Here is a 67,615-nt window from a genome sequence, read left to right on the forward strand (position 1 = left end):
CGGGCTTAGCCTGAAAGACCCAATATTTTTTGGGCTTATAAAACTAAGCCCAAGTTCGCTAACTTTTAGGGTTCGTAGCTTCGGTCCTGATTGACATGTCTATACACAGTCAATATTTTCAATCTATTAACATCTATCTATATTATTATTTGTGAAGTAATTTTTAACAACAAAACTCTTGTGTTCAAGGTAGAGTGATTAATATCGAATGTATCCTTAATGAACTAAATATATAAATTAGTAAAAATAAAAAACAAATTTGATTTTTTTAATAATATAAGTGATTAAAACTAATAATAATAAAAATTGTCTAAAATCTTAAAAATAGTGGAAGCACCGTAGCCTATTGGTTAAGGTTTAAAGGCTTCTACACCGAGGTCTGGGGTTCGAATCCCAGACTATGCAATTTATTGCAGATTACAGGAAATCCAGGTTTCAAGTCCCGGAGAGAGCGGTTTATTAAACAATTATGCAGACTACAGAGAAAAGACTTGCAAGGGATCTTCAACATGGTGCAAGTAAATCTGGTCAGGCGTGGATCTTCATAGGACGGTTCAGGTGATGCAGTTAGGCGTAGGTCTTCATAAGGCAGGTAGTAGGGGTGGGCATTTCGGTTTAGTTTCGGGTTCGGTTTGGGTTCGGTTTGGTTTGGGTAATTTGGGTTTTATAAAACTCAAACCAATTAAAACCAAAGTAGCTTTGGTTTGGGTTCGGTTTGGGTTTAATTTGGTTCGGTTCAGTTCGGTTTGGTTTAGATTTAGTTTGGTTTACATTATTATTGTCAAGTTTGGTTCGGTGTAGTTCGGGTTGGTTATAAAATATGAAGGCATCAGTTTTAAACTTTTATTAAAAAATAATCAACTCATAAACGATAGAATGAGAATATAAAAACTTATGCTACATGATTTTATATATAATAGTATTATTTGAATCGTATTTATAATTTTTTTAAAGATATGGAAGTTATGAAAAAATAAAAAACGAAACTTTAACTAAAATTTGCAATATGTTAATACATATATATATATCATATATATTTTTACTATATATATATTGGATTATCGGTTTGGTTCGGTTTGGTTCGGTTTAAACCCAAACCAAACCAAACCGTTCGGGTTGAGTAAAACATGAACCAATTGGATTACATAAAGAGCACGGTTTGGTTTGGTTCGGTTTAACTTCGGTTTGGTTGGTTCGGTTTGGTTCGGTTTGGGTTTTTTGCCCACCCCTAGCAGGTAGTATTGTCGGTTGTCGAATCGTCTATGTAATGTTTCCTATATCATAATTGTAAGATCGTAATAAATCAGCGTTAAAAAAAAAAAATCTTAAAAATATATTTTATTATAAAAAGATAATTCCTATATATATTATAATAAGATAATTCTTATTATATTGTGTTGTTATCTTATATATTGTATTGTTATCTTGAAATAATATGTTTCTATTATAAAAATCAAATATTTAGATATAAATTTATTTATAATTAAATACTAATAAAAAAAAATATTTTTATAAAAAACAATTCGTCATACATAAATAATTTGATGTTTAACTTTTTTTTAAAAATATAAATAAAATTTTATCATGCTAATTTTTGAATTAATAAAACATAAACTAATAAATGTTCATAAAACAAAACGTATATGGTAAATCCACGAAACGTAGAAATTAATCTTAATCTTCTGGGCGATTCAGTAAATATTTCCATTCTCACTTCTTGTTCATCTTCTCCAGATCTCAACGGAGATACAATGAGAGAGGAATCAAAACCCGTTTGAAAAGATAATTTCAGATATGGGTCTCGCTTGTTTCCTTCTCCTCCAGCTGGGCGGAACCACTCCACAACTACAAGGCGTGGCTTTTGGCGGAAACAGCTCAGGAAAATATGAACCCTGGCCCTCACTCTGTCCATTCCTCGTTTGGATTGAGTCTATGCTCACAAACTAATCTTCAGAAGATGAAGGAGAAGAACCTTCATTGTCTGCTACGTCTTCTTGCCATAGTTTAATAAGTGTATGGAATGAGTGGCAATTGGCAAAGTAGCATTCCAAGCCCGTTGAGAATGTGTACAGCAGTACAGATGGGCGTGCGGATACTTTCGTTAACACTTTTCCCTTATCACTCTGTCATCCCCTAGCCTCAATTTAGTAACCATCAAAATATCAGTCATTGCATACTCATACGGATTGGTTCATAGTGATGGAGTCCTCTGAATTGTTTTTCTGCACTATACTCATGAAGACCTGATACTTTACATTTTACGATATAAAACTCGTGGATGTGTGATATGAGCCGACTGCGATCTCGTAACCGGTGCCGGCCGTCTTTAAACGTTAAGAAGAGAAAGAGAAGTAGCTAATCCAATGGAGACAAGTGCGTAGACCGGAATAAGCAACTAGCTTTAAAAACATCTGTTACGAATCCAAAAAATCCAGGTATTTTTAGAAAAATATAGTTATTCATTTATGGTTTGATCCAATAACAATTATCTTTAAATTCATATGTTGATCTACTATTTTCTTAAGAAAGCTAGTGTTTTTTACTGTAGTAAAATACATGAAACACCATCAGAATATCCTATTATGAATAAGGTTCAAAATAAAAGCATCTGGCCAACTTCTGAAGCCAAAATTAGCATGGCAAATTATGGGATCATAACATTTCCGAGACGACAAGACGAAGGTGTGAATATATTAAGAACACACATCTTGTTCATGTTATCTCGAAATGGAGCTTGGTACAATGCTTTAGTCAAAACAGTAATCATGTATTTACCATATCTTAAAGAAAATAAGTTAAACTTATGCTTTCAACAACAACAAAAGAAAGCATTATATAGAATATTACAAATTATAGTTTTAATATCAAGGAATTATAAACTCTTTTTCAAAATGATAATTTATGTGTTCTCGTTCATTTGGGCTACATTACTTCATGAACTGGGCCTCCATAAATTAATTTTCCTAACTGCTGAGAAAACAGTCATGTATTTGGTATAACTTAAACAACAATAATGTTAAAAAACTTAAAAACTTAAAAACTTAAAAACCAAAAACTAAAATTATGCTTTGAAAATACGTCATGACAGAACTACTTTTTAAACGTTTAGATGGTGTATTCAATGTAGTGTTTGAAGTGATCTGTTTTTTAATGAGTTTTTAGATGATTTTATATGAATTTGAGAGTTTAATATAATTTTTGTTAAAACACTTTAGAATCTCACCTAAAACGATTTTAAATTTTAAAATTTTTAACTAAGAAATTCTATCTAAACACACTAAAATCACTCATTTTTTTAAAAAAACTTATAACTTAAAATGTTTTCAATAACAATAGATTTCAAAGTATTTTATTAAATGTCAAATTCAATAACAGTAGATTTTAAATAAGTTTTTAAAATTCATGGTTGAAAAACAATATATTTTTAACATGATATAAAACACATACCATGCACACACACCTATTTATATAATTAATTAATATTAGATGAATTTTAAAATAATATTAATATATTATTGAGCTAACTTGAATTAGGTTTTGGATTCTAGTAGCAATATCATAAACTGTTTTCAGAGTGACAAATACAATAGAACTGGAGGCTATAATCTTAAAGAACCTGGTTTTATACAAATTAGTAATAATATCGTATTGCTCCTTGACAATCATCTTGATTTTGTTGCTAAGAAAATTTTATGAAACATCATGCTCTATAAGATAGGAACTCACGTTTTCTAGAAACAATTATTTGTTTTTGTCATCAATAAAATGCAAACATCAAAGAAAATTAAACAATATTTTTTTTATGTTTTTCTTAATTTTTACTTCTTTACATTTGTGTTTTGCTTAATTTTACTTGTATTTTGCTTATTTTTTTCATATTTTATGTTTCGTTTTGTTTAATAAATTGACCGGGTGAGAAAAAACAATGATTCTACCGTGAACTCCATATTGTACAAATCATACATTTCTTTATCCCATAACATTTAATTTTTCTATAAATTTCCAAGTTTCTCAGATGATCTAAAGTGGGTTTTCGGGTTTAAAAGTCTGCATGTGCTTTTCTTTTGACATATGCGGACGATTCTAATAAACATTATTAACATCAGAATTTAGATAACATTATCATTATCAATGATTAAGTAAGTAAATCATTTATCATTGGCCACAAAAGCTTCTTACAACCTTAATAGGATTCTTTATGTAGTAAAGTCTCAATTTAGTTGACCAAAATCACAAAGGAAAGTCTCAATTTCATTTTCTATATTAATATTACTCCACTTTAATTACATCTTCCATATTTTTTTGTTTTATTTGGGTAATAAAATCTCATCATGGAAAAATTCTTCACTACAAACAATGAACTAGTCGGATATTGGCCGGTGGAAATATTTACGAGCTTAGCTGATCATGCGGAGACCATAGAATGGGGTGGCGAAATCGTCAATTCACAAAGTTTCTACCGACACAGGAAGACCCATATGGGTTCTGGCCACTTCCCTGATGAAGGCTTCGAGAATAGCGGCTACTTCTGCAACTTGGAAGTTGTCTACGACAACAACAGTAACAACAGTATCCAATCAATCCAAAACTTGAAGGGAATAACAACAAATCCAGAATGCTACAAAATTAAAGATCTTCGTACAAGAGAATGGGACACTCATTTCTTCTTCGGAGGCCTGGGGTTTAGGCATGCGGACTCAGTGGCCGTTTCTTCAACTTTGAGATTTAGTTTATTTTATATCTTATTTAGTTTATTTGCTATTATTGTTAGTATCTGTCTTTTTACATTTTAACTATGTTGTAAAAAAAGACTTTATGAGTGGATTTTGCATTCTATGTTTGTGATTCTTAATAATTTGCATTTCAAAAAAATAAATAATTTTTGTTGTTAAATAAGACTAAAAATGAAACAATCCAGTAAAAAATCAACTAAACCAAAACATATGTACTCGTGTAAAATATTAATTTTTACGATCGTCACTGAAATCTAAAATATTAATTTCTTAAGAAATAACATTTTAACAGGACACATATACTCGTGTAATCCCCTAGACTATATTTGCAAAGTGATTTTGCTACATGTCCTCTCTACAATCATTTTTACAAAAACAATGATGACATGGCTAACAAGATTGATGACATGGCTTATATTTAATATGACATGGACAATCACATTTATTACTAAAATATATTTTTGGTAAACTTTATAGAATATGTCAATAACTAATACATTACATTTAGTATGTTCATAAATCATCACTAAAATAAATATATTGAAATATGTATTATAAATTTCGAAATAAATTATTTAATTGTATTTTTATAATTATACAATAATATTTTCAAAATTTTCTACATCTTTTTTAAAATATTAATAAATTGTTAATCGTAATTTCATTAGTTTCTTTTAGATATCTACAAATTTTATAAATAGTATTTAATTATAATTTTTAATAACTATACAATTTTATATGATTTTTTTAATAATTTTATACAAGTTGATTTAATACATTTAACCAAAATAAATAGATAAAAATTTTATCTAAGATTCGAATTTTAAATATATTACATATATATTATTAAATATAATTTAAAATAAACAAAATTATTATTTTTTATTATTTTATGCTTAAATAATCAACTTTATATTAAATATTAGTTAAAAATAATAAAATATATAATCTTAATAAATTTCATTTTAAATATAATTTAACTTTTAAAAAGTTTATTACTGCACATGGTGTAGGAAAACACCTAGTAAATATTAACACATGAGATGTCAACATTAGGGCTGAGAATCATTACTTGTTACTTGTTTTATACTCCGTATTCGCCTTGAAAACCGAGTACTTGTCGTTAGCAAGACAAGTAACAAGTCAAAAAATTTTACTACTTGCAATGACAATTCAAATATCAAGTATTTGGCACTTGATTCATTACTCGTTACTTGTTCTATAAAATACTCGTTACTTACTAAATAACACTTGTAACTTGCAATATATGATTCATCATGTTATCACGTACGTTTGGTTTGCATTTAAGAACTTTATTTTGCAGGAACAAAACATTTTTTTTTTGTTTTGCAGGAGCAAAACATGATCAAGAAGTAGACACAAATCTTTTTTGGAACATTGAAATAAAATGGAAGAACAAATTGGAGGAGCAATGAGTTTCGTATGGTCTTTTAATATTTTAAACGCTTGTTTTCATTTCGTCGATTTCTTTGAAAATAAATGGGACTTTTGAATGTTAGTTAAAATTTAGAATATGTATTTTTTTAATGTAATTAAGAGACATTTATTTGGTTTACTAAGTAACAAGTCAAGACAAATTATTTGTAAATATCAAATTTTTTTTTTAAATTACTTGATAAAACAAGTAATTGTTTCAAGCAAATCAAGTATCGAATCGTAAAAATAATCACTCAGGACAAACCAAGTCAAGCAGGATCGTGCCCATCCCTAGTCAACATAGTCACAACTTATAGAATTCGTCTTAGAGTAAAAAAAGGAAATGATCAAATTGTCATCAAGCTGGTTTATGTTCGTGTCAACGGTTGCACACTTGGCCTAACGCCGAGAAACAAATAAAAAAACAATATTCAAAAAAAATTTATAAGACTCTCTAATTAATTAAGTAATTTACTAATTAGCACTCTTAATTGTTATTAATACACAAACACCCCTTTTGTTTGTCTCTCTGTTTCACCCTTAGCAAATAAAAAAAAATAAAAATTCGGTTTTTTTTTTCATTCTTCTCTGACGCTCTGGTTTGTGTAATTTCCCGGCAACGGAGGAGGAAGAGTGTAAGCAAGAAATTACTCTTCTTCTACGAAACAGAAACATACCTCTCTCTCTCTCCTTCGATTCTCTTCCTCTTTAGTTTGATCAAAAGCTTTCTTCTTCTTTTTCTGTTCATGGTTTCCTCCATCGCAGGTACTAAGTTGACAATCGGTGGTTGGTTTCTGTTATTATTCATATGAAAATTTGTCTTGCTTGATTGCTTTATCGTTCATGTAGTTGATTGTGATTGTGATTGTGATTGTTCTGTTTTTTTTTCCTGGAAATATTACAAAGTTTTTAGCTTTGAGTTTTGAGTTTATTACAAAGATGATGTCTGTCTGTCTCTGATCATGTTTTGTTGCCACAGGCAGCAGAAGTTTTCCAAAGTTAAAACCTTTTAAGTCGTAGTTGACCTACTGTTTCGTCGTTTCCTTCGATTGTCTTCCTGTTTGTATCATTCGATCTTGTCTGTTTGAATGTGTTTATGTCTGTGTAGTTGAGAGCTAATGATCTCAGGAAGTAGCTTTCTGCTTTATGATGAGAACTCAGACATCAATATACAGTTTTATTTCTTGTTTTGTTTGAAGTTGGTGACGCCAAAAAGATGGAGTTAGAATCCAAGGAATCACTATCTGCTGGTTAGAAAATATACTTCCAACCTTTTTTTTTTTTTTTTGCTTTCTCTTACAATCTCTAATCATTTGGCTATGTCAAATCAATCTAGACATGCCATCTTTTCTGAGTAGATCATCTGAAGCTTTTAATGGAGGCAGTGAATATCGTTCTGCAACTGATCTAAGCATGTTCTCTAGCTCATTGCCAACACTTTTTCATGAAAAGCGTATGTTCTAGCTTCTTTTCATGATCCGTTTTAACTCTTGACTTAACTTGAACACAGTTGCTAATATACTTCTCTTGTTTTGACTAACTATGCAGTGAATATGACCGATTCAGATAGCTGGCTCTCACTTGATGATAACTCACCCAATCTGACCAAACTCGTCATGGGAAACTCAGAGAAGGATTCTTTGGAAGATGTTGAACCTCATTCTTTAGAAATCTTGCTTCCTGAGGATGAAAACGAGCTCCTTCCTGGCCTCATTGATGAGCTTAATTTCAGCGGCCTGCCTGATGAACTTGAAGATCTTGATGTCTTTTGCACTGGAGGGGGTATGGAGCTGGATGCTGAATCCCAACGCGATGCTGCAAGTTCATTTGTTACTCGTAAACGCCCCACTGCATCTGGCAGAGTTTCAGTAGAGCATCCAAACGGTGAACATCCGTCAAGGACATTGTTTGTGAGGAATATCAACAGCAGCATCGATGATTCAGAGTTAACCGCTCTCTTTGAGGTAATGCAACACTCTCTGTTACAGTAGTTTTTCTTCCACATTGTCCTCCTCAGCCTTCTCCGATTAATACTTTTCTATTTTTGTCACCACCAGCCGTTTGGGGAGATCAGGAGTTTGTACACAGCATGCAAAAGCAGGGGCTTTGTAATGATATCCTACTATGATATCCGAGCTGCTCATGCTGCAATGCGTGCACTGCAGAACACTCTCTTAAGAAAAAGGACACTGGATATTCACTTCTCCATTCCTAAAGTATGATGAGCTCTGAGAGATATATTTAAGTTTTAGCATTCTTTAGCACTTTTGTAATCATTATTTTCACTTCCACATGATAGGAAAATCCGTCAGAGAAGGATATGAATCAAGGGACTCTTGTGATTTTTAATGTGGACTCAACTGTATCAAATGATGAGCTCCTTAAGCTCTTCGGTGCCTATGGTGAAATAAGAGAGGTTAGATTAACTTGTGCCTTCATATTTGATTTCACTTTGGTTGTATTTGATGTATCAAACTATCTAATTGTTAATTCTTGGCTTCTAAATGCAGATTAGAGAAACTCCAAACAGGAGATTCCACAGGTTCATTGAGTACTATGATGTTAGAGATGCAGAGGCAGCTCTAAAAGCACTGAACAGAAGTGAGATAGGTGGAAAATGTATAAAGCTCGAACTTAGCCGTCCTGGAGGAGCCCGTCGAGTGTGAGTTCCCTGGCACTTTATATATTTTTCAAAGAAGTGAGTTATCATAAACAGTGAACTGAAACTATTTGGATGCAGCTCGGTCCCGTCAGCAAGTCAAGATATGGACAGACACGAAGTTACAAGTTTCTTAGCTTCACAGGTTGCCAATTCTCCACCAGGTAACTGGCCCATTGGCAGCCCCTTGAAGGGCTCTCCCACGCATGCGTTTCCGAGGCCACACGGTCTAGGAATCATCAGGCCGTTTAACCGAGATAACATGCCTGGATTAGCTTCAGTTCTCCCTGGTCAGACCTCCAGCTTTCATGGATTTTCGCCAGTCAGTAACGACCAAGGGCTATTGATTCACCCGAACCAAACTAGTCTTAGTAAGGGATTGATGCACAGCTATCCCTATGGGCAACCTCATTCGTTGCCAGAGCATATAGGAGGGGGTATTTCAAACTCCATGAGTTTTATAGCTCCACACTCCCCAGGGTTCGGGACTTCATCTGATAACCGCTATCGCTGGGGAAGCCCTCCGCAGCATCTGAATTATCCTGGTGCGTCGTCGTCATCATCATCACCAACTGAACGTCATTTTACTGTTAGGCATGGTTTCCCATTTGCTGAGAGGCAAGTTTCATTGCTTGGGAAGTACCAGCATCATGTGGGCTCTGCTCCCTCAAGCACTCATTTTAATAGCTACACGGGTTCACCAGAGACATCCTCTCTGATACCCCTTGGATTTGGTGATATGGGAATCAACAAAAGCTATATCAATCCTCATGGAAAAGCGAACCTTGGTGTTAGTCTTCAGGGAAACCATAACAAACAGGACTTCTCTGGCTTTGGCATGTCATCATTGCCTTTCGGTGGGAGTAGAGGACATGAACCCTTTGCTGAGCAAGGTAGGATCCAACACATAGATGGTGGTCAATATCATATTGACTTGGATAGGATTGCTACTGGAGATGATACTCGGACTACATTAATCATCAAAAACATCCCAAACAAGTAAGTGTTTTATTGATCTCAGTCTCAATGTAAAGATCACTAGGTAATGTTTTAATTCTCAAACACTTTGTTCTGTAAGGTATACTTACAAGATGCTGGTGGCTGAAATAGACGAGAAGCACAAGGGAGACTATGACTTTCTGTGCTTGCCTATAGACTTTAAGGTAACTATACTATAAAAAGAGTGAACGCATGATGCTCTCTTGTATGATCTGAGAACTTACTGACGATCTAATTTCTTCTGGATGCAGAATAAGTGCAACATGGGTTATGCTTTTGTCAACATGGTCTCTCCATTGCACATTGTTCCCTTCCAACAGGTTTTTTTTTTACCTTTTTCTCTTCACTATTGTTTTCGGTAACTGTTTTTTGCCTAATATGTAAGTTTAGACTAGAAATGTGATAGGTTTAGAAACGACTCTCTAAAGTACTGATACCTAAGGTTAAGATATGTATTCATAGCTATCTGAGCTGGGATTAAGTAGCTAAACTGTTAGCAAAACCATAGCCAATGCAAAATCTTCTTCCATCAACCTCGGTTTAACTCCCATATTATTCAACGAGTTTCACTCTTTTCAACCATGCCCCTTCAACACATCAGCTTATCATAGTGTTACTGTGTGGTTTTTAGTGAACATGACCATGTATTGTGGTGGATATGGTAACTATCAAGATGCACTTGCTTTAGATGTTATTACTAATAGATATTTGTCTATGCATCTTTCTGCAGACCTTCAATGGTAAAATATGGGAGAAATTCAACAGTGGGAAAGTAGCTTCATTGGCATATGCAGAGATCCAAGGAAAGTCTGCTCTTGCTTCATACATGCAGAATCCAAGCACTATGGAGGACGAGAAGCAATTGTTTCCAGAAGTCTCCCACCACAATGATGAGGGTCAAGACTCTAAGGATCAGGTAGTCTACTTTAATCTAAAATCTTCGTTGCCTTACAAATGCATACCAGTTAAGTCCACTGATTTCACCTAGCGTATATGGATCATACAGGACAGACTTTTTTCAAGCATTTGGAACACAACTGCGCCTGATTCAGATTGGTCTTACAGAATGGATATTAACGAGAATCCGAGGAAGAACATTGCAGAAGAGTCTTCTTAAACCCCAAGCCAGTAAGCTGGGAACTCTAACCCACTATCAAAGGTAAAAGTGTACATATCGGTTGCTATATGGAAGAAACATATGTACAGTATCAAGGCTTGTATCTTCCTCCGCAACAGAGTAGCAGGTTTTTAGGGATTACTTCACACGCAAAAAAAAAAAAACATCCCTTCTTTTAGTACATTACTTTATTTGGGAAACTTCTCTTTGTCAGTAATGTATATATATGTATTATACTCTTGCGTGTACATCCTTGTGTCCATGTGAAAGACATGATCAGTGTTTAACGAACTCGTTATAAGTCTGTCTCAGTTAGTTACCGTTACAAAACTGCTACACGTCTCTCTCTCTCTATGTCTAATGTCTCCATAGCTTTAGTGAAGTATCAAACTCTTCTTCAACCTTTCCTAGCCAGACCCGCCACCAAAAGCGCAACATCCGATATCTTTTTCTACGGATTTTCTCTTTAATTCTCGTTGAAGCAATCTCCTTAGTAAGAAAATTACGAGGCCTCAAAATGTTATATCCATTACTATATACGATTGTCCAATACGTATAGTATGAACCATTAATTAAAATCATAAAGTAAATATAAGATAAATCTATCATGATATTATTACCACCTATTTAATATTTATTTATTAATTAATTATCTCAGATATCAGGATAAATATTAAAATAGAGTATTAAATAATAATTATTCATTCTAAAATTGTGGAGACTATAACATTAATCAATGATCTTAAATATTAAAATTAATAATAATATAATTAAAATTAATAATTTATTCTATAATTAATCTATATTATTATTTATGAAGTGATTTTGCTGATTTGTCACATTCTCCATGATTTTAGCTAATTTTGCTTATTTGTTATATTCTTATTAGTTTTTAGATTTAATAATCAGTTTCTTAATTTAGATAATATAAATATTTCAAACTTTCTAATTAATTCATTAATTTGAATAATATAAATATTTCAAAATTTCTAATTGGAATATGATTATAATTATTTTAACTTTCACGAGATTCTTATTAGTTTTTAGCATAAAATATTAAATTATTAATTTATTAATTTAAATAATATAAAACTATTTCAAAATTTCAAACTGGAATTACAATTATAATTATTTTACACAAGTTAGGACTAATTCTTATTTTCATATGATGTAAGATGTTTTAAAATTCTATAGTTTCATTTTTCTCATTCATTCTAAATTGTCTAGATTATAGTTTTTGACATATATATTTATGTACTTTTGATATTTTTTTTAGTTGGAATTCTATATTTTTTCTTTCTTTCTTTGAGTTTGAAAGACTAGGAGCAAGTCGGTTTTGTTAAATAGAGTTTGGAATTATGAATTAAGTATTCTGAATTACTTCTGTAGTTATTTCCCGTGTATGTTTAATTATTTTTAATCTATAAGAAAAATATGCTTTAATATTAAGTTTAGAGAGTTGCATATGTAATCATGTTATGAAACGGCTAAAATATATATATTTTTGATTAATAATTAGATTTATCATTACATAATTAACCATAATTTAACTTTAATAATAAAACTATCATTATCTATTTTTCTTTTATTAAAAGTAAACTTATGAAATATTAAGATAAGTCAATGTATATATATTGATCAAGTAAACCAATGAAATATTGTCATTTTCTCAATTCGTTTAAAAAAAAATAATTCTTCTAAATTATCATCAAACTTTAATTTTAATGTACTTTTTATTTATTTTGTTCTTGCTTGTATTTTGTGTGTTTTAGTGTTTTTTTGGTAATTTAATACATGTTTCTGATTCAAAAATACAAAGTAGATTAAAAGAGACCAAATATTCACATTCTTAATTTACTTTATTGTGTATAGAATATTTGATATGTAATTATGCTCTTATAGTCTCATACTTTTATAGTTTTTTTGTGTTAGGAAGACGTAAACTGAAATAAAAATCGAAGAAAACTAAAATGATTCAGAATAAATTATCCTCATGTTTAAATCATAATACATATATTAATAATAACTATTAATAAAATGATTATGCCCGCATGTGCGGGCAAAACACCTAGTTTATTCTATAAAATCTCAAATAATAGTATAGATTTAAGTAAAGAAATTAAAATAAATTCTCTAAAGACAAAAAAAGTGTAAAGGAATCAAATTTGTCAGCCGGACAATAAAAAGCAAAGGGCTTTTGGAATAAATAAAACCTTTAAAGTTTAAACCCTTGTTGTGTGTATCTGATTCCGACATCTAGACACTTCAACGGCGTCAATGTCTGAGAACGCAGCCACCAACAACAACAACAACATGGAGAAGAACCAGGCGATTTGTAAAGAAGCCATCGTGTCTGAACTACAGAAGAAGAAAGTTCATCTCTTTTACTGCTTAGAGTGTGAAGAACTTGCTCGCAACATCGCCTCTGAATCTGATCACATCACTCTCCAATCCATCAACTGGAGGTAAAGTTCATGTCTTTCTGTGACTTTAGTTTAGTAAAAATCATGACTTTATAATGAAACTTGGATTCACTCTCCTCCAGAATCTGAGTTATGATTGTGTGAATAGTATTTGGTTTGTTCATTGGTTTATGTTTGGTTTACAGGAGCTTTGCTGATGGGTTTCCCAATCTGTTTATCAACAACGCACATGAGATCAGAGGACAGCACGTTGCTTTCCTTGCTTCGTTCAGCTCTCCTGCAGTTATCTTTGAGCAGATCTCTGTGATTTACTTGCTCCCTCGCTTGTTCGTTGCGTCCTTCACCTTGGTGTTGCCTTTCTTCCCCACTGGCTCCTTTGAGAGGATGGAAGAGGAAGGAGATGTTGCAACTGCTTTCACCATGGCTAGGATTGTCTCTAACATCCCCATTTCGCGTGGCGGTCCGACTAGTGTAGTCATCTATGACATTCACGCCCTACAGGAAAGGTTCTACTTTGCTGATCAGGTTCTTCCTTTGTTTGAGACTGGCATCCCCTTGTTGACGAAACGTCTTCAACAGCTTCCTGAGACTGAGAAAGTTAGTCTTTTATCTCATTTACAGGCAAACAAAACTGTTAATGGTAGCGTCCACTCATGTTTGATTCCTCTCGTGTGTTGCAGGTCATAGTTGCATTTCCAGATGATGGAGCCTGGAAGCGTTTCCACAAGCTGTTGGATCAGTATCCCACGGTTTGTAGTGATTTTAAGCTGATGTTTTAATCTCTACTCTTACACCTCCCCACGATAACGCTCTCAATGTTGGATCATAATGCAGGTGGTGTGCACAAAGGTTCGTGAAGGTGATAAGAGAATAGTGAGGCTGAAGGAAGGGAACCCTGCTGGTTGTCACGTTGTTATTGTGGATGATCTTGTGCAGTCTGGGGGTACACTCATTGAATGTCAGGTATTGTTATCCTCCGTGAACTACAATCTCCCTGCATTTTTCTTAACACTCAAGAGAGGCTTAATGTCAAACTCAATTAAATCTTTTACGCTGAATTAGTATGCCAAGTTCATACCAGTTTGTTCCAAAATATTTGTCTGTTCTTAAAATATGCAGCTGATGTGTTGTGAGATTTGTTGAGATTCCAATCTGAAATTCACTTTTTGTTTTGTTTATCACACAGAAAGTATTGGCAGCTCATGGAGCCGCGAAGGTGAGTGCTTATGTAACTCATGGTGTCTTCCCAAAGAGCTCCTGGGAGCGTTTTACTCACAAGAACAACGGTAATTAATTACTTGTGGAAACTAGGAGAAAAAGTAACCGACTTTGTTAATTGTTCATCTCTCTTCTTCTATCCTGAACCTAAGCCTATACTGTTTTTGTTTCGTCTCAAATTAGGATTGGAAGAAGCCTTTGCATACTTCTGGATCACGGATTCTTGTCCACAGACGGTTAAGTCCATAGGAAACAAGGCCCCTTTCGAAGTCTTGAGCCTCGCTGGATCTATTGCTGATGCTCTGCAGATTTGAAGCAAATAGAGATAAAAAGCCTAGTCCTTGCTGGTCTTGGTGGTTGTTGTACTCAGATTTTACCTAGCTGATCAATTTGTGAAATAATCATATCACTTTTGCTGAGAGACAGATTGTTGAAACCTCGTATGCTGTTCTTCACTTATGTTGATTGGTCTTTGTTTTGCAACAAAATAAATTGTTAAGTTCGTAAAAGTAAACTAAACCCTCTCTCCACTTCTGTGGGTATGAGAGAGAAATGATGACAGGTGTGTGATTGGTCTTGTGCATCATCTTGAATCTTGATGTCAATTACAAAGTGGCAATCACTTGCACTCCTGTGTAATCTCTTTTTAGTAGTCATTTGTTCTGCTGTGTCTTATTAGTAGAGAACATTCACTTGGGATCAATGATAAAACACACAGTAATATTTATTTTGTATTAAACTAGAGGATTCTGATTTAGTTCATTAACAATTACTTATCTTTGTTTTAGTTTTTTCTTAATGTTGCAGGTACAAACTACAGAGGAAGATTAGTTTCAGTTAACTTATGGTTCTCCCTTCATTAGCAATATTAAGGTTTGGACATGGCACGCTGCGCAGGCCCCCAAGAGTACATATCAGAACCAGAGTTTCCATTAGTGAGCAGGTTTTGAGGCAAACCATGAATGTCATCTGAAGGACGGGCTCTTCCATTCTGGTAGTACTGCTGGTTCTGCATAGAAGCAGATTCATCATCATCCAGAGGAAGACGATCAAACACAGCGTTCATAAAAGATGCAGCCATGATAACAACAGGACCAGATGCTATGAGCCCACCAACCACTCCACCACCAACAACATGTCCTTGATGCCCAGCTAAGTAAATGGTCAAACCAGTGATCCCAAGCGGTGCTGGTGGAGGCAAGATTGAACCAAGCAATGAGAGGATCTCGAAACGTCCATGTAATGTCACAATAGCTCCTGATGAAGCTGGCTGCCTTAATGTAACATTGGTGACGCAACCATTGGCACTGAGTATGCAGAGACCTCTCTGTTTCCTTCTTGCGTAATCTGATAAAGCCTCACATATGTCATTACCCGAGCTGATCTCAACGGCATGAGCTCTGAGGGAGTTTGGACTGTCGTGAGTCACAATGATTGGTGGTTTGGGTTTGTTCTTGGAGCCAGCTGGTCTACCTCTTGGCCTCTTAACCATCCCTCCATCAATTGATGAAACCGGTTGGACCGCTTTGGGTAATGCCTTCAAGCTGTTGTTGTTGTTGTTGTTGTTGACTCTCTCTGCTGCTTCATGGTTCCTCAATGGAAGTAGTGACTTAGATCCTACAGAGGTTGGAGTTAGAGCTGTACCTCCAGCCATTGTTATCAAAATGTTAGATTACAACTAAGATTGTGTGAGGAGTTTATAGGTGTAAGTAAGAGATTATTATATGGTAGAGACACCAAAAGAATGATTGTGAAGAGTAGGAGATGGTTAAGTAGTCATCAAAATTGTGATTAATAATTAACAAATTAATTTGCCAACAAAAAACTTTCTGGCAACCTACTTCTCAACAGATGATTCATGACAAGTATCTTCTTTAACAGAGAGATAGATTAGTAATAATGTTACAAAACATGAAATTGCTCTGCCAAATTACGTAATACTACTAACATCAAGACTTAAGACCTCACAGCAAAACATCGAAACATTACTATAGTATAGACACAGTTATGGTTGTCAGCAAGATACTTGGGATCCGCAACTTCATCCATCTGCAACGTGATAAATCATGGTTTGGATTTTTTGCCCACTCTAAAAGCAATATACCGAATATTAAACGGAAATACAGTACTACTAATTCTTCAGAACTTTTTAAAAATAAAAATTCAGAAAGATTGGAGAACTAGCTATAACTTAGAAGAACGTGACTTGAAAACAAGTCTTGATATAAATAAAAGAAATTGCCAAACAAGTGTTGGCCATTGACTCACGCATATCCCTCGCCTTGTGTTCCATTCCAATTAATGCAAACTTATATGATCCTAAATGTATAGTTCTAAGGCATCATTAAATAAGGTGAGTAATGTCATGTGTATATTATTAGCTTACACAACAAAAGCAATGAGTTTGCTTTATACTTTATACAAAACTCCCAAAAAAAAAAGAGAAAATTATTATTAGTGTTTAATGTTTCCATCTATAACAGACCTAAGTTCATCCCAACTTGCTGAGTCTCCAATAAAATCTCCACCGTTGATGTTCAAGAAACTCAGGAAGCTGTTATCATGACAAGTATACGTTGGCTGATTGAAAGTAACCGTAGTAAGTTGGTTCCAATAAGGATTCTGCGTCTGTGGCTCGTGTAGCTTGTGGGGCAAGGAGTCTACGACCCTGTGACTGGTGTGATCGGAGTCTAAGCTGCTCGTCTTAGAACATGAATCGGTTAAGGTGATAACCGGTTTACGGTTTTGTTGTATGATGGTTGGGTTTCTGTGATGTGTGACTCGTTTGAAGATTCTGCATAGTGTCCAGACCTCCTGCGAATAATCAAATTTTAATGATGATATTTTACTCTATTGTGGACGTTTTTCACGTATTTTGGAATAGTCTGATCGATCTTTCTTCTCATGATTCTGCTGTGGACGTTTTCACGTATTTTTGAATAGTTTTATCTTTTGAGTCTTTGACAAAAAGTTGGTCCCATTTTCAGGAAAAGATATGTGATCAATAAATAGCTCATATGGAAATGTGCCTTCGTGACTGACTTTTAGAAGCATTTAACACCACGAGTGTAAGAAAATTTTCTCAACTAAAAATAGATAGATGGTTAAACCGGTTTGATTGTTCATAAAAAAATTTAGATTAATAATCGAAACTATGTACTTCTTAATATATAAATTATAATATTTTTATTCGTTTTATGAAAATAGTATATTTTATGTTTTAATGTAATTTTTAGTTTGTTTATCCTTTTTATCTATATTAATTAAGATAATTACTATTGAAATAATTTAATTTCTTGAAATTATGAAATCACAAAAAGGTTATTTTTGGCATTGTAAATTTATTTTTAAAATGTGTGAAAATCTCCATACAGAAAGTCATTTTGTTAAATAGAGGGATAATATATTCAATTTTTTTAATCTAGAAATATCCCAGGCTTATATTAAAAAAATATAATAATAATAATATATTCAAATTAAACTTACTGCTTGTTGAGCTGTTGAGTCGGTTTTTGTGGTGGTGGGGAGGCGGAATTCATGCATCATCCAATCGGTTTTGGAGCCTTTACCGGCGGAGCCAAGATAGTAAACCAAAGATTTCTTTAGACCGATGCAGTTAAAATTGGAGTAAACCGGTTTATCAATACCGGTGGCTTTCCAGAAACCTGAACCGGTGACGCGGTTTGGTCTAACGCTATTCTTGTATTTCCTGCCTCTCATGCAGAAGAAGTACCACTCATTTTCCCCAACGCTGCTCACTCCTTAATAAAATCCACAGTAAATGTTGTTAATATTAATTTGTCTATTTTCATGAAAATATGTTCATGTAATATTATAGAAAAAGGAAATTAAAACACATCAACCTTTGCAAAGAAAAACACACTAATTCTAGATATTAGGCACATTAATCATAGTTTTGATTCTTCTCTTGATCATATTGAATATATTTTGTTTTTTTTATTGTAACTGTCTTTAACATCCCTTATTGAGGGTTAGATTTTTTTAAAAAAAATTCTACAGTTTAGAGACCATTCAACTTATATATGATCTCTTTAAAATGGGCCATGTGGAATGATTATAGTGTTTTGCCCAGGACCGGTCATGCGCATATTACTATCCTATGATTTGAGAAAGCTACTATAACAGGAAAAGAAGGGTGATCCAATATATATAAAGACTATTTTTTTTTGCTGAAATGTGAATTTTAAAGACTTACTAGGAAGATCCCAAGGATCGAACTTGTAGATATCAATCTGTTTGATAAGCTCAAGTTTGATGGGTTTGTTCTCTACTTTTCTTCGAAGATAAAACCCTAAAAGCTCTTCGTCAGTTGGATGAAATCTAAATCCCGGAAGTATTGCTTCATCTTCTTCTTCTTGGTCCTTACCTTCACAACTCATCTTCACTACATCGATATATCAGCTACTAAGTCTCTCTGAATAAAAAGTTCTATATATGTACGTATTTATATAGGTGAACGTTTATCAAACTAATGATTATTTTTATGCCATTCAATTGGTGTTGGGTCAGTTACGAACAGAGCCGTGCTTAGAGCCTTTTAAAAAAGGCATTCGCCTAGGGCCCCCAAATTTTGTAGAAATTTTAGGGCCTCAAATTATAAAAAAAATACTTTTACATGGTAGTTAACACATATTCTATTAGTTAGATTTTTATTTTTATTTGAATTTAAATTGGACTTCTGTTTAAAGTAACTAGGTTTGTAATCATTTTTGCTATAGTTTAAATAAAACTATAAAGATTCTAGTTCTAAAAAACTGTAAATATTTGATCACATTGCTCTTTTTTTATATGCTATGAGTTAGATTTATTTTATATATTTATGAGAATTTGATAAAGAAAATATAATATTTTCAATATATAGTTTATTATAGTTAATTTAAATGCTAAGATTTATATTTTTGACAGCTACCAACATTTCAATCAAAAATTTATATCTTTGTATTTATATTACAAATTCATACTTTTTGTTTTTGATTTAAAATTTTATTTTATAAAATTTTGGTGAAGAAAATTTAGAAAACGTTTATGTAATACTTCAAAACTTTTGAGTGTTATATATATATATATATATATATGTTATTAAAAATATATCATGTAAAATATATTTTTGAACTCGCCTCGGGCCTCCGAAAACCTTCGCACGGCACTGGTTACGAATGACTTTGACTATTATTATACACACAATATTTTAACGAAAGCCGGTACTAATTTAATTTTATTATCACATATATATGGGAAAATGCTTTAAAACCCGATCACTTTTGCTAAAAACATTTTAAAATATTAACCTATTTCTATAGGCAATTTGTGATTTTTTGAAAGTGTGGTATTTGTAGAAATAAAACCTTTTGTTGTATTAAAAGATATCTCTTAAAAATATATAAGGTTTTAGACAATTTATTATATGTAGATCAAAAATGAAAAAGTGATAGTTTACAACTTAGATATCGGTGTCCTATTAATTAGTATGCAGAAAAGTCCAGGAAACATGGAAAGTTATTAGATCGTTGATGATGTAATATTACCGGGACAAAGAAAACACATGTATGATGTACTAATATTGTCGAAAATCAAACATGTCGTTATCCGTAGTTGCTACGCATATATAAAATTATATACACAGTAATTATATCAAATTATCAATAAACTATATAAGTTTCAATACATGCGTGTTGTCTAGGTGAACTCACGTGGTTTGACCGTATTATAGATTTCTAATATGTTGAAAAGATGTAATAAAATAAGGATCTCATACGAACCAGAATATAACTTTTAAATATCCTCCTGTGTGGACTCAACTAGTTTTGATACTCGGGGAGCCAAACACAACGTCGAGGGTAGACCAACTCTATTGAATAATAACCGTTCTCCTATCATCAACTTCAATTGCGTTCCAAATGTATTAAAATACGAACACTAAGTATTGGTTGGTATTATAGTGTTGTGTTTAAGAGATTGTTTCTTTCGTTCAAAGTCTAAGTATATGAACAAAAAGCATGACACAAAGAAGAATCTTAATAAAAAGTGCAGTCAATAACTTAGCTTTTGTTCGAAATGGGAAAGTGAACCACTTGATCTAATATGACGTTCAAAGTTCTGTTTTTGACTGTTGAATATTATCATTGAACTTCAATAAAGAATCAGTTGTAATACAAGTTGCCTACAAACAAATATTAGTACGAATCCAATCTAGGGATGATAACCAACATTAAAAATGAAAAATATCCAAATGAGGAACATAGTCAAAGGAATATAATATCCAAAATTTTCAACTCCTTAACTTTTTTGAATTTCTGCGATATGAAAAGAAGGGAGAAACATTGAATGGAATCTATCAGTATAAAAGTTCCTTCTACAAAGGGTATGTTCATACTAGTAAAAAGAACAAAATAAACAACAATCAAAACTAGAAAGATGGCAAATAACGTAAGAAACGTTAGCAATTGGTATGTGCAATCTGAATTAGATCAGTGCTACGGAAATAATAACCGTCGAATCTCTGCAGCTACGCAGACATCCTCCACTGCCTCAAGGTTTCACACTGCCTACTATTTACGGGTTTCGTTTTGTTTTCTGTCCTCCCTCACTTGAAGAAATTGGCATTTCCCTGTGATTAAGATTGGGTTTATTTGGGCTTTGCGTACATGCCCATTACTACTAACGCCGATGTCGTTTTCTTACTATTTACGTTGAAACCCTTGTTGTAACACCCTGAGGAGTTTCCTATATGCAAGAGAGTATGATTAGGATGACTGACCAAAACTTTAGAAGGCTAAATCAGCTAATCTGACTAGAACCAAATAGTCACTTATGAAACCCAGCTAATCAGCATGTCTTAAATATTGATGACAAAAGAATATTGTGTTATAGGATTACTGGATTAGTAGTCTGGTTATCTCGTTTTAGTGGTTTAGTATTTTGGTTATCTAAGTTTGGTTTAATTATGCAAACTACGGCCATGTTCGTTTGTACATCTAGAAAATGCATCCAGATGGTCCATCTAGATGTATCATCCAGATGCTCCATCTGGGTGTTGTTCGTTTCTTCATTTCGTTCATGCATCCAGATGAATCATCTGAATGCAACTATGTTCGTTTGCTTTTCATTTTTTAACTTCCATCTGCATCCAGGTGAACTTGTTAATAAAATGACTAAAATATAATTTCTTACGTTTCAGCGGAAAAATATCATTTTTACGGTTTTGGCCGAAAATATTTTTGCGGTTTTTGAGGATATATGTGTTTTTCGCGAAAAAGTGCATTTTTATGGTTTTGCGGAAAATATGTTTTATGGGTTTGGCAGAAAAATACGTTTTTACGGTTTGGACAGAAAAAGTGTGTTTTGAAGTTTTGGCGCAAAAAGTGTTTTTGACGGGAAAAGTTTTTTTTTCACGATTTTGGCGGGAAAAGTTATTTTTGCGGTTTTGGCGGGAAAATATATTTTTCCGGTTTTGACGGGAAAATACATTTTTCCGGTTTTGGCGGGAAAATACATTTTTCCGGTTTTGGCGGGAAAATGTGCTTTTCCGGTTTTGGCGGAAAAATACGTTTTTCGGTTTTGGCGGGAAAATACGTTTTCCCGGTTTTGGCGGGAAAATAAGTTTTTTTCCGGTTTTGGGGGGAAATACATTTTCCGGTTTTGGCGGAAAAATACATTTTTCCGGTTTTGGCGGGAAAATACATTTTTCCGGTTTTGGCGGGAAAATACATTTTTCCGGTTTTGGCAGGAAAATGTGTTTTCCGGTTTTGGTGGAAAAATTCAGTTTTCTGGTTTTGGCAGAAATATTCTGCTTTCCAGTTTTGGCGGGAAAATTATGTTTTCCGGTTTTGGCGGAAAAATTGTGTTTTTTTTTGTTTTAGCGAGAAAATTGTGTTTTTTGGTTTTGGCGGGAAATTTGTGTTTTTCGGTTTTGGCGGGAAAATGCGTTTTTCCGGTTTTGGTGGGAAAATTATGTTTTCTGGTTTTGGTGGGAAAATTCTGTTTTTCAGTTTTGGCAGGAAAATTCCATTTTTCGGTTTTGGCAAGAAAAATGTGTTTTTCGGTTTTGGCGAAAAAATGCGTTTTTTTTTGTTTTGGCGAGAAAATGCGTTGTTTCCGGTTTTGGTAGGAATATGCGTTTTTTGGGTTTTGGTCGAAAAATGTGGTTTTACTGGTTTAGCCGAAAAAATGTGTTTTAATGAAAAATGTGTGTTTTATGTTTTTTGCGGAAAAATGCATCTTGCGGTTTTGGCGGAAAAGTGTGTTTTTCCGTTTTTGCGAGAAAATGTATTTTTTGGTTATAGTGGAAAAAAATATATGCAAAAAAATTGAATTTACGGTTTGAAAATAATATTTAGATTTTAAAAGGCATTTTTGTCATTTATCATTTTTGACTGAACTAGATGCATCTGCATCCAGATGCACCATCAAGACTCACCTTCATTTGGGTGAGAATTTGAGATGAGTTTTTAAAAATTCAGCTGGGTGATCCATCTGGATGTAGCATTATAATGCACTAAACGAACATCAATTTGCATCTTCACCCAGATGGATCAACTGGGTGCGCAAACGAACGGGCCTACATATGTAGGTCATTGGACCATTTGAGAAATCAATCAGAAAACAATTATCTTCTTCTCTGATATCTTCCTTCCTTTCTCTCTCTCACTCGATCATCATCATCTGTGATGTATCATCTATCAATCATCACGATTCTAGGATTCTCGAAGGTGGCTCTCTTTCTATCCAATCACCTTTCCGGCTTTGATTGGCCGATCTTCGAGCTCTTAGTGAGCTTCTGGATTTGGTTTTAATCATTGATTCATTAGGTTATAAAACATGTTTCATATCTGATTTTGATAAGCTAGCATATGTATCCCTAATTATCGCTAATTGGTTAACCATCATCTGATCTTAACTAATGCCAATTGATTTCAAAAAACATTTGAGTAGATATATACATCATTTATAGAGAGAGGCTGCACAGTGATCACCAGTTGCCAAAAATAGAAAAACAAAGCATGTGGTGTTATCTCCTACCATTTGCAAAATATTGTATAAGCTCTTTTTAAAATATTGTATACTAAAAAAATTACATACGTGTGAGTGTATTATTTAACTTTTGGCGACGCATTTGAAATGAAGCATGTGCAGACGTACCCCACTCCAGTTACTCGATACAAATAATTGAAACCGATTGTAAGGAAATGTCTTCTTTTCATATATTTTTTTTGCGTGAGTGTTTGGTTACTCGACATCTTTCCAAACGATATCACAAACGCCCTAGGAGTCTATGAAAACCCAGCCCAATCCACTTACACGTGCATCCTTCTCCCATGCATGCTCCATCACTGTTACACGCTTTATGACACCCATGGACGGATGAGACCACTTATATTGTTCAATATTTGTTGTCTGTTCCGTTTTTATACCGTTTGTTTGGGTGTAACGGTACTTTGCATATAAGAACTCTTGAAATTCATATCAAAATAAAGTTTTTGGAATTATGTTGCTAGAGGTTGATTAAGATTTTATATCTTAACGGTGCAATTAAGAGAAAATGATAGTATACATTTACAAAAAAAAACATGGAGTATAATTTAATGTGATGATGTTAGAAATAGAATCCTAGAAGCGGTGAGGTGTGGTCCAGCACTAGTAGGCAAGACGGTCCACAAATTATTATTATTAAGACAACGCAATGAATTGCAAAACGATATATTAGTCAATGAAGAAGCACCATCTTTTCCGAAATTATAAAGAGAAAATTTTCGAAATTACAAAGTTCCTTTCAATGATAAAATGTATATACATCTTGGTATCCACTAGTTCCTTTAAATTCAATAATGATCTTTGTTCAGAAAAAAAAAGTTCAATAATGATCAACGCCGAGAACTAGTAATATGATAAAAAGAAATTGTTGAGAGGTGTCTACCTCAAATTCAATGAAACCATTGAACTTAGATAATAAGTCGAACTTAATTTACATCCAAAATAACAAAAGAAACGTAATTTAATTTGGCGGATAGTGAAGAATAAATCATTTTCAGAAGAAAGAAGCCATGTGTGGTATTCTTAGTAAGGGGCTTCGGAGCTTTTGCTCAATTGCGATAGTCTTAGAGTAGTTAATCGCCAAACGTGTTCGTGTCCTTCGTTGGCTGCTCGGGTTGATGAGTTGTGTTCTCCTTGCTTCTTGTGTAGAAGAGGTGGTAAGTGTATGATTGCTCGTGGTTCCTAGAGGAACGGTTTAAGGAGATCTTCGTTCAACCCCAATAATTCAGGCTTATTTCGCTTTTTCGATCAATCCTGCTTCCGGTTCTTTCAGCTTCGTCTTTCTTCAAATTTATGCTTGTTATCCAGTTTATTTGTTGGCTTCTTTACTTCCCTGTTTTCTTTAGACTGTGTAGTCAAGTTTAGTTTATTCTTTGGCTCCGGGTGGTTTCTTGTACCACGCCGGCTCTTGGCTCTGGAAAGATGTCATACCTTTGCCGGCTTTGTGTAAGAACTGATGCAAATCGAATTTTAATCTAATAGATGACTTAAAAAAAAAAAAAGAAAGAAGCCATGTATACGACTTGTGATTTGACAAAAACACCCTCAAATCATTGTTTGCAGAGTTTGCTTTAGATAAGGTACAGATCAGAAACCACCTCTAGAAATTTAGCAATAGATCTCATCCCTAAAGAAGAAGATCTCCACCGGTTGGTCCCATTGATTCCAACATAATGTCCCAGAACTTGCCACGTGGCGTTTGGTCTGAAAGGTTGCTGTACTGTTGTGCTTACAGAATCATTATCTCCCTTGCTGTAATATCTCTCCTCTTTATGCTTCTGTCACTTTCTGTCTGTACCAAAAGAAGTAAAGAACCTTACCCATCTCTCTCTCCTCTGTTTCTTTCATGAGCTTCTTAAGAAACTTCTGGCCTATGGGTTTATGTAGAGACTAGAGAGCAAGTGAGAGGAAAGAGAAGGTTTTGTACCTTTTGGGCGTGGAACTTTAACTTCCACAAGTCAGGTTTAGATCTTCTACTTCTTCAGCTTCTGATTCGTCCAGAAGCTTTCCAAATCTGGTCAGTATTCTTATACGGTCTTTTGGTTTTAAGAGATGTTACTATATTTGGAATAAAATTAATAAAACGAACTCATGTTCCTGCTTTTAATTTAATTATTTATAACTCTTTTTATATGATTAGTGTAACAAAATTATTGGAGTTGGGATTATAAAATTGTACTTTATGCTCCTTTGTTTCTCTTCTTAATTAATCATACGATATGATTAGCTCTGTTCACTTATAATACTTTATAATATTGGAGGTTGATAAATAAATTATTTCCATGTCTCCAGAGATCTGACATGGAACACCAAGGTTGGAGTTTTGAGGAGAATTACAATCTGTTCAATAATAGAAGATTTATAAGGTAATATAATGTTTAAGCTAATTTATTCATTAATTAAAAAGGACTATACAATAGTCCCTGAGTGTGTATATGTGTAGGCCACAAGATGAACTAGTAGAGTTGTTATGGCGAGATGGGCAAGTGGTTCAGCAGAGCCAAACTCATAGAGATCAAACTCAAGCTCAAGTTCAAGCTCAGAAACCGGATCAAGAAACCCTAAGATCCAACACTTTTCTTGAAGACCAAGAAACCGTCTCTTGGATCCAATACCCTCTAGATGAAGATCCATTTGAATCCGAAGACTTCACCTCACCTTTCTTCTCAACTATAGATCCCCTCCAGAGACCGGCTTCAGAGATGGTTAAGCACGAGGCCGGTCCTGTCCCTCCTGATCAAGTCATGCCTCCTCCTAAGTTTAGGCTAACGGATTCATCATCAGGAGTCAGGGAACTAGGAAAAGAACAGTACTCGGTGATGACCGTTGGACCGAGCCACTGCGGGAGCAACCAATCTCAAACCGATCTCGATGTCTCATTGACTCATGATCCAAGTAAAACAATCGATGAGAGGCTCTACTCGAACGAAAATTCATCATCAGGTGGCTCCTCTGGCTGCAGCCTTGGCAAGAACAACAAAGAAATAGCTTGTGGAAGAAGCATCACAGCAGACCGTAAGAGAAAACATATAATGGACACTGATGAATCTGTGTCTCAGTCAGATGTATGCTTTATTTTTTAACTCATGATGATAAGTTCTTGAAACGTTTTCTTAGTCCATTTCTCATTGTTCTTGAAACGTTTTACAGGCTATCGGTAATAACAAGTCGAACCAACGATCAGGATCAACCCGAAGAAGTCGAGCAGCTGAAGTTCATAATCTTTCCGAAAGGGTATTTTTCTCAATTCGTCTAATTAATTTTTTTTCATCGTAAATGTATTTTTTGCTATTACCAAATTTAAACTAATAGCATTTCAATAAATTTCATTATTATTTATTATAAACTAAAACATCTATTTTATCGGAGGGTGTATAATGTATTCAGCCAAAGATAATATACTAAACTCTGTTTCTTTTGTTAATTAAATTAGAGGAGGAGAGATAGGATCAATGAGAGAATGAAGGCTTTGCAAGAACTAATACCTAACTGCATAAAAGTAAGTTATAAACTTGAATCTGATATGGGGACTAATTGATTAAGTTAAAAAGAAATTGGTGTCACTCGGGTTTGTTTTTCTTGTAGACTGATAAAGCTTCAATTTTGGAAGAAGCCATAGATTATTTGAAGTCACTTCAGTTACAGCTTCAAGTTATGTGGATGGGGAGTGGAATGGCTGGTGCTGCAGCGACTCCTATTATGTTCCCTGGGGTACAGCCTCCTCCACCGTTCATCCGTCAGCTGCAAAGCCCGGTACTGTTGCCACGATTTCCGGTTATGGACGGGTCTGCTATTCAGAACAATCCTGGTTTAGTTTGTCAAAACCCGGTACAAAACCAAGTTTTCCCCGATCGTTTTGGTAGATATGTTGGCCTATTCCCACGTATGCAGGGCACGTCTCAGGTAAGGCTCCTCATATGTTACGTAGTTAAGTACATATAAGAGCCTAGTGAAATGCCACAAACGACGTAGTTTATTTGACATGTTGTGGTTTGATATTAAACGTAGCCGATGGAGATGATGACATTTGGTTCTCCGGCGGGACAGGAAAGTCAACGTACTTCTGCGCCGAAGACCACCGACGGACCTCGTTAGGGCCACTAAGCGCCTGTGCCATTTTTTCTTTCTTTTGTGGTTTGTTTGGTTGTTGGGGCATTCTTCGTTATTTATATAATCTTTTGAACATAGTTTAAACGTTATTTTCTGTATATGCGAGTTTATGTATGTTAACCTTAATGTCAAATGACATGAGCTTTTCATAATCGTCCAGAACCATAAAATGTAAAATACATGTTTGGTATGTGGTTCATATTTCACTAATAAAATTATGCATTAGTCTCAGTAGTTGAAAATATTTTCGAAAAATGAATTGTTTTCTTGATAAAAAGGCCAGAAAACCCATGCTGTTTTCCATTAATTTTGTTCTATATATGTTCTCCTAAGAGAAACAAAAACATTATCTAGCTCTAAGAAGTACATATAAATAGAGATGTGGCCGGAGTTTGATACATTATTGATCTTTTAGGATGTTATATTATTGTGTTGCCGATTGTTTAAATACATATAAATATAGAGATGAAAAGGCAAGCAAGCTACATGTGAAGGAGCAGATTTCAGTGAAAGTCATCTGTCATTTGTCACACATCGACAATTTCAGTTGTTAGTCATGTGCTCCACTGGACAACAATCCATTTTAGCAATAATTGAGTAAAATATCTTAGACAATTCTCTGTGCAAAGTTCATTGTTTAACATATCTCAGTTTTTAAATAGTCGACCTAAGTGAGAAAAACAATCGACGTTACAACAGCTAAATCGAAATTAAAAACAAAGAAATAAAATGAAATCTCAAAGGTTAGATTCACACACTCAACTATGCATAAACATAAAGCCAGTTCTCAAACCAAAAAAAACTATGCATAAACATACTTATATTAAAACCAGAAATAAATTTTCTTTTTGATTATCATCTTTTTTCCCTTCTCGTTTTTTTCTCTTTTCTCCTGAAGCCCTCTACTACTTCTACGAGTTTATCCAAGATGAATATTTCTTAGTTGCTAATCCGATTAATAGATCCGTCACACAAATAAAAATATGATATCCCAACGACAATAAGAGAAAAACTTGTGGACTATCATCAACTGCTTATATTCCTCTTTACTATCAACATTCAGGTTTTGAATGTTGTTTTAGCATATCATGTATATAGTTTGATTATGTTTTAGTGATTGCTTAACTCGTTTTTTTTTTGTGTCCCATCCAATTGCATCTATTCTAATAGTAAGAACAAACTACTATTTTTAATTTTGTTTTCGAAATAATATATAATAAATTTGAACACATCCAGATAACGACGGTATAAGTTAAACTTACTGTAAATTTGTTGACGTTTATGAATAAAGAAAATGGTCTATTTAACAAATATGAGGTTATAATGTACAAATGAAATGATTGAGTATTTCGCTAACTATAGTGCAAAATTTGTATTGGAGAACTCAACTTTTCCCATCAGTTTTGTATATGACTTTCATTAGTTTAAACCCGGGTTTAAACCATTTAAAATGGTTCCATCTCGTGGATTAGTACGACACATTAACTTAAGATATTTTCTCACAGTCTGAATAACGTTTGAGAGAATACAAAAATCACATACTAGTGAATATGGGAAATTGTTTTGTATTATCATGTTTGTCAGTTTTTTGCGGAGGACAAAAAATTACATCGAGCATATTATTGTAAATGTTTCATCTTCAGTTGTAACCAAACTCATAGCTACCAATATCATATAGAGTCATGCGTAAACGTCTAGAAATTAAAGTGTCCATTTTTATTTAAGTTTTATTTGGCAGATTTTTAAGAATTATACGCATGTTGATATTGACCAGCATATATTTTAGATCTCTTCAAATTTAGTCAGATACCTGATATATTTATAGACTTATTAGATCTATGTCTAACTGCGATCTCTTTACTTTTTAACTAGATTTGAACCCGCACCTTTGTGCGTATATATTTTTGTTTTTAAAATAACATTTAAAATATAAAAATATATATTTAATATAATTTTTTATGTATATAATACTATTTTGAAAATTTTATATTTATTACAAAAAAATTTTTGATGAAATTGTACATATCATAAAATAATATAGTATTTTTTAAATGCAACATTATATTAATAGTTTTAATTTTAAACACTAGTTTTATATGAATTAATACATATTTTATTAAAAATATTTGTCTAGAAATTTTTATTTACAAAATGTTTGTATGTGACTAAATCAAATGACTTATTATTATAAAAATATTATTTATTTAATATATTATTTTCTGTTTGGTGTTTTTGTACTACAAAAAAAAATGTTTCAACCAATAAAATATTATTTATTTTGTTGTATATAAGAAGTTAATATGATAATTTTAAAATTTTCACTTCATAATTAATTGCCTAATGTGAAATATAATTAATGATAATTTTAAAATTTTTGTTTCATTTTTTAATTTTCGTTTCATAAACAATAAAATGATAATTGCCTAATGTGAAATATATTTGTTTTTTTAACAGGAATGTTATTGTGTATATGGATTTTTTTTTTGTTAAGAAAATATCATATATAAGTAAATTTAAGATGTTTAGTCAAATTTTTAATGAATGATCTAACATAGATTTTTGTATGGTAGATTAAAAATAAGATCCTAAATTAATAGATTAGATACTGTCCACAAAATTATTAACAAACACTTCGAATTAAGATTGCATGAATCAATTCGTTCGATGACAAAAAAAAAAAAAATCAATTCGTTCATCTCAACCTCTATGTGTTCGTGCTCATTATGTTCATTACGCTCAAAATACCAACATACACATATCATTATGTTTTTCGTCTCTCCCTTTATTTGTGTACCCATTGATGTATATGCTCTATGTTATTGTGCATGTGTTTATTTTTTTTTTGTCATATTTATTCATTTCAACGATCTCTTTTATGTGTAAGAGAAAGTAAACAAAATATAGAATATACAACATCTTTCACCCAAAAATCATATTCAATATATAATATAAAATTCAGATATCTAAAATATATGCCTTAACAACATAAATCTTGAAATGGTGAATTCAAAAATACTATAATACCAGAATGATAAAACTAAATTACTTCAATATCTGACTAAAATATGTAAAGATATCTATGTGACGTTTCTTTAGTTATCTATTATATAAATAATTATCTCAGTAGTTAATTTAATGTACATTTTGTGAATTATTTAATACCCAAAATTAACTAAAATACTATTGTTTAAACTTGTCAAGTTTGTGAACTAAAGTATGTACTTTTGAAACACAAACAAATATAGGGGTAACTGAAACTCAATGTAGAACCGAACCCGAAGTTAAAACATGTTTAACTAGGTTTGCGATGTGCAAATATCCAAACCGATTCCAAAAAAATCCACACCAAACTTTAATAATATCCAAATGAGGTCAATTTCATACCTCTAAAGAACCAAAATACGATTGGACACCTGAAAGTTCATATATGTCTCAAACTATAGAAGATTATAGCATATCCTCTATAGTGACAATAATATATTATTATTGAGAATATTGGAGAAAAACTTGACAAGAGATTATTATCAAAGCGTTAGAAATACCGTCAGAAATAAATCTTATAAGACGGCGGCTTTAGTGTGATCCATTCAGACATGAATCATCATAAGACATGTAAATTTTCAGATGTAATATTTTTATAATTTGTAATAGCATAATTAAGTAGTATAAAAAACAATGATATATATCATTATTTAACAATGATATATATATCATTATTTACTACAATCTTAATTATGATGACTAATTATAATAGCAGTTAAATGGTTCAAACTTAAAAATATTAAATTATTTCTTTCTAATAATTTGCAATAAATATAATATATATACTATTTAGGCTCCAACAAATCTAATGTATATATGCATATTACCTTTTTTTTATAGATAACAGTAAGGTTTTGTCTCAAAGTAATCAGTAAATTAAGTAGCAAAAACTTCATTAAAATGTTTAATTAACAATATACATATTCATAACTCATAAGTATTAATTTTTTATTGCTAACAATTAAATAAAACCAAAAGTTTTTATTATATAAAGAACCTAACCTACTTTACCCGAGTTCAGGACTGGAAGGCGAGAAAACCTAGGACTCTTGTCTCTCTCTAGAAATCTGTGTTTTTTTTCGTTCAAGTCTCTGTCTCTCTAGTGTCCATTGTTTCGCTTGAATTGCGCATACGATCATCGTTGATCATAAAAGAGAAGCCGCATGAATTTGTTTGGGAGGCTAATTTGTTCATCTTCAGTTTCGAGCCACTTCACGACTTGTCTTCTCATCTTCATCCTTCATTTTTCTCCCCAGCGTAGTAATAATAATAATAGTAATCGTAATTCTAATAATCTTGAGCTTAATCTTTTGATCAAAAATTGAAAAAAAAATCATGGAGTCGAGGAAAAACTCTGATCATCGTCAAATGCGTAGAGGTATTCTATTCTTTTAACCGATCACTCTCTTTCATTGTTGGTTGTAACCGTTGAGGTTTTTAAATAAAAAATTAAGTTTTCTTTTTTTGTTTTTTTCAGGTGGTGAGAGCATGAAGACAAGGTCACCGTCTGTGATAGTTGTCGGAAGTGGTTTTGCTGGAATCTCAGCTGCTCGCACTCTTCAAGATGCTTCCTTTCAGGTTTGTTTTTTTTTTTACAAAACCCATTCCAGTTTCACGTAGTTGTAAGATATACCCTATAAACTGATTTTGATCATCATCGTTTTCTTAATGGTTGTATGGTTTCTTTGTCTTTTTAGGTTACGGTGCTGGAGTCACGTGATAGGATTGGCGGACGAGTTCACACGGATTACTCATTTGGTTTTCCTGTTGATCTTGGTGCATCATGGTAATTCTCACAGGTCTTTGGTTTTTTCGTTGAGTTCTTGTTTACCTTTACTAACTCCGCAGCATACACAGGCTGCATGGAGTTTGCAAAGAGAATCCTCTTGCACCAGTAATCGGGAGACTAGGACTGCCCTTGTATCGTACCAGCGGTGACAACTCGGTCTTGTATGATCATGATCTTGAGAGGTCTGTTTGCATTTTTTTAATCTCTATTCACTTATATTTCTTTTTTAAAACTCAATGTGTGGTTAATTTCTTTTCGTTTATGCAGCTATGCTCTGTTTGATATGGATGGCAATCAAGTTCCTAAAGAGTTAGTAAGAGAGGTTGGGGTAACATTTAAGCAGATTTTGGAAGAGGTATGTGGTCTTTCTTTTCTCATATTCTGATTCTTGTGTCAGTCTTAGCTATATTTTTATTTTGAAAATGCAGGTCAAGAAAGTGAGGGATGAACAGGATGCAGACATGTCAATATCTCAGGCTTTCTCAATTGTGTTTTCAAAGAAACCTGAGTTGAGGTTAGAGGGGCTTGCACACAATGTGCTTCAATGGTACTTGTGCCGCATGGAAGGATGGTTTTCTGCCGATGCTGATACCATCTCTGTGCAGTGTTGGGACCAGGTTAGTTGCAATTATCTTCCTCTTGGAGTTTAAGTACACACTGAATCTTGAAACATCCCCAAACATGTGCAGGAGGAACTTCTTCCTGGTGGGCACGGTCTTATGGTTAGAGGGTATCGCCCTGTCATCAATACCTTGGCCAAAGGGCTTGATATTCGATTAAACCATAGGTAAACCTCAAACCTTTGCATATATATTGGTTATTCCTACAAAGTTAATGCCAAATAGAAAAAATTCTGGGTATAGTTTTCTTGCAATAGTCCGGGACAAAGTGATACTTGTGATATTATGGGTTGGAACACATTTTATTTGACTGGATGTTATATACTATTAGATAAGTTATTTTTATTGGCATTGGAAACACATTACATTATAATAGAGTAACGTTTTACAGTGCAATGAATCTTCCACTTATTTGATGGGATGATTAAAAGAATAAGAGGTTATCTATGGTTAAACTCTTCACAACTTATCAATGAATATAACCTGTTTGGTATGAATAGTTAATCAGTTTGGGTATGGAGACCAATGATTGACCCCAAGTTTTTTTAATGAGACTTAAAGCATGGTCTCATCTTCGTCTAGTCAAATAGTAACAATTTTGTTTCCAACAAGAATCGAACCGAGGACGACTTTAAGTCTTTTTCCAATTCAACTTTTACCACTATTCTATCACCAATTGGTTTCTTTGCATATTTCTTAAAGAGTTGTGGCATATACTTATGTTTCGTTTGCTTCTCAGGGTTACTAAGATCGTAAGGCAGTATAATGGAGTGAAAGTAACTACAGAAGACGGTAAAACATTTGTTGCGGATGCTGCAGTGATCGCTGTTCCTCTAGGTGTCTTAAAATCCGGAACAATAACATTCGAACCGAAGCTACCAGATTGGAAACAAGAAGCAATCAACCAACTCGGAGTAGGTATCATGAACAAGATCATACTTCATTTCGAGAAAGTCTTCTGGCCGCAAGTAGAGTTACTAGGAGTGGCTGCTGAAACCTCCTACGGTTGCAGCTACTTCTTGAACCTGCACAAGGCCACAGGTCATCCGGTTCTGGTTTACATGTCAGCTGGTCAACTCGCCAAAGACATTGAGAAGATGTCAGATGAAGCAGCTGCGAGTTTCGCCCTCATGCAACTCCAAAGAATCTTTCCCAATGCCATGGCTCCGGTGCAGTATCTTGTCTCGAGGTGGGGATCTGATGTGAACTCATTGGGATCTTATAGCTATGATGTTGTGGGAAAACCTCATGATCTCAGCGAGAGGCTTAGGGTTCCAGTGGATAACTTGTTCTTTGCTGGTGAAGCTACAAGCTCGAGTTTCGCTGGGTCAGTTCATGGCGCTTATTCGAGTGGAATGATGGCTGCTGAGGAATGCATGATGCGTGTGTTGGATCTGTTTCAGCTTGTGATGGGTGAAGAAGGACCTGCCTCTGTTCCCCTTCTTATATCTCGTCTCTAAACTCCACCATTGTCATTGCTATCTATTTCTATTGATTACTAGAAAAACATGGAAGTGATTGTATGGAAAACAATAATTACTCTAAATCCACCATTGTCATTACTTTTTTTCAAGTGTTTTATTCAATAATTTGATCATTATATCCTTGTGTCATATTTATGCGACAATCATCTTTGAGAATTCAAGTTTTTTCATTTAAATTGGAATAAATGAAGGAAATTTTGATAATATAATATTAATTTTAAAATATAAGTAAAAAATACTGCAAAATAAAAATTATTTATAACTTTACCCAAGTTGAAAATTGAAAAAAATAATAATTCACAAATACATCATTTTAATGTTTATAATTTTTAATCAAACACGAAAAAGCTTTTATTTCATTGACCAAATTATTTCAAATATAAAATTAGACAACCATTAAACATCATTAATATATATTTATTTTTGAACTATCATATAGTTCTAATAAAACTTTTATTTTGACATAAATATCATAAATTTATTTATTATCAATACTATTAAAAGGGAAGGAGTCTTCAAAAATCTACTTATAAAGTTGTTTGGACCTTTTTATTTAACTCATTATTTTTTGGTATTATCTTAAACTTAAACTAACAATATGTTACCATGTATTTCTCTAACAATAATTTATCCAATTCTTTTATTTATTCAAATATCACTCATACATCTTAATCATTACTATTACTTTATTTACCATTTTGACTTTTAATCATAAAAGCATTGAAACTAATGTTTTATATTATCACTTTTATCTTATAATATATGATTTAAAGCAAGAGAAGTTACACGACATATATGTGTACATTCTAACTTCATCTTTCCTTTATAATAACGTAATCATATCATATATAAATTTTCTACTAAAATCTCATATTATATACTAAACTTTCAACCGTCTATAGTTTGATAGATATTTTCATATTTAAAAATGAGTTTTCTAAAAATATTTCATCAACCATGTTTGTGTACAATAACATTAAAAATCTATATCAAAAGGTTGTTGGACCCGATATGGACGTAATGGATCCACATCTGTTCATGTATTTAGGATCCTAAGAAAATTTGAAATATCTAAAAAATCTGAAACACGAAAAATACTTGAAACTCCAAACAAATAGCCAAAAAAATTCAAATACCTAAAAATTCAAAATCTTATTCAAAATCTGTCACTGAACTGAAAATACCCAAAATTTTATCCAAATACCCAAAAAAAATTTTACTTTGAAATTTTACCTGAAATCAAAAACTATAATAATAAACCAAAAATCTAAAAAATATCCATAATGCTGGAAACATATTTGAAATATCCAAATATACCTAATAAACACAACATATTTATGATCGGGTCTAGGGTAGGACCCAGACTCAAACAAAGATATACGGGTCCAAAAAAACCCCAAATAGGTTATCTTCTCTGGACCTGAACTAAACCTATATTTCTGGGTCGGTTCGGTTTGTTTTTTTGATCCGGATATAATTCTCATGCGTAAAAGAAATTTACGTAAAAGTGTACATATAAAATATCAAATAAACTAATTCATAGATTATATAACTGTTAAAAATTATATTTTTGATATAATAAGACTTTGTATTATAAATAATCCAAAAAACCCGCGTTTGGAAAGCGCGGGTCAAAATCTAGTTCTCTATTAAATCCTTAAATTTTTTATCCATCATCTCTACATCTCACACTTTCAGATCGAACTTTATGATTTGGTGAAAAAAAAAACAAATGAATTTATTAATTAAGGTGTCGGTTGAATAAAATGAAAACTTTGATTATTAGTGAAACGATTACGTTTAAGGAGTAAAAACATTATAATGGTAAACTAATCGTGTATTTAAAACAAGAGCTTGATTAACAAAACTATGAAATTCAAGGGTCCGATGTTGCAAAAGGGAAATAAAAGAGCTGTGTAATGTAATTACTACTATATTTAGGGGTATAAAGATAAATTTTGAGGTTGGAGTGAAAGAAAAGAAGATAAGAAGAGTGTTTATCCTCTCTCAAGTCTCTTCTCTGTATAGCTCCGACATTCCAATGGCGATGACAATGGCGTCTCTTTCCTTCCCATCTTCACTCAACAAACCAACCTTATCCTCCTCACTCCTCACCCCATCGAAAGCCTCTTCCTTTCTCACCAAACCCAAACGAAAACCCCTCACAATCTCCATGTCCATGGAAGCCGGAATCGGCGTGATGGCCTCAAAGCTCGGCATGATGTCTTTCTTCGAGCCAGACGGCACCGTGGTCCCCGTCACCGTCGTCGGCTTCCGCGAAGGCAACATCGTGACCCAAGTCAAAACCTTGGCCACCGACGGGTACGACGCCGTCCAGGTCGGGTACCGCCGCGTCCGCGACAAGAAGCTGACGAAGCCCGAGACGGGCCATCTCGAGAAGGCCGGCGTGATCCCGCTGCGGCATCTCCAGGAGTTCAGGCTGACGAGCGTGGAAGGGTTCGAGCCGAACCAGAAGCTGGTGTTCGATGAGATTTTCAAGGAAGGTGATCTTGTTGACGTGGCGGGGACGACGATTGGGAAAGGGTTCCAGGGAGGGATTAAGAGGCATAACTTCAAGAGAGGGCAGATGACTCATGGTTCCAAGAGTCATCGTGCTTTGGGGTCGATTGGTGCTGGGACGACGCCTGGGAGGGTTTACAAAGGGAAGAAGATGCCTGGGAGGATGGGAGGGACGAGGACGAAGATTAGGAAGCTTAAGATTGTTAAGGTTGATAAGGAGTTGAATGTTGTGATGATTAAAGGTGCTTTGCCTGGTAAGCCTGGGAATCTTCTTCGTATTACTCCGGCAAAGATCGTTGGAGTTAATATTCCTAAGAACTAGTGGATAAGAGACTAGAGTCAACTCTTTTGTTATGTTGCATTTCTTTTGACTTCCTTCAGTTTGTGGATCTTGAGTTTAAAACCAAATTGTTTTTTGTTGACAACAGACAAGACTCACTCTTGTGTTATGTTATAAGCACTTCTTTTGAGTTCGTTCAGTTCGTGGATTCTGAGTTTAAAATCATACTGTTATGTTGACAACAAGATTCACTCCTGTGTTATGTTGTAATATGCATTTCTTGACTTTGGTCAGTTTGTGGATCTTGAGTTCAAAACCATATTGTTTTATGTTGACAAGAGACAAGACTCACTCTTGTGTTAACATTCCTAAGAACTAGTGGATAAAAGACAAGACTCACTCTTGTGTATGTTATATTGCATTCCTTTCACTTTGTTCAGTTTGCGGATTTTGAGTTAAGAACCATATTGCGTCAAGTTTACAAGAAACGAAGACTCACTCGAGTGTTAACATTCCCAAGAAATAGTAGACAAAAATCCCTCTTGTGTTTTGTGTATGCATTTCTTTTGACTTCGGTCAGTTTGTGTGGATCTTTAGTTTAAAACCATATTGTGTTCAGTAGGGATGAGACAAAGACATTTGTGTTATCATTACCAAAGAACTAATGGACAAGAGACAAGACTCAAATCCCCTATATATTATTTGAAAAGTATTACAACATTTTTTTGTAGCCACATGTCATCACAAGAATGATTCTTAGAATCCTTAGAGAAATAAGTTGGTCCATCTAAATATATAATAAGCTTTTTATTAAACCACAATAAATACATTATTAATGTGCTTCATTATTTCCTTAAAAAAGATTACGAAATTGCCTAATGTGGCTAAAGTATATATGACACTTAATAATTTTGAATAATAAAGATTTGATAAAAATAAGTGTGTATTATAATTATATTTGTTTAATTTTAAGCTATTAAAATAATTAAACAATCATAGTAACCATATAATAAAAATAAAAAAAAATTATTGATATATTATAATTTAATTTTTTAAAACGAGTATAAATTACTAAAACTGTTAAAAGTTTCACATTCAAATTTTATGATCTATCATTTAAAACTTTTGTTATGACATGATACAAATAATTAAAAAATAATATAAGTTGAAAGTCTCATTTAATAAGTATCAAAAATAAAAGATATATAAATATATGTACCATTTTAAATTAAATTATATCCCATATAAAAATACATAAAAATCTTAATTTTGAAATTTACTTTGAACATTTTTTTGATAAAAAATTTGAAAAAATATTGAGAACTTAATTTTTTAAAATATTATAAATTACTTAAACCATTAATTAATCTACAGTGAAAATTTTGTTATCACTAATTTAGACTTTTTACTATAACATATACAAATGATAAAAAAAATATGAGCAAAAAGCATCATCTAATAAATATTAATATTAAAATATACTATATATATGTTACTATCATTTAAATTTAATTATATATCATATCAAATAGAAAAAATATTTTTTCGATTTATAAAATTTATTTATATGTTCGCACCAATTTAATTATATAAGTAGTAGATAATAAATTTTTAATTATTCAATAGATATTTATTATTTCATAATATGTTATAAACATATAATATATAAAATAATTTTTATATATAATGTTCATCCCGCGCAAGGCGCGGGTCTTAGCCTAGTATTGTGTTATATTGTATGCATTTCTTTTGACTTTGTTCAGTTTGTGGATTAAAAGCCGTATTAGTTTGAAGACATTACAATATTAAAATTTTACATATTAAATAATGAAACAATAACAAATCTTTGTAAAAAAATGGTTTAAAGAATGGTTGAGAAGCTTTCAATAGGATCAGATTCTTCAAGCATGGAAGCAGCTTGGAAGCAATCAGTGGCATCAGCTATACGTCCATCATGCTTATGAACCATTCCTAAGTAATACCAAGCTTTTCGGTTTGTCGGATCAATCCTCAATGCATCAGACAACAAGCTTCTCGCCACAGGAAGTGTTGGCTGATATTCTTTCCCTCTTTCACACAACAATGCTCCAACCGCTACTTTGCAAGGAACCGATGATTCGTCTAGTAATAAACCGTCCAAGAAAGCTGCTAATGCTGGTTTAAACTCCTTTCGTCCTTCCCACATTCGACCTGATCATACCAAAGATTCAAACCAAACATGAGAAAACTAAGAAATGGACTTTAAAGAGGTTTACTTAGTTCTTATTCTTGTTCTTGCCTTCTGTGTGCAGCATTGAAGCAGAGTATTGCTTCAGCTCGCCGGCTTTCTTCAGACAGACTTCTACATCGTTCCAATGCGAAAGACTTGAGTAAAGATAAGCTAAGCCATGCCACACTTCAAACTCATTCACTTTGTCTTCCTCCATCTGTTGTGTAAAAGGATTAAGAATAAAGTTTATGATGATATCATCAACAGAATAGGACATAACAGAGATTTTGTAACCTGTGAAATAGTTCTGAGAGGTCCAAAAGATTTCCTCTGAGCTTGAACCAACGCTAGAAGGTAACGGTAAGTCTCAACAGCTTCTGTCGGATTAGACTGAGAGATCTTCAGCTTTGCCTTAAGTCTCAACAAAGGTCCTTGATCCCACTTTGCAGTTTCATCCAAAGCAGCATCAGTCACAACCTCAGCTTCCGAAAACCGTTGCTGAGCAGACAAGACAAGCGCCAGAAACCTCCACCCTTTCAACACCGACCCTCCAGTTGCATCAATAAACTCTTTAGCATAACGTGACGCAGCTTTTAAGTTCCTTTGCTCAGCGTACTGAACACCTAACTCAAATATCAAGTCAGGATTGTTATGCTCAAAAGCTATAGCTCCATCTAATGCCTTTAATGACTCAGACTGAAGCCTAGATCTTTCGAAATCCGACGTGGGGACTTTGGCTTGCTTCCCTAAACAAAGTCCCAACATCCTCAAACCAACTCCCTTCAAATGCTCATCCATCCCTTGAGCATTCTTTACACCCCTCTCCGCGTAGCCCGCGCCTTCCGCAGCTAAAGAAGGCTCCTCGCTGCAAAGCTTAGCAGCTAGCAAAAGCGCCACGAGGTCATCAGGCTGCTCGTGCTTATGCAGAGACTTTCTAAGAAGGTTAACCGCCGCACTGGTTTGACCAGCTGCGCTATAACAAAGAGCTAAACTGTTCCAACGCTCAACGCGGGTGAACACACCAGGCATCACTTCTTCAAGCTGCTTGGCGACCACCGAGGTCTGACTACATAGAGATAACGCAAAGGTAATGTGTTCGATCACAGACGGATCCCATTTCGCTTTCCCGGAGTTGAACTTCTTGATGAGAATCATCAGAAGGAGAATGGCTTCTTCCAAGTTGTTTCTAGGTGTGTACGAGCCTTCCACCTGAGAAGCTAAGCTCGGTGGACTCGCTTCTACTCCAGAATGTAGAAGAAAGACTGCGAAGTCTTTTTGTATCCTTGCACAAGAGTCGTTATCGAGGTTCCATTGGCTTAAAAGCGCACGTCTATAAGCAGATATAGCTTCTTGGTAATCACCAGAGTCTTTAAATAGAGCTGGAAGTAACTCCACGGCGTGGCTAACGGTTTCTTGAAGTCTTGTGTCGACTTGAGCATCAGATATCCCTTGCTGGAAGATTTTTTCGACGGAATCAAGAACGCTTTTGCACTCTCTTGCAGCCTCTGCAGATTAGAAAAAATAAACAGTAAGGAAAGATTTACAAAATGTTATCAAGACCAAGAGGACCTACCGGTTGTTCTCCCAAGCTTTTGAAGTGATTTAGCTTTTAGGTAGATAGCTTCAAGCACTAAGCTAGCAGCATGCTGTGGAGCTGGTTGCTGTTGAGGTTCACGAGGACGGTTTTTCTTAGTAACTGGCTTCTCAGGGGGAGGAGCAGAAGCCTGTAACCTCTGGATCTCTGCTTGAAGATCAATACCTTCAAAGAGACGAAGAGCGCCTTCTAGATTGCCTCTTTGGTACTCTAGTCTTCCAAGGAGAGCTCTTGCTTCCTGTAACCATAAAAAAAAATGAGAGGGACCAAATCTTTTCTTCTAAGAGTTTGGAAGATTACAAACAAAACAAAACCTCGGAGTTGAGTGATAAGCCTTCTCTCAAAGAGGACTCAGCTTCTTGGATGTTTCCTTCATCAAGCTTTGCTTCAACTTCAGTTGTTGTCATGAAGAGCCCATTTGCACAAAGCTGACGTGTAATCTCATCTTCTCTGTTCTCACTAAGCTCTTTGGATTGATTCTCGAGCATTGTTCAACCTTTTTTATAGAATAAAACCGAATCAAATGTCTCTATCCAATCCACCGTAGCTAGCAACTGCATCACTTGAAACAATAAACAGCTCATTCCACAGGAATCAAACCGAAACAAATCTAAAACTATCATTGAGTTGAGTTAACGCAGTTTCCTTTGCTCTCACTCAGAATCAAACATTGTAAAGAGGAGAAGAACATATGATCTAAAGGTGCACATGAAAGGACCCACCGAAACAGAACCTTCAAAGACAAAAAAAAGGTCTTCACCTTTGTCATCTTTCAGACCTTTTGTTCTGTTTTGTTTCACTTTAGGAATCATTACCTTAAATACAATTCAAAACTACATTCTCTTTGATCTGTTGTTCTTCACAACAGCAAGACATATAATATAAATTCTGATTAAATGAAGTTTTAAAATTCTTGTGTTAAATCAAAAGATCAATGTTGATTCAAGAGACTAAACCGATGATGAAATATCTCAGATCATGTCATTTTCGATCAGAGTACAAAGCCAATTTCGATGTAATGAAAAAATATATACAGTACCTAGGATCATCCGCTTCATATTCCAGGGAAGCCGATTGAATCAATGGTGCACTCGCGGCGAGAAATCGGATCTGAGCACCGGGGGAAAAAAAGTCAAAATGTGAATATGTTTTGACGAATGAGAGAGAAACAACAAAAAGAGAGGAGACTTTTTGATTATTTGTCTAATTATTTTTATAAGACTGTTTGTGTCTAAAAGCGAAAGGGAATTTGAGCCGTACGTGGTTGGGATGTTGCAGAACGTGAACCTGTGTGTGAGAGAGACAGAGACACACCTGTTTTGTCTAAATGCCATTTTTTGTTAGACTATGAACAATGGTGTTGAATTTCAACACCCTAATTTACTCATTTTTACAATCCATATGGTATTTTCTTTCTTCCACTTTGTCAATTCAGCATATATACAAATTTTATCAATACAATAGTTTTGTTTAATAAAATCATTCTATCCCACGACTTTTAATTCATATTATTATTTCTTTTTATAAAGGTTGACTACCTATTTCTCTACGAAAACTATCGTATAGTGCTATATGTCTTTGAAAATATTGTCTCTATCTATATCTCTCCGGAAATAAAAGTTTCATTCCTATTTCTCCCCGAATATATATATCTCAACATATTTTCCCCTCAACCATTGAATTAGACGGTTTAATGATAAAATCCGACCTATGATCTAAACTATAGCCGGAATAAACCAAAACACAGTAAAATTAAGTAGACCAAAATGCTTGATTTCAAATTTATCTCTCTCCACAGCTTCTTCGTTGAACTCATCTTACACGTTTTGAACAGCTTCAAAGACTGACGCCATTGATCTCTTGTCGACTTAGCTTCAAAATCCAAGGAGATTTCCTTCTACGGCTCTACAATTTGGGATTTTAGGTTTCGATAGATCGAACTCAGGTCTGTTTTTTTTTTTAACGTGGATGGGTCTTTAATCAGGTTATATTAGGTTTAAATGGATCTTAATCGGATCTTATTTGGTTAACTATTAACTTTAAGTGGTTTACGGTTCAACTTAAAACAGTAAACCGATATTAAACTGTCTAATTCGATGGTTAAGGAGAAATAGGTTTCGATCTATATATATTCGGAGGGAAATATGAATGAAATTTTGTTCTCGGAGAGATATAGATAGAGACAATAGTTTCGGAGACATATAGCACTATACGATAGTTCTCGACTCTCGAATGCACAAATGGGTTGAAACTCCAAGCTTGCGGCTTGCTCACACCAAGCGTATGTTTGATGGGATCATGTATTTAGCGGGAAGCTACGAGAATCCAAGTTCTTTGAACTGTGATAATATCAGTGGTTCCCTTCGTAAGCTTCGTATCGGGAATCTATGAGTGATAATGTCAAACTAAAAAGCTCTAGAGTTTAAAATCTTAACCGGAACTTGTTAGTTGTTACACAAGTCTAATGTTTTGTACTAATGTGGCCGGAATGTCATTAACCAAAAGAGTTGTAGACGACAAAAAAAAATACTATGAACCACATAGAAAACCAACACAACTTTTATAGCTTTACCGAGTTGGCTTCTCCCGTTGGTCAAGCAGAGTCCTTTTTCCGACAGAAGGAGTGGTCGTTTTGGGTTGAGACTGATCATAATTAACTAACATATGTTATTAATGTCCAATCTTAGAGTGCCAAATTGTTAGGTCAAAATCCGAAGATGAACCTATATATATGTGGTAAGATTATATAAAAGCATACTAGTCTTTACTATGAAAACCAATTTAATTGAGTACGAGTCTTTACCATCAATGTAGGTATTAAAAAAAAAAAAAAAACATTGCTATTTTGAAGTAGACGCTTGTCCCAAACCAAACAAGGAAAACACATGCATGTCGAAAATAATAGACCAATAACCTAATTAGATTTGATTTCTCAAATAGCCCTGCATGCATTATTCTAGGGTACTGTGGAACGAGTATTATATATACACATATGTACATGATTAGGTAATACTTTATTTTCTAGGTTAGGGACTTTCATATACGTAGCCTTCCAAGTATTAAAGTAATCGGCAGAGCCAAACTAGTATCTAAAAATACACAATCCTGCGGTACCTAATTGTATAGTACTAAACTTTCTCCATCTATATATTAATTAGCCCTAGTTAGACACTAGGCCAGCAATCTCCAATAATCAAACAAGCTACCTTCTTTCACATCTATATTCCTCCATAGCTGAAAATAACAAACATATACATATATCATATAGAAAGACCAAAATACAAAATCGAGATCAGATATATATGGCTGCAAAGACCTCAACCATACTTACTATATTCCTTGTAGTCAATCTTCTCTTCCTCAACTTCATTCCCCTGGTTGTGGCAGAAAATACTTGTCCAAGAGACCAGCTCAAACTTTCAACTTGCGCAAATATTCTCAACCTCATCAACTTGAATCTTGGCGCACCGGCTATGAGACCTTGTTGCTCTGTTCTCTTAGGTCTAATCGATCTTGATATTGCGCTTTGCTTCTGTAGCGCGCTTAAGCTCAGCATTCTCGGCATCACCACCAACACTCCCATTCACCTTAACTTGGCCCTCAACGCCTGTGGAGGAACACTTCCCGATGGATTTCGTTGCCCAACATAGCTACAATTTATTCATATCTTGTGTATGTTCTCAAGAAGATTTCGTCTAACTATATTCAAAGCTAGATTCATGTCTAAGCCATTAACGACAATAACACTGGCGATATGTATGATAACAATAAACAAAAATTTATAAATAAACATTCCAATAACCTTCTCTTACACTGTCTCCAATTGAGTACACGGATCTCCGTTGATAACCAATTTGTGTATTGCAAGCCATGAGACCAAGGAGTATTTCGTATGGAAACCCATATGCCTTATTCCATTTTAGCAGGCTGCATCGCACAAGTGAGTTTCCACGTGTCTTTTTGTGTTAAATCTAGGCTTGAATCTATCCTTATCAGATTCGGATGATCTTCTCTTGCAAATTTTCACTATCTCTTACTGAGATGTGTCCATTTATATTCCATAGCTCAAAAAGTGACCCCACTAACTGCCAAAACAAAAGGTTGAAAAAAAAATGTTAACCATCGAAATGATTACAAACTACATAGAGTAGGAATTAGCGTTTCAGACATGGTTATCTCTACCTTTTGAAATTAAACCGACATAAACACTTTGTAATTACTTATTAATACATGTATTTCTAATTAAATGACTATAATGATAAATAATTATTTGATTTTTTCATTTGAAATTTTTTATCTATTATAAATTTTTGAAAATTTCTTTGTACACTATATTGATTATTAATAAATAAATCTTAGAAATCACTAAATAGTTTATTTTCAATTAGAATACACAAATAAAAATTTTCTGAGTACACTATATTGTTTTAATTATTTTAAATTTATATATTAAAATTAAAATACACAAATAAAAAATTTGAATTAGATTCAACTGGAGTGAACCATATTCATATTGAACGGTAATCCGGTTTAGTTGTTGATCCGGTTCAGCTTTTCAATCCTGTGTTGTATAGATCGAGCGGGGGCATATCGATAAATAAAGACAACTCCTCCACTTGGAGTCGTTTTCTCATTCAACATTTCGAGCTCTCGTCTCGTCTTCATCCACACCAAACCATGGCGGCTTCTTCTCTGCAATCCCTAAACCCTACATTCTCCCAAACCCTAGCTTCTCCCAACACCTCTCCCTCCTTCCGATCCCCCTTCCTCAGATTCAACTCCTCCTTCACTCCCAAACCCCTCTCCACTCGCTCCTCCTCCTCCCTCATCGCACGCTCCGCCGCCGAGCCGCAGGAGAGAAAGACCTTCCACGGCCTCTGCTACGTCGTCGGCGACAACATCGACACGGACCAGATCATCCCCGCGGAGTTCCTCACCCTCGTCCCTTCCAACCCCGACGAGTACGAGAAGCTCGGCTCCTACGCGCTGATCGGGCTCCCGGCCTCCTACAAGGACCGATTCGTGCAGCCCGGGGAGATGAAGACGAAGTACTCGATCATCATCGGCGGGGAGAACTTCGGGTGCGGGTCGTCTCGGGAGCACGCGCCGGTGTGCCTGGGGGCGGCGGGGGCGAAGGCGGTGGTGGCGCAGTCGTACGCGAGGATATTTTTCAGGAACTCGGTGGCGACGGGGGAGGTTTATCCGCTGGATTCGGAGGTTAGGGTTTGCGATGAGTGTAAGACGGGGGACGTGGCGACGGTGGAGCTGAGGGAAGGGGATAGTGTTTTGATTAATCATACCACTGGGAAAGAGTATAAGCTGAAGCCTATTGGTGACGCTGGGCCTGTGATTGATGCTGGTGGGATCTTTGCTTATGCTAGGAAGGCTGGGATGATTCCTTCTGCTGCTGCTTGATTTGATTTGATTTCTCCACTCAGGTATGATGGATGATTGGACCACACTATTGATCATGTTGTGTGGTGAAAATGTTCTTATGAGATGAGGATTGTTAGCTTTCTTTGGTATGGGATTTTGAGTTGTAGGATGGTTTTGGAAGCTTGAGATGATATAAGGGCATGATTAACCCGGTCACTCTTAGCCGGGTTCTTAACTTATGATTTGATATTTTTTTGTTTTTTTTTTGTTTTTTACACTTTTCGGCTTTTATATCTCTTAGTCGAAGCTAAGAACCCCAGTCTTGTAACTGGGGTTAATCATAGTCTAAAGTATGGTTCTTTCCTCCTTTTTATTGTTGAGATAATAATAAAGTGTAGTTCTTTCCTCCTTTTTCTTGGAAGCTTGAGATGATACAAAGATTCTGGTTAGGAGCCAAGTTAGTTGAATTTGTGTGAGGATGATATTGACTCTGGTTCTAGACTTTTGGCATCATTTATTAGCTGCTTGAAGTTTTGTCCCTCTCTTCTAGATGCAATCATCCTGTCTTTAGTTAGTCTTTTTCATGTTAACTTCCATTAAGATCTAGATGCAAGTTTTGGTTCGTCTCTGTTCTTTCTCTGAGGCTCTTGTCTATTTTGTTATCCAGGGGTGAATGCATTATGTTGATGAGAGTTGATCTTCAAGGGTAAGTAATTTTCTGCTTCTGTTTCCAATAAAAAAAGAACAATAAGAACATGTGTGTTTCAAGAATTTGTGAACCTAGTCTATGCTTTTATGAGATATATGTTATGCTTTTCGGTTTTAGTCTTCTATTTCACTTTATATGTTCTCTACTTCGTTTGGATGTTAACAACATAATGTTGTCGCTACCCACATAGCAAGCAAGTATATGTTATGACAGTAGGTTTAGTCACCGCGACCTACCCAAGTGGCACATCCGTAAATACAAGGGGGTCAAACATTTATCATTTTATAATCTATTATCTGTTTTCTCACTTAGACGACAAATTCGATCACCGAGCCAAAAGTACAATAGCGTGTTCTCTTCATACATTGCCCCCAAGCTTTACCTTCCTCATCAAGCAAGCATTCTTCACACTGCCAATTTATTCATATCAAAATACTCAATCGTAATACCCGATGAAAACTTTTGTTGCTGTTGCGGATTGTCACGTGAACACGTCATGTATGCTAGGAGCAGCCACAGCTAAAGCCGCTTTTTCTCAGTAACTCGATGGCTACATGAGAGGTGTTTCCGTTCCAGTCAAAGGTTAAGTCCGTGATAAATATAAGACAGGAGACACGGTGACATTGAGCTGAGAGATAGTGGTGGTTTACTGACAAATCACACGACCAAAAAGAAGTATAAACTGAATGCGATCGGTGATGCCCAACCGGTTATTGACGCTCGTGGTATCTTTGCTTATGCTACGAACATAGGAATGATTCCATCTCCATCAGTAGCTTAACTCTTCTTCACATTCATTGTGTGTAACAGAGTAAGTTTGTAAATAAAACTGGTTCCTTAAAGTAATTTTAACCAAATTTGGTTTGTTATCGGTTATCTGATTTGAACGGTTTAATAAATTGGTAGTATTAAAATTAACCATAAAGCAACCGGTTCAGAAAAAAACAAGACATCGCTAAACCTAGACTTGTGTCTCTTTATAACGCCGCTTCTCTTCAAACATTGTCTTCACACTCGGAAAAAACATGTCAACCACGGCGGTTAAACCCTCCGCCCTAAAAAGATTCGGAACCCATCACGACCACAATAGCGAGAGTAACGGCGATGAACAACAACCTCCATCAGCTTCTTCTTAATGCAGCTTGACTCCGCCATTAGTGTCAAGCTCTCAGCTTTAGAGCTTGATCCCATTAAAGGTTTGTCCTTTTTGTTCGTATCATAGCTCTGTCTCTATACACGCTTCTCATATAACGTTATGAACACTGTTAATGTAAGTTCTTATTGTGTTGGTGATTGCAGATAAATGTATAGTATAGTTGCTTTATCTCAAAACTTGTATCAAAATGTAAGCAACTTGGGAGAGCATATAAAGATGTGTTTTGGGTCTCCCTGGAGAGAGAGAGAAGGTTGATCCTGGAAACCCATATGTTCTCGTTGCTAGCTCCTCTGCTTTGAGATCTTTGGAACTTCTGAGGTACCGTTGTGAGTTTGTGTTCTGGTTTTTGTTGTTGTTTGACTTAAACTGAGATCTCTTGTGTATGAATGTTTACTGCTTTGTGTGAACTTTTGGGATATGATGACAACAATACGTAATCTCTAAGGCTAATGCTCTGCAGATTAAAATGTATTTGCACGTCAGTCTGATCCCGTTGTAGATAACATTAGTAGTTAATGCACATTCATGTAGTTCATCCCTTTGTTTATTTCATGATAATAAGAGTATGGGAAGTGATGATAAGATATATCAATATGTCATAGGCACATGCAGTGCTGAACAACATCTTTGCACGTCAGTCTGATCCCATTATGTACCCATCATTTTTGTTGTGTGCTTGTAGCACAAAGCTTAATGCATCTAATCAGGTTATTTATTCCTCTTTTTTCATAATAAGAGTTTGGGAAATGATGATAAGATATCAATATGTCATAGGCATATGCAATGCTGAATAACATATTTGCACGTCAGTCTGATCCCATTATATACCCATCATGTTTGTTGTGGAGCATAAAGCTTAATGCATGTATTCAGGTTATTCATTCCTCTTTTTTTTTCTATTTCTTTCATGACAAGAGTGTGGAGAATGATGATAAAGATATCGATATTACATAGGCATATGCAATGCTGAACCTAATATTTGCACGTCAGTCTGACCCCAGCTCTTGTTTCTTTGTTTTATTTTTCTTACAAGTCATATTCTTCTTGTTGGTTGTGTTTGTATACTCAGTTCTGTTGTAGATCTCTCAGTCTCAATTGGTTATATTAAGTTGAATTCATTATTGGCGTAGCTTTCACGTTAAGCCCACAGTCAGGTTTGTTTCGCCACTCTTCAATAAGTTCCTTTCATCATCATCAAACTTCACTACTATTTTACAGTTCTGAAAAAAAAAAGAAATGATGTTGAACTTTTGCAGAGATGAGTTTTGGGATTTGTATAAGAACTGCTTCCACCAGAGAGTCCTAGAAGGAAGTCTACGTATCTGTCTGTATCGTCCAAAGCCACCACCAGCTCCAAAGCTTAAGAACAATAAGAAACATAGACGAAACCAGCATTGAACTAACTTTGTGAGAGAAATTCACTGTTGTGTTAATTAGTGTTCTTTTGGCCTAAAGTAGTGCACTTAGATTCACTCGGAAAAAAATGATCCTCTCAAAGTCAAATCAATAGAAGGATTATGTGTTAATGTTTGCTCGGATTGTGGGTTTCTCCAATAGATGGTGGGAGGGAGAAAGATCCCAATCATCCCATAAACGCAGAATATAGTGTTGTTAAGTGTTGTATTCACTGAAAAAGAGGATCCTCACAAAGTCAACTCGATGAAATATTATGTCTATATAAATATTATTGTAAATGTGTTGACAAAAAATAAAACAAAACAATGGGTATTAAGTCTCATATCTCTGAAATGTATGTTTGTTTGGGTTTTGTGGGTTTCTCCAAGAGATGGTGGGGGAAGAAGATCCCATAAATGCAGAAAATAGTGGAAACACCACCCATAGAGCTTCTAGATTATTGACTTTTAGAACATTCCATTAAACAAGAAACAGTTCATAGTTGTCTTTTTAGTTTGTGAAAGATGTTGATGCTTGATGATCCCATTATAACATATATTTTTAAGATAATGTAGATTTCTCACGCTGTAAATAGTTCTGTTCTCGTGATCACTCAGTTTAACCAAAAACTGGACCATTGTATATCATATAAAGTTAATTATTATATACTGAAGACATTTCTCATATTTTTAGGCAGTCAACTAGCAATGAGAAGCGAGGAAGTGAATATAATTCACCAAATTTCAGTAAGTCGATGATTGATGTCCATTCTCTTGCAGTAATGTGCATCTATGTAAGAACACGTATTGCTTAGGCATATAATATGTCACATTTGTTTTGATTAGCTCGAATTGATAAATATGAACTGAAAGCGAATACTCCACCTTTACTTAAGAAAGGTACCCCCGTGACAATTTTATAGATATATTTTTTTTGTCTCAAATTAGATGACGTTTTTAATTTTTAATGTAAAATTTGTTAACAATTTATATTGTATAACTAATAATATTATATGGTATATTTTATTATTGGTCAAATTATGGTTATGTTAATAATAAATGATTTTTTTTTGAAAGAATGTAAAAAATTAAATATTTTCCTAAAACGTCATTTGTTAGAAACGAAGAGAGTTCAATCCCCTATATTAATGTTGGAGCATTACAACATATTCATCGCTATGTATCATCACTATGATGATTCTTACAATCTTTAGAAAAATAAGTTATTGCAAATAAATATATATTATATTTTTATTAAACTAACTATCAAAATGTTTAGTACTGTACAACATAATATTTTTAATTATTTCCTTAAATAAAAACTACGAAATTATCTAATATAATTAACATATATATGACAATTAATGATTATGATTAATACATATTTGATAACAATTTTTTATCCTCTTTTTTAAAATTTTTTTATATTATTAAAACAAATTAAAAAATCACATTAAGCATATAATAAAAAATATATTTTCTTATATATTATATTTTGAATTTTGTAAAACGACTATAAATTGCTAAAAATGATAAAAGTTCCACACTGAAAATTTTGTGATCAATAGTTAACTTTTCTTTGTTCAAGCAAGATATAAATGATCATAAATTGTATGAATTTGAAGTTTCATTATTAGATATTCATAATATATATATATATATATATATTAATATCATTTAAATTAAATCATATACTATATCAAATATATAAATAATGTTAATTCAAAATTTTCAGTGGAAAATTATAAATAATGTTAATTCAAAATTTTCAGTGGAAAATTATTAAGATCTTAGTATTTTAATTTTGAAACTTGCATTGAAAAACCTCATTAAAAATTTTGTGATTAACAGTTTAAATTTTTATTATAGCAAATATACAAATGTTAATAAAATTATATAAGTAGAAACTCTTAATAATAAATATTTATATTAAAATATACTATGACGAAGAAGAAAGCATTAAACTTTTACACAAAGGGGCAAGATCAGAGTCCAAAAAAAATCTATAAAAATCAAAACTATTAAAAAAAATTAAGAAAGTCCCTTAGATCTCATAGCTATTAAATCTAATCATTCATGCACGGCTGGATTCTGCTGTTGTAGTGAGAGAAAGCAGTGCAGCAAGAGTTTCTGATAGAGAAGAATTAGGAGTATGTGAAGCTGACAGAGCTGTTGGCGACGGAGACGACGGGACCTTGATGTTTGTGACTGAGATTTTAGGATCTCCTAGTCGGAAAACGGTGCGGTAAACGTGATCACGGTGGTGATCAGAGACGATAAAGGGTTCCTATGGAGAAAACAAAGAGATTGGGAGAGATAAGAGATGGTTATGACAGAGAAAACAAATAAATTGAAAAGAGATATATGAGAGATGATTCTGACGGAGAAAACAAAGAGGTTGAGAGAGATAATAGGGGGAAAACAGACATTAAAACACACATAAGCCATAAAAGCATTTTTCATCCGTGCAAATTATCCACTAGACTGTAATCAGGGTCGGATCTGAGAGTTTGGGGATCCTAAACCATTTAGTAAAAATTTCAAAAATTTGAAAGGGTAAAACTTTGTTTTTACAAATTTAGAGACCTATTTACGTATAAAAGTTTTCAAAAAATTTGGGGGCTCAAAGGGGAATGTTTCATCTGGGTCCATGACCGGGCCTGACCGCAGTTACTCTAAAAAAATCTGATTATTTTTAAAACACACACATACAGCCATTCTGATGATGGCCAAATCATTTATAGCTGATTTACATCGAAAGTGACAACCTCTTCGCAAGTACTCTGATGGCGTAAGCATGAGTCATTCAAATTGATTTATATATGTTTCTTTTGAATAGGTCCTCACAATATTTTTTTTCTAAAATGACAGATAGACATAACTAGGTTCCTATACCCATTTTGTATGCCGTCAATGTTACGTATGTGTCTATGTATACAAAGGTACCACGTGACATATCCCTAAGTTACACGTTGCCAGCAGCAGAAAGTCTAGAGCTAATCTTCTATGTTCATGAACTTTTGAACTGGTCTTGGAGGTTATTAATCCATATCTCTTTTATTTTGTCAAGGGTTAATCCATGTCTTTAAAACTCCTAAATTTGGGGATTACTGAAAGTTTCAGTTCGGATTGGCTAAAGTCTAAAGTAAACATATATTTTACAAGAATATTTTAAAAAAGTTTATCTACATAGTCTTGTTCATCAGCCTTAAAGTCTATTGCTTTTCACTCTATTAGCTAACTTATAATTCCTAAAACCTTTTACATTGTACTATTGTAATCAAGACTGAACTGAATACAAAGATATCAAAAGGTCTGAACGGAATCTAGATTATTGTAAATTTGTAATCAAGACTGAACTACAAAGATATCCAAAGTCTGAAAAGAATCTCTTTTTTTTTTACTATAAAAGAATCTGATTTTTTACTTTATAAATTCTCATGCATTTTTTTTGCTAACAATTCTCATGCATTTTCATTTATCGTTTTTATGGAAACCCAAATTTGGAAAACTTGTAAAACTGAACAAAGTAATAATATCCAATATTAATTTTATTTGATTATAATCACAAACTACAAAAGAAAAATAAACCAAAAGCCAAATTTGAAACTAGATTTAGATACAAGAGTTTTCTAAAAAAAAGTTGAATACACAAAACGCTTATCAGAATCATACGCGTCAAATCTTGTGTCATAATGGTGTCAGCATGACAAAAGGCAATCAACGTTCTGGTTCCAAACAATGCGGCGGTGCAAGCTTTTTAAAACCCAATAGGACCCACAAACCTCTCAAAGCCGTCATGATCCTCTCTCTATAAATAGCTACACACAATCACAAAACCAAAACACACAAACAAGATTCATTTTACTAAAAACACGTCTTTTACTTTAGTACATGAGAGCTGAGATAAACAAAGCAAATACGCTTCGAGGTTTGGTTGCATTCGGGTTCATCAGAAACTTCACATCCATGTCTTCTTCTTCCCAAAGTTTCGTGTCAAGATCTGTAATCAAGAACGTCTTCGCCAAGCTTCAGAGAGAAGGCGATGGAGCCGTCGTTAGACGTGGCATTTCCAGGTTCTCTAATCTTTCTACTTCAGGAAATATCAATGATGATCAAAGTCTTATATCTTTCTGTTGTTGTATAAACTCAGGAGTGAGCAGAAGCTGTTGGATCCTTTCTTGATGCTAGATGAATTCTCCGGTATGTTCTTGGAAGCAGCCATTTTATTTATTTATTTAGTTTATACATTAAATAATGTGAGCCATTTATTAATAACTCTTTGATTACTCTTGGGGCAGTTTCACCTCCAGCTGGATTCCCAGATCATCCTCACAGAGGTCAGAATCACCTATACATATGTACACATTTACATTCATATATTAGAAAATGGTTTTATGTAATATATATCTAACATTTTTGGGTGAAAATTTATGTTGATCACTGATCAGGTTTTGAAACTGTTACATACGTACTAGAGGTAAAAGAAGCATCCTCTTTTTGTAATTTTCTATAAAATACCCATTTTTATTCTCAATTTATAGTAATTATTCTTTAATTATCTTCTTCTAATATTTTTTTCTTTTTTCATGGTAGGGAGGGATTACTCATCAAGATTTCAAAGGCCATAAGGGTACAATATATGCCGGTGATGTTCAGGTACAAGAAAAACAGAATTAACTGTTTATTGTTTGATAATCCAACAATTTAAAAACCGCTAGAAAGCTTTTAAATGGTTTATTTTACTTTTATTTTATAGTGGATGACTGCAGGAAGAGGAATCATTCACTCTGAAATGCCTGAGGAAGAAGTTAACAAAGGTTTACAGCTTTGGATCAATCTTTCCTCCAACGAGAAAATGTAACACACACATACACAGTTACAAATTTGACATTCTTTAGAGTTTCTAAACCGTATAATTGACTTTTAAACTTTTAACTCCGACAGGATAGAGCCAAATTACCAAGAACTGTCGAGTTCAGACATACCAAAAGCAGACCAAAACGGTGTCCAAGTCAAAGTCATAGCAGGAGAATCAATGGGTATCCAATCCCCTGTTTACACAAGAACACCAACAATGTTTCTCGACTTCACTCTCCATCCAGGAGCTCAGTTCCACCAGAAGGTTCCGGAATCTTGGAACGCGTTTGCTTACGTTCTAGAAAGCGGAGAAGGCGGAGCTGTTTTCGGCTCATCAAACTCCTCTCCTGTTTCAGCGCACAACGTTGTGGTGTTTGGACAAGGAAATGACGGTGTTAGCGTGTGGAACAAGTCATCTTCCAAGAAGTTGCGGTTTGTATTAATTGCTGGAGAACCGATAGGTGAACCGGTGGTTCAGTACGGTCCGTTTGTGATGAATACACAAGCTGAGATTGATATGACGATTGAAGATTATCACTATAGTAAGAATGGCTTTGAAATGGCAAAGTATTGGAAGTCACAATGAGAGAGAGACAAATAATGATCATTGTTTAAATCATTTTCGTACTTGTGTTTATCTTATGTGTGATTTGAACTGAAATAATCATAATAAACAAACAAACATAAACATGTTTATTTTGCTAAATATGTGGGTGTGAACCCATAAGATCCGAGGCTGACTTTGTTAAACATGTTCAACCTAGTCATCATTATTAAGGTTTCTACAATCTATGTTTAAATTAACTGTTCATACTATGATAACATTGACATATGATGAAAGTGTAACACATTTTCTTCCATTCTTAAGAATGTGAAATAGACATAGAAGAAACAACTGTGAAATACCAAACGCGTATTAACATGATTGTTACTTTAATCATCTTATATTCAATTCCTAATCATGCCCTTGGCCCTTGCGGATAGGAGATTGCTCCATAATCTTTCCTACGATTTTTGGTTCTGTAAATTTGCATGTGAAGTCCACAACATACTATATATTTGCTACAGTGTTAAATTCGAGTTTGTCACGAGTTACTAACATCCTCCTCCCACTTAGGCATAAACATTTGAAGCATGGACAATTTGCGGACTACCAAACTAAAAATCAATAGGAAAATGTCAAAATTGATTTTAACACTCACAAAGTTTACAAGAGTTACATGTAGAAATGAGAACATAACTTATACTTTGACCAAACTAGAATTTTCTTACACTTCTTTTGCATCTCTATAACAAAGAAACTCAAAACGCTTTCTCTCTTTTGCTTTTAACTTCAATTGAGAACCAAAAGAATGTCTTTGATCTTTCTATAAGTTATAACCCTCAGGATACAACATAAACCAGTTACAGAGAGACATTAACTCGAACAGCAACTAAACGTCTTTGTCCCTTCGTTCTCGCTCTTGACCAAACTAACCCGATTCACAGTTAGTTCCTCTTTGTAAGAATCAGAGTTAAGCTGCTTCCTACTGATGTTACTATAGATCTCACGGATAACCATCTCAAAAGCCGTCTTCACATTGGTCGAGCCAAGCGCTGATGTCTCCATGAAAAACAAACCTTGAGACTCCGCAAGACCTTTACCTTCCTCAACACTCACTGCTCTAATGCTCTCGAGATCACACTTGTTACCAATAAGCATCTTCGCTACTGTTGTATCAGAGTGAGCTGCATCAAAGATTCGTCAAGATCTTAGATCTAAGAGCATCATCATGCATAAGATCTAAGAGACAGAGAGATGAGAACATACTGTTGAGTTCATCGAGCCAGCGACCAACGTTCTCGAACGTGGAGCTGCGAGTGATGTCGTAGACGACGAGTGCCCCGACAGCGCCACGGTAATAAGCGGAAGTGACGGCGCGGAAGCGTTCTTGACCGGCGGTATCCCATATCTGAGCTTTGACCTCCTTGCCGTCGATGACCATGCTCTGTGTCTGAAACTCGACGCCTATGGTGGCTTTTGAGTTGGGGTTGAACTCGTTGCGAGCGTAGCGGGTGAGGAGATTGGATTTGCCGACGGCGGAGTCTCCGATGATGACGATCTTGAAGAGGTACTCTTCACCTCCCTCGTCGTCAGACATGTCGTCTGCTATGTACTGCTTTGTTCAAGAAGTAGAGAGAGAAAGAGCGCTTTCATCAAGAAGCAGAGAGAGTGTGTTTGTTTTGCCTTTATTAGGCTGTTTATGTGGCTCAATAAATGTCAGTTACGTTACGCATGAAAGTAGATTTTAACTAGAATCACGCATCGTGAATTGTGAACCACTATGAACTAAAACCTGATTTATTTGTTATATATGCCAATTTTAATGTCTACACTTAGATATTTTAAAAGCTTGGGGTTGGTGCCGTAAAACCAAAAATCTAAAATACGGTAGAACAAAAATATTCATATCAGATTCAATTTGGTTCAGATTCATTTTCTAGGGTCGGTTCGACGTTTTGTCCATCTCTATCTACACTAGTATTAGTATATCATTATATTATGACACCGACAGTTTCTTTTATTTCATAGTTAGATAATTTTTGAAGTATTTCTCTTCTTATTTGTTAAATTGTGGCAATGGATGAATATTGAGGTATTGAGAGGAGATTTTAGGTGGTAGACGCTAAACCATATCCGCGGATATTGTTAAGCTTAGAAGCTATGCCTTGTTTGGATGATGAATAATATTTGATAGTGACATAGAGGAGTTGATCAAGGCTATATTATATAGCAACCCTATCTTACGAGTATTCTATCTACGCTTAGAAGATTTCTTCAACCGGTTCCTTCCAGTTCAAATGTGTTAGACATTTGTACTCCTGTTTGGCTTAGATATATAAACTGTTGAGATTTGAGAGAGATAAACACTACTTAAGTTGTCGTTGGTTGATTGTGAATCTATAACGAGTATGTTTTAGTTTAAGAAATGAATTCATAGACCGAAACATATGATCGAGTACTACACATGACAAATCTCAGTTAGTGGGTTCTAAGTCACATTTTGTTAAATTTGAGATCCTACACATTCTTATTGATCGATCCAATTAATTTAAGTTATTATAAGTGGTCATTGTAGTAAAGAGTTCGAGAATGTACCAAAGCCAGACTTCATTAATTTATCACCATCACTTTCTTTGGACCTCCAAAATCATGTATATAACAAAAAAAATTTAGCTGTTGTGTTCTTTGATTCTTTCTGTCATTGAATTGATTCACTTAGTGTCTTTTTCTTCTATACTCTCTTGGATCATGTTTGGAAACATATCATATCATTCATCATCGCTTCTTGCATGCCCCGCAAGTGCATCTCTCTATCCCCTTTTCCAGCGACTGCACATGACAGACAATCAACGAAAAACATATTAAGTAAGCAAATATTTTCACAAGTGAAATATCGTACAAGCCTATCTATATTTTGAAATCTCATTTCCATTTGTATGGCTTTATATGGATAGAATTTCAACTCATCTATTCATAGACTAACATGTGGGGTTTATATGGAACTCAGAATCTAAGGTTAGCCTCTACCGTGCACAGACTATCTATTTGTATCATAGAATATAATAACCATCTATTTGTATGTGTACGTAGATCGATTATATATGTATAATTCTTAGTTTAGAGGAGTCCATTGTTAAACTATTTTGTGATGAAACTTTTTTGAAGAAAATATATATGAGATCATTTACGTTAATAAGGTAAAAGATAATAAATGAACATACTTATTCACAAGTGAAATATCGTTTATTTATCAAAAAAACATACTTATTCGTTATTAAGAGATCCATGCAAAAGAAACTATTAAGAGATCATGACAATATTTTGACGCACACACATGTAAATAATATGATCAAATGTTATTTTGTTTGTTTTTATGTTCACCAGGATATAGATCAAAATCTAAACTAACTTTAAAATTTACAGTTGTCATGTACGTTTTGGGGTATAGAAAAAAATAGTCCGCCCCTGGGTAAAGATTGGTTCATGGTTTGATCAATTGTGCAATGGCTAATTGTTTTTACAAATACCATAATTTGTTATTAATTGGTTTAAAAGTAGCAGTTTCTCAAAATTTATAATATAGACAATGCTCATATTTACTTTAGTTTGAGAAAATTCCATATGCATATATAAGGACGCACCTCTATATGGTGTTGAAGACCTTTGATATGCTCAACAGCCAAATCCAACATGTCTGCATAGCTCGTTTGCTGCAAAAAAGGAAAAAAAGAAATCAACATCATTTTTCTCTATCTAATCTTCTTAATTACACCTAAATTACGTGACAATTATATAAGTAATATCCCTCACCTTTTCCATATTGGGCACAAGTTCTTGTAGCTTCTTCAGCTTCCCACTTATTCTCGTTCTTCTCTCCTAAACATAAAACTTGATCATACTCTTGTTTTCATTGGGTTTCAAATATAATTCTCATGTATGCTTAGTTATGTAGTTTGTAATAATATCAAAACAATAGAATACAACTAACCCTTTCAGCGATGCTGCGCGGGTGAGTAGCACAGCCACGCTTGGCCCTAACCTTCCAAGGTACCGAATCCTCTGGGATGTTTATCAAACTCTCCATCTCCAGTGACGTTTGTGGCATGCTAAACTAAAGAATCAAAACCATATATATCATATCGAAAAGAATATAACCACTTAATGGTCAAAACCAAACATCTTGTTAAAACTTTACACAATAAACAACTGTTAGCAAAATGACTAATTAACTTGTGGGAAAATATACATAAATCAATCTTAAACCTTCTCCTAGCCATTCATATATTACGTACACAACCACTCAGCATACACGAAGTACCTGTGACACACATTTTTATAACATGTCAACATGGATTCCTATTGCTAATTAACTTTACGGAGTTTAAATCTGATTTATCGATTGGATATTATATGTCTTACACAAAACCACTGACCACAATATAATATCATTTATTAACATACAACTAGTAAATCATACATATTTCAATCCTAAACGCTCCCCAAACTTAGATAAAAGTACAAAATTTCTCAACTTTGTGCATATGCATTACCCCCTTACCTAAGAGACTCCAAGAATTATGAAACTTGTATTGCATAAAAGGTTAATATATGCAACTTTGTATATAACATAAATACATATAATGAACAACCGCAAATTTACCGGAGTTTCTAAGGTGAAAAAGTCGGTGGTCTTGGACCGTTTTCCGGGTTCATCAATGGTGAAACTGATATGAGAAGGCGAGTTGTCCCAGTTATCATGATCATTTCCAAAACTCATACTCGTCGATGCGACACCGTTTATAGCCGAAGGCCCTTCCACCTCCGAGTTATGTTCTTGATGGCTATTACTTCCCCCGCCGGAAAATCTCAGCTCCGACTTCAACCTTGACGGCACTCGCTCACCTCCTCCGCCGTATCTTCCGTTTGGCCGCCCTAGAGGAAAACCAGTCCCCTCTTCCATCAACAAATTTAGATAGAAAGAGAGAGAAATATATGTAATGCAATGTAGGGTTAAAACTCGTACTTAGTTATCTCAGTATTTAATAGCCAGTGTGGTTTTTTAAATGTATTTATACAAAATAGAAAAGAATGCGTCTTTGTTCGAGAGTCGAGGACCTCTTCCTTTGTCTCAACTAGATTTTATTTATCTCCCATTTGACAGAGAATAACGATTCATGAAAAGAATCTAAATAATATTCACTATTCGAATTCCAATTATTATTACTATTATTGTATATGTTTATATAATAATGCAAGAGGGGTAAAATTTCTTGGGCTCGCTGGTCGCACATGGATTACAGTGGAAAATAAACCGTCCGGATGCAATTTCATTGGAAAATGCCCAAAAATAATACTCCCGAAAATAAGATTTTTTAAAATATACATACTTATTAAAAATTTAATAAATATTTATAATTTAATTTATTTTTATTTTATTATATATTTTTTAATAATTTTTCACCAATAAAATTTAACTAATTTATATATTTTCAATTAATGTTTCTCAAAAGTATAAAAAAATACATTAATAATATAGAAAATTTATTTTTATGAAACAATTTTTTTTAAAAGTTTTTTTTACTTTTGTGGACAGATGGAATATAAATTATACGACCAACAATATTGTAATTGTATACTTTTTATAATGACAAGTAGGCAAACCCCAAAAATCAAAGGAGTGACTATGATGAAGCCATGTTATCAGGGTGAGCTCTCAAGGCTGCTTTGTCAGAAGAAAAAGGCCAAGTGGGATGGATATAATATTGCCAAGTGGACTATACTTTTGTACTGACTCGCTTTTTAACATTTACTTTTGGCAAGTGCAAGTTTTTTTTTGTGTGCAACAAGTGTAAGTTTTTTTAATATATTAATACAGGCTATTTGCATTAAATTGCATTATTAAAAGATACAACTTGCCTTTTCTGGAAATACATGTTTAACTATTCATGCATGTATTATGTATAATGTATATATTTATATGTTTGTATACATGTATATAACATCGACAATGGTTTCTCCAGACAGAAAATGAAAGAGAAATGTGTAGTAAATTAAATATATATATATAGATTGATCAGAGCTCAGAAGATGATCTCTCGGAAAGTTTCTTTCGTCAAACCTCTTCCACGCATCTGCTCCCTCTATTATATAACCGGTCCCATCTCTCTCCAAACCTAACGTGGTAGTTTCCCAATCAACCATATCAAGTATCAACCAAACAAAATAAATATATAGCTAGATATTTTAATAGCTATTGTGATTCCGATTTTCAGTTGAGTGGTCGGTTTTGACCTACCGCGATCTGCTACCTGAGATTTGCATTGAATCACGGTTGCAGTTTATTATTTCATATCACTAAATTTTTTGGCAATTTAAATTTGTTTTTCTACGATATGCAATTAGTCGATGATCATGCCACATATAAATGAATGAAATTTGGTTGGGAGCCATTATAGATTTACATATAAGTTGGATATCAAGTTTATGCCTCAGCATATATGCCAAATCTTTATTGAGACGTCTGCACCAAATATATGCTACTTGCGTTGGATACTATTAGGCCTATTGAGTTGGCCCATTCAATCTCTCTTCAATCTATATATGTGTGGAGGAGCTAGTTAAGTTTGTTGCCCATCAATATCTTTCTTTTCTCAATTTGAGAAATTCGGTTAGTCATGTATTACGAATTTCTGATATTTCTTTCTTGGTGAAACGCTTAAGGAATATATGGCATCGTTTTCAACTGGATTTAAGTTTGTTTCCATTTAGTTCATATTGGAGTAACAAAGATTCAACCAAATCGAAGTGGTAACTTTTCTTCCATTTTTGTTCATAGTTTTCATGACAAAAAACAAGTAAATTTAATAACTAAGTTAATATATTTCTAGGATTTTTTATGTTTACCTTGGCCGAAAAGTAATGATGTTGTGATGGTTATATCCTATTATTTTTTTAAAAGACGATTTTTTTTCCCTATAATGCTTCTCAATACTCCCTATTCTCCTCCTCAACGAAAAGTTGGCTTCTTGGCATGGCAGTGTGCCATCTACTGTCTCTAGACCAAAAGCAACAATTGCCTTCATAGAATGTCTTCCGACCGGCGGATTATCTACTCTCTGTCTATCTATCATTGACTCAATCTTGAGGAATCATATCTCCTCTCTTCACCACTGGAACACAGCTACAACCTCAGAGATTTTTGTATACGGACAACAACAACCTCACAGATATCTCAATCACAATCGGGTAAAGAATTTCTTTACTTTTCTTGAGGAGCTTGCATGTCTTCATCGATGTCACTGTACCTTCATCGCTGGTTCAACTGAGCCAACTTCTCGCGTGCCCCTACTTTCTATGGGCCAAATCTCCTATGGGCTCTTAGAGTCTCCTATGCCCCTATTTCATAATTCTTTTTTTAATTAAAATCCAAACTCCTAAATTAAATCCTTCCCGGTCATCAAAACTAAACCCTAACCCCTCCTATGGATTAGTGAACCCATGGGCAAATATTTAAATTCTATACATTTCAAATTCAAAAAAATATATTTTAAAATCGGTTTTAATCATATTTTGATGATTTTTTTGAAAATAAGGAAAACAACGTTTTTGGATTTTTGAAATATTTTTATCAAATTGTATAAATCAAATTAAAAATATTAACGTTTCCATTTTAATTTTATGATTTTTCGTTTGACATATAAAATTAAAAGAACAAAAAGGTCCTTTTGAGATTATGTTATGAGACATAGGGGTATGAGAGGATTTGTCTCGTTCAACTTCTTTCTTTCTTAATTATGTCATGGGCTGGACAACTAAATATGTTCTGGGCTATAATGGTTTGCAACCCACTGCCTAATAGACTGTAACCTTGTTCTTTGAAAGCATTTTCTCAAAAATTGTAAGAATATCTTTATCTAATAAAACAATTTTACATAAATAGTCAACTTCATGTGATAAACTAAACTTCGTGCGCCTTGATTCTTTGGACATATTCTTTCTGTCGAAGGTAGTTCTTCATATTAAATTTTCAATACCGTAAAATAATATTAATATTACTCGTTTTTCTACACTGAATACATCACTATGTAATTTTTTTTTTTGAACAACGTTTCACTGATAATTATAATGTATATGGCCAATACAAAAATTTTAATAACCAAGTAGGAAGAACTGTAAAACTCAAAACATCTACTTGTTCGTCGAAAATATGACGTGATAATTTCTATTTTTATTACAAATCACGATAAATTTTACATGTTTGACATTTTTATGGACATATTATTTCGTAATACCATAACGAACGGTTGTTCTTACAATAATTTGATCTTTCGTTAATCTTACATTCTATAATCTGCAAAAAATTACAAACTTTTAAATATCAAAATTTATACCTAATTCTACTGCCACACGGCTTCCACATTCATGTTACGTGTTTAGAACAATATTATTAGATCATCATATATGTAAGTAATCATCTAAACACATCTAAAGACATTTAAAAATCATAGTAATAATTTACACAGAAGCATATATATGAACATCGTAAAGTAACGTATACCGAAGCTGATTTTGTTTTTTTTTTCTTTTTTCTTTTTTCTTTTTTTTTTGGATTCTCCTATTGTCCCTTTTTGCGGATAATTATTCATGGGGGGATTTTCTTCGTACAAATTTATGAAAATCTAACCGCATCAACTGGTAAATCTCCAAACTTGTCAGTTAACTGATCTTAATGCATCTATACTCTTTTTTTTGTTGGTAAATCTATACTCTTATGCAAATATATTCATTGATACCTACCTATAAGAGCATCTTGCTAGGAGAAAATTCCAAGATAAAGCATCTTAGTTTATGATGAAGTAATGCCACCATTCTAACTAGAATAAAAACAAGCGAAAACAGTAATGAAGATTTTATTATATATGTCTCGCAAGAAAACACAGAACAAAACAAATGAAGAGAAAAGGACAAGACACATGAGGAAAGGGCTAAGTTAGTTGTTGGAGGCTGCTGTCTGAATTACGCCACCGTGGGTTCTCCCGACCTATTGTTAAAAGCACCATTAGAAAATGAATGACGTATGGTAGTTTCTTTTTACAACAATATATAGTATGATCTATTTTAACTCAAAAGTTAAATTTTGCTACTTCATCATCTTGTTTTTGAAATCGAATATAAAATAGTGATATTTGGTTGCAAAAAAAAAATAGTGCTTTATTTTGAAGAAGATTTCTCTTAGATCATACTTTTTTGCTTAAAATGAAGTAATGAACAATGTTTTTTCAAATTTAAAGATAGATTGTTCACATATTCGTTTCTTTTAAATATTAAAAAGTATCTGTTTTTCTTTTAAAAAGTGATATTTTATCAAAAGAAATGATACACATGATATTTGGAAACCTGGAAAACGAAATTGATAATTTTTTTGCAAAAAAAAAGTAATTGATAATTGATGGCTACTGACTGCTTGGCGATTTTGGCAACAAAAGTCAAGTCTGCCAAAACAAGTTCCAGGTTAAAACGGTGGCATCAAGAATGATTTGACAGAAACGTAGCCATGTGATGACAAACTTACAATTAATCAATGTGGAAGTGAGTATCAAAATGTATCTTGTCTTCACAGATCTGGTTGAGCACAATACTTCCAGCATTTTTTTGTATTGATTGTCGAGTCATATTTGTAACCACCTATGAGTTCTAAAATACATTTTATTTATTAATTTAATAAGAAAACTGTTGTGATTTAATACTTCGGAATGGTAGAATTTCTGATTTTTGAGGTCTTTTCTTTTCTATTTTTTGTAGAAAGGATAGTATAGTGTAAAACGTATTTCTGAGTGGTTCATCAGAAGCATATAATGTCAGTACACCTCTAACAAAAAAAAGAAGAATTTCTCAATAACAGACGAATTCATAACATGTGAGACTGCGAGGTAGCGTTTAGTAAAAATCTGTTTGGTGGAGACTTTTAGTTATCGCATTTTAGTTATAGCACGAGTTTTATAGCAATTAACTGTTGGAACTATTTTTTGAACATTATGAATAATGTATTCATATGTCAAAAAAGAAGTTTTATTTGAATGAGAAATAGAGGTCTAATGTGTGTGATTTGAAAAACTTGTATAAAGTAGCAAATACACACATTGGATATTTGAAATTGGATTTGGGTTTTTTGATTTGTTAGTTGGACTTCATGTTCATTGACTTAATCTTATAAACCAAATATATGTTGATCTTTTATATTGATAAAATATAAAAAAAAATCCATTTTAAAGTATATTATTTTGTTTGAATTGGTCAAAACAATAATAATTTTATTCTTTAATTTCTTGGTCAAAATGTGGAATAAATTCACATAATAATGACAAGAATTAAAAACTCCATTAGTGCACTATGGAGGTTTCATTTTTGTGTTGAAAAATGAAACTTGTGCTTCTCATTATATTTCTATATAAAGGCTTGTGAGCCATTTAGAAAATACACACATTCATACAATCAAGAAACATTTCTCCCACTCAGAATAGTTATGCTAGTATTTTTTTTTTTTTGAGTCTGAGAGTACATCACAGAAATAGGTTCGATAGATTCTGTTTTTCGGTGATGGTAAACAGAAACAATGCTGCAGTTGTATCTTGGGAATCTGAGCGCCATAAAACCGTCACACTACGGGGCGTTTAAAGATTTAAGGAAAGAGATTATCTATCTCGACTCTGCAATTCTTCTTTATTTTTATATTTTGGTATTGAAACTTTAGTTTATGTTCTTATTAGTCTTTACAAATATCAGTTGTCCTATGGTAGTAAAATAAGGTTCCTACATTCTTAAATCTTTAAATATTGTTTATGCTTTTGCACTAACAATACTGATATTTGTTAAAAGTTTTTTATTTGTAAGAACAGGTTAAAGATGCTGGAATCGGATCTTGGTTATCATAAAAACAGGAATTCGAGAATTCATGGTGATGAAAAAGCAATTGTTATGATCTTTTCAGATCGATCATGCGCAGGGATTTCTTATAATAATCTTAGCTATTGTTTTTCTGTGAATCTTCTTTATCATCAAGCGTTGATCATTAGTTACAGATTTTCTGAAAGAAAAAAAAAACAATTTGATTTGATTTGTCTTTTGACGTGTTGAAACCGTCGTGTTGCACTTTCGCTTGATTTTTAAAATTATTTTGAAACAAAAGTGTGACTTGTATGATCTAATCATGCTTATACGACTGGTTTTTATCAAAATTCAAGCGTTTGATCTTGCATATATTAGCAACTGTGGAGCGTTTGTTCTTGTGGTTTTTTTTAAAGCTTTTAATGCATTTACTTTGTGTATTTGTTTTGCATTTAGTTGTGATCAAATTCGTCAGTTTACATGATCAAATAATTTATTTGTTCAAAATCTGTTAATGCTTTGACTTGGCTAAAGATAATTATTTGCGTTAATTATAAAGAATGCTTAACGTTTTGATTTCTTGTTTCAGATTTCTTTTCTTGGAATAACTTAATTTAATTATTAAGTAAATGTGTGACTATGAGAAAAGAACAATGATTCAAGTTTCAAATATGGTGAAACCATAGTCATATACAATATTTTGATTCTTAAGGGATCATGTTATATGGATGGAAATGGTTGTGAGTCGACACCCCAAATTAAGTTTGGGAGAGGTCTGCCACATATAAATCATTTGCCATAGGAAATTAAAATGTTTGTTGATATTGATCAAAAACATTTATATTTCATCAATGCTTAAATGCAAGTTACAAGAAGATTGACCATGCAAAAAACAATGAGAATTTTTAGACCAATGTGACTGAAACTGACATGTGTATTGTTGTTTCTAAAGTCAATATGGTTGAGAATAATCATATAAAATTGTGTGGTTTGATGGCAAAAATAATATCTTGTAATGATATGTATATTTGCTAAAAAAGTGTTTGGAAAAGATCCAAAACATACAAGTTAGATTTATTAATTAACTTGACAGAATTATGAAAATAGTTGTATGTAAAATGTGAATTTCTAAGAATGAAACACATTTTTCAAGAAAATTGTAATAATTTTTGAAATTGCTTTTAATTCATTTAAAACTAAAGGAGTTGTAGATTAATTTTCTAAACTCTTAAGAGATGTTAAATGTAATTATGCATGTTTTGAGCTATCTCAAGAAATGTGGGGGGAAGCTTTGCTTACCATATAAAGTCGTTGGCAAGAGGCCAAATGAACTTAGTGATAGTTATCACAATATATTTTTTTTATTAAAAAAAAACAAACTAGTGTCATACACTGAGTTTTGTGTAT

General features: G+C 33.7%; 13 protein-coding genes, 1 long non-coding RNA gene and 4 other non-coding genes across 21 annotated transcripts; 13 read left to right on the top strand and 5 right to left on the bottom strand.

Moving 5' to 3' along the window:
* The first annotated feature begins 6,685 nt into the window (after window positions 1-6,685).
* LOC106388295 (protein MEI2-like 2) lies at window positions 6,686-11,270 on the top strand. 2 transcript variants are annotated; one of them, XM_048775796.1, is made up of 12 exons: window positions 6,686-6,935; window positions 7,370-7,420; window positions 7,507-7,623; window positions 7,719-8,134; window positions 8,228-8,386; window positions 8,470-8,586; window positions 8,681-8,832; window positions 8,911-9,828; window positions 9,908-9,992; window positions 10,080-10,148; window positions 10,559-10,744; window positions 10,840-11,270. In XM_048775796.1, the coding sequence occupies exons 1-12, from the start codon at window positions 6,917-6,919 to the stop codon at window positions 10,873-10,875; spliced, it is 2,325 nt and encodes a 774-aa protein (XP_048631753.1). In that variant the 5' UTR covers window positions 6,686-6,916; the 3' UTR covers window positions 10,876-11,270. The 2 variants fall into 2 exon arrangements, with proteins under 2 accessions (XP_048631753.1, XP_013683783.2); XM_013828329.3 differs by having other exon boundaries at window positions 6,687-6,935; window positions 10,835-11,270.
* A 1,876-nt stretch (window positions 11,271-13,146) lies between these two features.
* On the top strand, window positions 13,147-15,089 carry LOC106388296 (ribose-phosphate pyrophosphokinase 4). The gene is made up of 6 exons (XM_013828332.3): window positions 13,147-13,410; window positions 13,554-13,965; window positions 14,049-14,117; window positions 14,203-14,331; window positions 14,555-14,654; window positions 14,770-15,089. The coding sequence occupies exons 1-6, from the start codon at window positions 13,223-13,225 to the stop codon at window positions 14,898-14,900; spliced, it is 1,029 nt and encodes a 342-aa protein (XP_013683786.2). The 5' UTR covers window positions 13,147-13,222; the 3' UTR covers window positions 14,901-15,089.
* Window positions 15,090-15,294: 205 nt separating this feature from the next.
* On the bottom strand, window positions 15,295-16,428 carry LOC106386121 (AT-hook motif nuclear-localized protein 16-like). Its single transcript, XM_013826010.3, has one exon. The coding sequence runs from the start codon at window positions 16,238-16,240 to the stop codon at window positions 15,455-15,457; it is 786 nt and encodes a 261-aa protein (XP_013681464.2). The 5' UTR covers window positions 16,241-16,428; the 3' UTR covers window positions 15,295-15,454.
* Window positions 16,429-16,803: 375 nt separating this feature from the next.
* Window positions 16,804-19,040, bottom strand: LOC125606858 (transcription factor JUNGBRUNNEN 1-like). The gene is made up of 3 exons (XM_048775797.1): window positions 18,803-19,040; window positions 18,073-18,347; window positions 16,804-17,400 (listed from the first exon to the last, which is right to left on the bottom strand). The coding sequence occupies exons 1-3, from the start codon at window positions 18,984-18,986 to the stop codon at window positions 17,041-17,043; spliced, it is 819 nt and encodes a 272-aa protein (XP_048631754.1). The 5' UTR covers window positions 18,987-19,040; the 3' UTR covers window positions 16,804-17,040.
* A 6,355-nt stretch (window positions 19,041-25,395) lies between these two features.
* LOC125606859 (transcription factor PIF4-like) lies at window positions 25,396-27,978 on the top strand. The gene is made up of 7 exons (XM_048775798.1): window positions 25,396-25,654; window positions 25,930-26,003; window positions 26,081-26,702; window positions 26,788-26,871; window positions 27,071-27,136; window positions 27,223-27,540; window positions 27,646-27,978. The coding sequence occupies exons 2-7, from the start codon at window positions 25,939-25,941 to the stop codon at window positions 27,730-27,732; spliced, it is 1,242 nt and encodes a 413-aa protein (XP_048631755.1). The 5' UTR covers window positions 25,396-25,654; window positions 25,930-25,938; the 3' UTR covers window positions 27,733-27,978.
* Window positions 27,979-31,792: 3,814 nt separating this feature from the next.
* On the top strand, window positions 31,793-34,769 carry LOC125606860 (polyamine oxidase 2-like). The gene is made up of 8 exons (XM_048775799.1): window positions 31,793-32,167; window positions 32,267-32,367; window positions 32,487-32,575; window positions 32,647-32,760; window positions 32,846-32,933; window positions 33,007-33,195; window positions 33,268-33,365; window positions 33,938-34,769. The coding sequence occupies exons 1-8, from the start codon at window positions 32,125-32,127 to the stop codon at window positions 34,656-34,658; spliced, it is 1,443 nt and encodes a 480-aa protein (XP_048631756.1). The 5' UTR covers window positions 31,793-32,124; the 3' UTR covers window positions 34,659-34,769.
* Window positions 34,770-36,620: 1,851 nt separating this feature from the next.
* Window positions 36,621-37,681, top strand: LOC125606861 (50S ribosomal protein L3-1, chloroplastic). The gene has a single exon (XM_048775800.1). The coding sequence runs from the start codon at window positions 36,724-36,726 to the stop codon at window positions 37,522-37,524; it is 801 nt and encodes a 266-aa protein (XP_048631757.1). The 5' UTR covers window positions 36,621-36,723; the 3' UTR covers window positions 37,525-37,681.
* Window positions 37,682-39,245: 1,564 nt separating this feature from the next.
* LOC125574858 (protein NPG1-like) lies at window positions 39,246-42,506 on the bottom strand. Of its 2 annotated transcripts, none has more exons than XM_048775801.1 (6): window positions 42,325-42,506; window positions 41,600-41,839; window positions 41,265-41,523; window positions 39,986-41,196; window positions 39,761-39,908; window positions 39,246-39,672 (listed from the first exon to the last, which is right to left on the bottom strand). In XM_048775801.1, exons 2-6 carry the CDS (start codon window positions 41,771-41,773, stop codon window positions 39,344-39,346), a joined length of 2,121 nt encoding a protein of 706 aa, XP_048631758.1. In that variant the 5' UTR covers window positions 41,774-41,839; window positions 42,325-42,506; the 3' UTR covers window positions 39,246-39,343. The 2 variants fall into 2 exon arrangements, with proteins under 2 accessions (XP_048631758.1, XP_048631759.1); XM_048775802.1 differs by having other exon boundaries at window positions 41,600-41,847; window positions 42,325-42,454.
* Window positions 42,507-44,459: 1,953 nt separating this feature from the next.
* Window positions 44,460-45,096, top strand: LOC106387930 (putative lipid-binding protein AIR1B). Its single transcript, XM_013827870.3, has one exon. The coding sequence runs from the start codon at window positions 44,588-44,590 to the stop codon at window positions 44,933-44,935; it is 348 nt and encodes a 115-aa protein (XP_013683324.2). The 5' UTR covers window positions 44,460-44,587; the 3' UTR covers window positions 44,936-45,096.
* Window positions 45,097-45,873: 777 nt separating this feature from the next.
* Window positions 45,874-47,486, top strand: LOC125606862 (3-isopropylmalate dehydratase small subunit 1-like). The gene is made up of 2 exons (XM_048775803.1): window positions 45,874-46,723; window positions 47,329-47,486. Exon 1 carries the CDS (start codon window positions 45,963-45,965, stop codon window positions 46,698-46,700), a length of 738 nt encoding a protein of 245 aa, XP_048631760.1. The 5' UTR covers window positions 45,874-45,962; the 3' UTR covers window positions 46,701-46,723; window positions 47,329-47,486.
* An 845-nt stretch (window positions 47,487-48,331) lies between these two features.
* On the top strand, window positions 48,332-50,052 carry LOC125606863. 2 transcript variants are annotated; one of them, XR_007338122.1, is made up of 4 exons: window positions 48,332-48,566; window positions 48,670-49,399; window positions 49,596-49,680; window positions 49,783-50,052. It is a non-coding gene; the product is annotated as an uncharacterized LOC125606863 (long non-coding RNA). The 2 variants fall into 2 exon arrangements; XR_007338121.1 differs by having other exon boundaries at window positions 48,334-48,566; window positions 48,670-49,680.
* Window positions 48,936-49,021, top strand: LOC125607816. The gene has a single exon (XR_007338882.1). It is a non-coding gene; the product is annotated as a small nucleolar RNA Z122 (small nucleolar RNA).
* On the top strand, window positions 49,091-49,176 carry LOC125607815. Its single transcript, XR_007338881.1, has one exon. It is a non-coding gene; the product is annotated as a small nucleolar RNA Z122 (small nucleolar RNA).
* Window positions 49,265-49,348, top strand: LOC125607814. The gene has a single exon (XR_007338880.1). It is a non-coding gene; the product is annotated as a small nucleolar RNA Z122 (small nucleolar RNA).
* Window positions 49,444-49,528, top strand: LOC125607818. The gene has a single exon (XR_007338884.1). It is a non-coding gene; the product is annotated as a small nucleolar RNA Z122 (small nucleolar RNA).
* Window positions 50,053-53,751: 3,699 nt separating the features above from the next.
* LOC111215607 (pirin-like protein 2) lies at window positions 53,752-55,486 on the top strand. The gene is made up of 7 exons (XM_022719351.2): window positions 53,752-53,996; window positions 54,074-54,123; window positions 54,222-54,260; window positions 54,372-54,400; window positions 54,517-54,579; window positions 54,680-54,780; window positions 54,868-55,486. Exons 1-7 carry the CDS (start codon window positions 53,815-53,817, stop codon window positions 55,364-55,366), a joined length of 963 nt encoding a protein of 320 aa, XP_022575072.1. The 5' UTR covers window positions 53,752-53,814; the 3' UTR covers window positions 55,367-55,486.
* Window positions 55,487-55,945: 459 nt separating this feature from the next.
* LOC111215606 (ras-related protein RABA5c) lies at window positions 55,946-57,079 on the bottom strand. The gene is made up of 2 exons (XM_022719350.2): window positions 56,591-57,079; window positions 55,946-56,508 (listed from the first exon to the last, which is right to left on the bottom strand). The coding sequence occupies exons 1-2, from the start codon at window positions 56,919-56,921 to the stop codon at window positions 56,198-56,200; spliced, it is 642 nt and encodes a 213-aa protein (XP_022575071.1). The 5' UTR covers window positions 56,922-57,079; the 3' UTR covers window positions 55,946-56,197.
* An 835-nt stretch (window positions 57,080-57,914) lies between these two features.
* On the bottom strand, window positions 57,915-60,413 carry LOC111216019 (transcription factor bHLH129-like). The gene is made up of 5 exons (XM_022720293.2): window positions 59,985-60,413; window positions 59,313-59,435; window positions 59,135-59,200; window positions 58,966-59,034; window positions 57,915-58,153 (listed from the first exon to the last, which is right to left on the bottom strand). The coding sequence occupies exons 1-5, from the start codon at window positions 60,282-60,284 to the stop codon at window positions 58,100-58,102; spliced, it is 612 nt and encodes a 203-aa protein (XP_022576014.1). The 5' UTR covers window positions 60,285-60,413; the 3' UTR covers window positions 57,915-58,099.
* Window positions 60,414-67,615: the final 7,202 nt, after the last annotated feature.

This window comes from Brassica napus, chromosome A3 (assembly GCF_020379485.1).
Source record: "Brassica napus cultivar Da-Ae chromosome A3, Da-Ae, whole genome shotgun sequence".
In the NCBI taxonomy this organism is placed as follows: domain Eukaryota; kingdom Viridiplantae; phylum Streptophyta; class Magnoliopsida; order Brassicales; family Brassicaceae; genus Brassica; species Brassica napus.

Bases quoted from the DNA above. Each gene is read 5' to 3' on its own strand.
- LOC106388295 (XM_013828329.3), top strand. The intron at 8,135-8,227 runs GTAATGCAACAC...TGTCACCACCAG, and splicing joins AGTTAACCGCTCTCTTTGAG to CCGTTTGGGGAGATCAGGAG. The intron at 10,745-10,834 runs GTAGTCTACTTT...TGGATCATACAG, and splicing joins GTCAAGACTCTAAGGATCAG to GACAGACTTTTTTCAAGCAT.
- LOC106388296 (XM_013828332.3), top strand. From the start codon at position 13,223: ATGTCTGAGAACGCAGCCACCAACAACAACAACAACATGGAGAAGAAC. The intron at 13,966-14,048 runs GTTAGTCTTTTA...CGTGTGTTGCAG, and splicing joins AGCTTCCTGAGACTGAGAAA to GTCATAGTTGCATTTCCAGA. The intron at 14,332-14,554 runs GTATTGTTATCC...TTTATCACACAG, and splicing joins GTACACTCATTGAATGTCAG to AAAGTATTGGCAGCTCATGG.
- LOC106386121 (XM_013826010.3), bottom strand. From the start codon at position 16,240: ATGGCTGGAGGTACAGCTCTAACTCCAACCTCTGTAGGATCTAAGTCA.
- LOC125606858 (XM_048775797.1), bottom strand. From the start codon at position 18,986: ATGAGTTGTGAAGGTAAGGACCAAGAAGAAGAAGATGAAGCAATACTT. The intron at 18,348-18,802 runs GTAAGTCTTTAA...GATTTTATTAAG, and splicing joins CGATCCTTGGGATCTTCCTA to GAGTGAGCAGCGTTGGGGAA. The intron at 17,401-18,072 runs GTAAGTTTAATT...GATTATTCGCAG, and splicing joins ACTCAACAGCTCAACAAGCA to GAGGTCTGGACACTATGCAG.
- LOC125606859 (XM_048775798.1), top strand. From the start codon at position 25,939: ATGGAACACCAAGGTTGGAGTTTTGAGGAGAATTACAATCTGTTCAAT. The intron at 26,004-26,080 runs GTAATATAATGT...GTATATGTGTAG, and splicing joins AATAATAGAAGATTTATAAG to GCCACAAGATGAACTAGTAG. The intron at 26,872-27,070 runs GTATTTTTCTCA...TAATTAAATTAG, and splicing joins TTCATAATCTTTCCGAAAGG to AGGAGGAGAGATAGGATCAA.
- LOC125606860 (XM_048775799.1), top strand. From the start codon at position 32,125: ATGGAGTCGAGGAAAAACTCTGATCATCGTCAAATGCGTAGAG. The intron at 32,576-32,646 runs GTAATTCTCACA...CAGCATACACAG, and splicing joins GTTGATCTTGGTGCATCATG to GCTGCATGGAGTTTGCAAAG. The intron at 32,761-32,845 runs GTCTGTTTGCAT...TCGTTTATGCAG, and splicing joins TATGATCATGATCTTGAGAG to CTATGCTCTGTTTGATATGG.
- LOC125606861 (XM_048775800.1), top strand. From the start codon at position 36,724: ATGGCGATGACAATGGCGTCTCTTTCCTTCCCATCTTCACTCAACAAA.
- LOC125574858 (XM_048775801.1), bottom strand. From the start codon at position 41,773: ATGCTCGAGAATCAATCCAAAGAGCTTAGTGAGAACAGAGAAGATGAG. The intron at 41,524-41,599 runs GTTTTGTTTTGT...TTATGGTTACAG, and splicing joins GCTTATCACTCAACTCCGAG to GAAGCAAGAGCTCTCCTTGG. The intron at 39,673-39,760 runs GCAAGAACAAGA...TGGTATGATCAG, and splicing joins TTCAATGCTGCACACAGAAG to GTCGAATGTGGGAAGGACGA.
- LOC106387930 (XM_013827870.3), top strand. From the start codon at position 44,588: ATGGCTGCAAAGACCTCAACCATACTTACTATATTCCTTGTAGTCAAT.
- LOC125606862 (XM_048775803.1), top strand. From the start codon at position 45,963: ATGGCGGCTTCTTCTCTGCAATCCCTAAACCCTACATTCTCCCAAACC.
- LOC111215607 (XM_022719351.2), top strand. From the start codon at position 53,815: ATGAGAGCTGAGATAAACAAAGCAAATACGCTTCGAGGTTTGGTTGCA. The intron at 54,124-54,221 runs GTATGTTCTTGG...CTCTTGGGGCAG, and splicing joins GATGCTAGATGAATTCTCCG to TTTCACCTCCAGCTGGATTC. The intron at 54,261-54,371 runs GTCAGAATCACC...ATCACTGATCAG, and splicing joins CCCAGATCATCCTCACAGAG to GTTTTGAAACTGTTACATAC.
- LOC111215606 (XM_022719350.2), bottom strand. From the start codon at position 56,921: ATGTCTGACGACGAGGGAGGTGAAGAGTACCTCTTCAAGATCGTCATC. The intron at 56,509-56,590 runs GTATGTTCTCAT...TCTTTGATGCAG, and splicing joins CTGGCTCGATGAACTCAACA to CTCACTCTGATACAACAGTA.
- LOC111216019 (XM_022720293.2), bottom strand. From the start codon at position 60,284: ATGGAAGAGGGGACTGGTTTTCCTCTAGGGCGGCCAAACGGAAGATAC. The intron at 59,201-59,312 runs GTTAGTTGTATT...TTTTATGTTTAG, and splicing joins CGCGCAGCATCGCTGAAAGG to GAGAGAAGAACGAGAATAAG. The intron at 58,154-58,965 runs GTGCGTCCTTAT...TGTCATGTGCAG, and splicing joins GTCTTCAACACCATATAGAG to TCGCTGGAAAAGGGGATAGA.